General features: G+C 44.4%; 1 protein-coding gene and 1 non-coding gene across 2 annotated transcripts; both read left to right on the top strand.

Moving 5' to 3' along the window:
* The first annotated feature begins 5,907 nt into the window (after nucleotides 1-5,907).
* LOC132514167 (small Cajal body-specific RNA 20) lies at nucleotides 5,908-6,052 on the top strand. The gene has a single exon (XR_009538658.1). It is a non-coding gene; the product is annotated as a small Cajal body-specific RNA 20 (non-coding RNA).
* A 9,545-nt stretch (nucleotides 6,053-15,597) lies between these two features.
* LOC132513064 (homeobox protein ESX1-like) lies at nucleotides 15,598-37,357 on the top strand. Its single transcript, XM_060137278.1, has 4 exons — nucleotides 15,598-15,703; nucleotides 15,860-16,241; nucleotides 33,632-33,677; nucleotides 36,839-37,357. Exons 1-4 carry the CDS (start codon nucleotides 15,598-15,600, stop codon nucleotides 37,355-37,357), a joined length of 1,053 nt encoding a protein of 350 aa, XP_059993261.1.
* Nucleotides 37,358-55,086: the final 17,729 nt, after the last annotated feature.

Genomic DNA, 55,086 nt, shown 5'->3' with positions numbered 1-55,086 from the left:
AATGTTAAAAGAATAATATGGATGTATAATTTTTCATTTTCTGATAACATACCACTTTAAATGAAAGAACTGTACCCTACACCCAGGAGACTAGGGTCAAGCGATAATCATCTGGATCATTATATAAAGTACCTTCAGTGAGTCAGAGAACAATAAAGTCAAGTCCTTTTTATAAAATAGCCAACATGCGATAGAAACTATTTTTCTCGTTCCACAGATGAGGAAGTTGAGTCTCAGGTGTTTAAAGCCATTTGCTGGGAATGCCCTGGCGGTCCAGTGGTTAGGACTCGGCGCTTTCACTGCCAGGGGCCCTGCATCAATCCCTGGTCGGGAAACTAAGATCCCGCAAGCTGCATGGTGTGGCCAGAAAACGAAGCCAAACCAAAACACTCACTTGCTTAAATCGGTAGGGGAGCAGAAAAACCAAGGGTAGGATTGCAGGCTTGCCTCTGCCTGTTCTGGGTGTTGGGGTTTGGAGAAGTGGAACTTTGGGGTTTTTCTGTGTATTATCAAACTTTTGAAATAAGATGTACTGATGAATTAATTATGTAATTATAAAAAGCTAATTCAGCTTCTCGAATACACTTTGTAGATAGTGGGCCACAAACAAATCTAAGCTATCACTTTGTAAGGAGCCAAAACATATTTGGACAGGTGGCTGCTTGTACTCATGATTTAATCATCACACACGTACCTACAACGCATGGTTACTGTTAGGAATTAAAATGATACTATCATTTCTCCTAACTAGCTATAATCTATTTCTAGATAGAGCATAATGTTACATGATTCTTTACGGTGTAATACAAGTGAGCCAAAGATAAACTCTGTATATTGCTTCTATATTGTTTACTTCTTCACAGCAGACCGGGACCCGTTAGCTCAAAGGTACCTATCCAACTGGTGTAAATATAGCCTAAATAAGCAGACACTTATAATATTGTTAAAATGGCCACACAACACAAGGGAACTGGCAAACAAGCCATAGAGTCTGCTCCGCAGTTGGAGAACGCATTAAACAACCTCCTGCAACACCTGAAGGCCTCGGCTTCTAAAAATACAGAAACCAAACTCTCACGCTTCATGAAAACGTTCCTGGATCAACAGACCAGGAACATAAGCTATCTGGAATACCAGCTTAACTATCCCAAGGACTTAGAAAAGGCAGCCCAGAGTGAGGGACAGCTTGAAAAAGCTGCTAAAGCATCTGAAGCATCAGGTAAAGAGACAACATCTGAAGGCAACACAGCAAGTCTTCCCACCCAGCAGGTCCCAAAGTCAGCTACAAGGACACACGTTCTTTCTCAGCATCGAACTTGAAATAACCGAAGGCAAGGACAACAGGCCACTAGATACATTTCAGAAGGGTTATTTTAATAACACAAGCCAATTCTGCTTGTGTTCCGGGTATTTTCTGGGTATGTTTGTGCTTCTATCACAGACATGTCATATAGGGTGCACACCTGTGTAGTACCTGTGTGTGTGCGTGTGTTTTCTACCTGGCAGTTCCATTTGAAGAAGGCCCCGTGAACAAACATAAGGTCTATCTGCTGCTCTTATTTTATTTTTCATTTTTATTTTTTTAACATCTTTATTGGAGTATAATTGCCTTACAATGGTGTGTTAGTTTCTGCTTTATAACAAAGTGAATCCGTTTTTCATATACATATGTTCCCATACCTGCTGCTTTTATTTATTTTTATTTTTAAAATGAATTTATTTTATTATTGGCTGTGTTGGGTCTTTGTGGCTTGCATGGGCTTTCTGTAGTTGCGGCGCTTCTTTTTGCAGTGGCTGCTCTTGTGGTGGAGCACGGGCTCTAGGTGTGCGGCCTTCAGTAGTTGTGGCACACAGGCTCAGTAGTTGTGGCGCACGGGCTTAGTTGCTCCGCGGCATGTGGGATCTTCCCACAGGCACACTCTTAACCACTGCGTCACCAAGGAAGCCCTACCTGGTTCTTTTAAATAAAGTGATTATCCTGGATCAGTGCTCAGGGACCACCACCTCCTGGCTTTAGGCAACACTCACCCAAGAGGCTCCCTTTCAGTGTTGAATTAGCTGGAACCAGAGTTCTCCCAAGGATGTTGAAGGTGACAAAATACACTTGAAGGCCACATCATCCGTCAGCTCTGAGCTGCGGAAGGAGCTATGATATGCTTTCCGCATCTGGGGGTGGGGGAGAGGGTGTGAGAAGAGCCGCATGCGGGCCTGGACAGTCTCCTCTTGTGTTACCTTCGCAGAGGTAGGCCCCTCCCCCTCCGCTAGCGTGGTTTCTGTCCCCAGGTGCCCTCCACAACAGGGAAGGCGGTGAACAGAACTGGGAGAGAAGCCGACGGTGCCCCGCTCCCTCTCCTCCATAGAGCCCTATGAGTAGTCACTGCAGAAGTGTCCCTTGGAGTCCTCCTTGTACCTGAGCTGGTCACCATGAATGGGCCTCAGGCCTGCTTTGAAACACACTGTTCTCCCATTCGAGACTCACACCACCCGTCTTGCACATCTAGGTGGTCCCAATGGGGCAGCGTGCGGGGAGCATGGGTGCTGGAGGAGAGGGTGGAAGAGAACAGGTGGGTCTGTGTAAACCCCTCACGGGCACCCGGCAAACTTCTGAGATGTGCATGGCCTATGATGGTGACTCAGGGCTGTTACTGCATGAAAGGAGGCCTCCTGGGCATTCAGTCTGAATGGAGTTGGCTTAGCCGTTTCTATCAAATTTACTAACCCCATGTGACACAGAGAACAAATATGCAGAGGACTCACAACTTTATTGAAAATACAAAACATGCCCTAAAACAGTGGGTCAAGGTCTCTACTTCTATTTAATATACTTTGCAGGCATCTGGGGAACTGCTCTTGGTGGTGAGGTATGCAGAATTTGAAACTGGCTCAAAGGCCCTTTGGAAAAAACCGTCACAGACACAATTCAATAGAAAGTCGGGGCAGCTGAAGGATCTCCAATGGAAAGGAACGACGCGATGCCACATGAGGGCACCAACAGTGAAGCACGTGTGGAAGATGACAGGGCGGAGGTGGCAACAGCATAGGAGGAAAGGGTGGCAAGGGTGGCACAGGTGGCTCAGGTGGCACGGGTGGCACGGGCAGGTTAGGTGGCACGGGCGGCATGGGTGGCTCAGGCGGCACGGGCAGGTTGGGTGGCATGGGGGGCATGGGTGGGACGGGCGGCATGGGCGGCATGGGTGGCACGGGCAGGTTGGGTGGCATGGGGGGCATGGGTGGGACGGGCGGCATGGGCGGCATGGGCAGCTCCAGCGGCACTTGCTCCAGAAAAACGTGGACCCAATCCAGCTCCTGAAGCAGAATGGCACTGCAGGGTCGACACACGCTGACGACAGCAGGGAGGACCGGGGGCACGTGGGGCACGTTTCTGAGCATTACTGCCCTCTGATGTCTCCGACACTTGGCCCTTCTACTCCTAAACCAAACCTTGAAGCAGAGAGAAGAAGGGATTGATTAGTATATTGAGCATTTCATGTCAGACATGAAAAATTGCAGCAGGGAGCTCTCGGTGCCTTGAAGATTTGAAAGCGCATCAGGAGAAGCTATTTCCTTCTTGCTAAAGTATCTTAGGATATGTAGCTGAAGGCGCTCCCTTCAGCCGCCCTCCCCCCAAGAGCGAGCACCGACTATGTGCCAGGCTCTGGATTGGCATATGGCTTTGTCTCTCCCCTCCCACCTTTTCTATTATTTCCCCCACTCTTACACGCAGGTGGAGCTGACCAACTGCACTCTGTCCCTGCTGTTATTACTGTGCCTGGGAGGTCTGCGTCCTGACAACTGACCGTCAGCTCCAGCTGCCACTAATCCCTACTCATTGGGCAGGTGTCACCTTACTTATGGGGGAAGTTGAGCATAGGAAAAAGTGGGTGCCTTTTAAAATCATACTGAGGGGAACGGTCCCCATTTTGAAAAACCCATCTTTGGTTACAGTAAGTAATCAATAGGAGTGGGTTGGATTTTTAAACAAAAGTTTTCCCCAAAGATGACTAAAAAGGGTCATTCATCCTCTGGAGCCTTGGGATGGTTATAAAGAAGGAGATGGTATTGTGAGGGAGGTTTGGTCATGGGGGGCCCAGGGACTTTGTGGCTTGTCTTGCTGGACACCGGCGAAACTGAAGCCCTGGACACTGCCTTAATATTAGACTATAGGGGTAACGAATGCTTAGACGAACTCAGCCCAAATTTACTAAAACTCTTAAAATCTTTGCCCAGACAAGAGTTTGGGGGGAAAGAGGCATACCATTGTCACCTCTGTCAATTCTGCACTCTCCAACCTGCCCCACCCTCCAAACCTTCCTGGGCTCAGGACCAGGTCAGCTCACTCCGCTCTGGCTACAGTTGCAGGGCCTTGGAGCAGAGCCTCTGGTGCCCAGCAAGGTTGCGCCCTCTAGGAGCTGCTAATCAACCAGGAGATCCCCATCCTGTCCCTTATGCTTAAGTCAAGAGGGTGCAACCTGCATTTTAGGAGGACAGCCGACAACCACGTGAGTGAGGGGTCACAAAACGGCTCCCCCCTAAATATCTGCCAACTAGTAACAACTGAAAGTAAAACCTGTCCTGTGGACTGCACTGCTCCCTCAGCATCTCAGTTAATGGAATTGTGCCATATTTAGTATTTTTGGATGTTTCCACTCGGCAAATTTTACATGAAACCAAGGGCCTCCTCTCTCTGTCGCCCCATCTTCCCTCTCCCATCTTAGTATTTGGGTCCTTCTGCTGCATGAATATGTAGTCGAGAAAAGCCAGTGTAATAGAGCTCATTTTGGGGGGTTCGAGCGTACCAATGGTCAAATCTGCATAAATATAAGCAATGTGCAAAGCTGGCTATGTGAGGTTCAGGCTGACACTACTTCCATATTTCCAATACTGGTTTCATAAAACAGCTCCTACTGTCCTTGCAAACCAAGGGAGGGTGTCCATTAAATGTTTCTTTGGGACGCTCATGCTGTAGAGTTTGGAAACAGATGAAAACATTCTCCCGTCTTCTTCATTTGTTTCTTGTTGCTCCTTTTCCCTTCAGAACTCCATTAAGAGACCACTACGTAAACCCAGGAGAAGCAAGCCACCAAAACTTCAGTTTCTCTTTTCCTCTGAGCTTGCTTTGCCTGCTTGAGAAAGCAGAGGCCTGCGCCTCCCAAGCCCTGGCCAGACCTGACTGTGAGCCCAGCCCGTGGCCTTAGGCCGCCAGCACTGCTTTCCAGACCCCACCACCAGCTCTGCAGCCCGTGTCCATCACTGCCCTCACACACGCTCTCTGCAGCAAAGCTAGTGAACCCGTCCTGATTCTTCTGTTTCTCTCTTTCTTTCTTTTCTTCTTCTTTCCCCCCACAAATACTCCTTGGATTTAACTTAGGCTTTTCTATAGTCTCAAATAATCACTCCTGATCCTTTGACTCACAAACTAGTCATCACTGGAAGAGCATATGTATTTCACCTTACCACAGGTAAGAATCCTGCCTGAACTAAGAGTCATCCTCCACTGCCAACAAATTCCACACACCCCATCTCTTCGTAACAGTACCACGAAAAGGAAGAAAAGCCTCAGGTGTCAGAAATTCCTCAAGAGACTATTCACGAATGCATTCGGTAGTCTCAAAACTTTGAACGTGTGAGGAATCCTCACGGCGTACGTTCCACTCTGTGTAACTCTTGCCTAACTTCCACCTTTCTCAGGTCGGTGGAACTTTGTTTGAAATTGTTGTTTTAGTTTGTTTTGTTCTTTAGACATATGTCAAAGGTTGCAACTCGCCCTCCCACCTGCACTATAATGCAAAACCTACTATGTTAGCAACGCTTTCAGGCTGGCATAGCAAAGAATTCCAGAAAATGAGGATTTAGGGCTGCCACTCTCTCCACTACTTTACCAAACACTTAGAAACTCCAGCAGGAGAGGGCCTCTCTCCCATGGGGCTGTGTGTGTCGCGGGGAGGGGACCTCTTCTCCTCAGCCCTTGGGCTGGAAGCGCAGATCAGCCCTGGGGGATCCCTGTCGGGGCTGCCATGAGCTGGGCACCCTTGTTTTCCTACCTCAGACGTTTGTAGTTGCTGGGAGCCCCTACTTGGTCTACACCAGGCTGGGCCTTACGTGGCAGCACTGGGCACGGGGCCTCTGGCTTTCTTTCCCAGGACACTGCCAGGCTCTCATGGGCTGATCCTGGCCTAGGCTGTCCCCAGGCAAGGACGTATGCACCCCCAACAAGTGACCACCTACTGTACAGACACCCGCCAGTGAGGGGGCCTCTCACCTCCTGCCCTCCTAGACGCACCTGCTTGTTCCCAGCGGATGTCACCTGGAACGGGGTCCAGGCACGGAGGCTGTTGTACAAGGGCTTCTGAGGCCACCTCAGTTGGGGGGAAGCTCACCGTTTTCCCTGCCTGGACTGACCTGGGCGCCAGCCAGGCCGCTCCAGCCCTCAGCCCCCAGCTGTGTCTCCTGCACAGGGTCCCGTGCAGGATTGTGAGGCGGGGGTGGCGAGGAAGAGCCCTGAGTGGGTGCTGGAGAAGAAGGGCACCCCGGGCGTCAGGGCAAGGAAGCCAGACCTGCCCCTCAGCACACTGGCAGCAGCTCAAGCCCTGCCCTAGGCAGCGAGCTGCCTCCAGTGGGACAGCTCGGGGACCCAAAGCCTATGAGCTGTGCCACCCAGCCCGGGCCCTCGCCTCTGGAAAGTGTTCGACATCCAAGTGCCTCCTTCATCCGCTGACAAAATGGTGTTTTACAAAAGTTCTAAAAGATTCTAAAGTCCTAAAAGTATTTTCTTCGCTAACCAAAGTTCTGAGAGCATCTTATTTTGTTCTGAAAGCAAGAAACCACTCTCTGTGGAAAAGATAACAAAAGAACAGCTGCGGGAGGAGCAGACTTGGACTCTACGCTCTCCCCTCCGCATCAGCGTCAGCGTAACGAAACATACATCAGTTGCTCGTCTGTTGTGTTCTGAGTGTGAATTATCCCCTCACTCCGATGCCTAAGTATTCATATATTCACTCCTTATGCAAAGCATTTATGCCTGGTTTTAAATAATTTAATATAGTTGGGCTCCTCGGTGCATTAATTTGAATAATTGCCACTTCAGACTTAACCTCAGTGTGACTCCACACAGAAGTGGTACCTAAAGGACGCCAGTGTTAGAAGGAATTGAACGTGTGTGTGTAGAATTCAGAGACATATAATATATAAGTTTATATAGGTAGAGTCTAAACAAAGAGATATATAGATATATGTATACATATATACACACACACATATATGTATATATATACACACACATATATATATCTGTTTGTATATATATGTATACACCTTTGTGTAAACTATACCTATATACATATATTTGATTATGGATCTCTATCCATCTACTCAAGCACATATGAAGTCAATTCCTCAAGAATAGGTTCTTACGGGACTAAAGACGCAGACCTGCTAGAGAATGGACTTGAGGATACGGGGAGGGGGAAGGGTAAGCTGGGACAAAGTGAGAGAGTGGCATGGACATATACACACTACCAAATGTAAAATAGATAGCTAGTGCGAAGCAGCTGCATAGCACAGGGAGATCAGCTCGGTGCTTTGTGACCGCCTGGAGGGGTGGGGTAGGGAGGGTGGGAGGGAGGGAGATGCGAGAGGGAGGAGATATGGGGATATATGTATATGTATAACTGATTCGCTTCGTCATAAAGCAGAAACTAACACACCATTGTAAAGCAATTATACTCCAATAAAAACGTTAAAAAAAAGTGTACAAGGCAAAAAAAAAAAAAAAAGAATAGGTCCTTAAAAGGTGTACAAACATTTTAAGTTCATTGTCTGTATGCCTTCTTCATATTCATTTGCATCAACATTTATGTAATTGCTGCCCAGGGCCTGGGAAACCAGGCTACAAAGGCTTTTCCCCTGCACGCCATCAGCTATTGAGCTAAGTGGTGGGTATAGTTACTGTCTGTGAAGTTTTGGTGTCCTAGAAATTAAACCTTTGAGTGCCAAGATAATCTAGCATGAATTCAAATTACACAAAGAGCAGGACTCTGCACACTATCTACAGTATGTGGAATATAGTACTTGTAAAAGAAATTATAGGATAAGAAACTGAAAAGGTAGTTTCCATTATCACCCTTGCATGTTAGACAAGGTTATAGTTCAGTTTAATTTGTTTTAGTTTTGCTTTCTTCATCATCTCCATGTAAATTACAATGATAATCTGTTACTTTTGTTCTTGAGTGTTTCTTTGGGGAAGGCAAATAAGAACTCCCACGCACACCTGAGTCATCTTTCAGTCCACTTCTTCAAGTATGCTTCCAGATTTGTATTGAAAGTAACATCTACCTTCTTTGAACTCCCATATTATTGCTTTGTTACTCACCTGTGGCATTTGTCTTGTTCCAGAATATATGTGACTTTAACTCATGTATTTTCTTTCTCTCCATGACTTGCTTATGTCTTTCTTTGGCCCTCATTTATAGTACATGGACAATGAATTAAAAAATTATACACACACACAGACACATACACACACTAATGATAGGGAGGAAAAGGATGATAACTATGAAGAAGGAGAGAGAAACAGGAGAGAAGAGCCTTTGCAATTCAGACTTCCAGGGCAGCTCCACACACAGTGCTTCAGACACAGAGGAGAGCACGTTGCTGATCTGTTTCTCCACCCCCATGGAAGGCCACCAGCTAAGTGCTAGAGCCTTTCTGGGAAGATCTTTGCTGCCTCAGAGTCTGTCGCTCAGGGCTGCCAGATGGGCTGGGAGGAAAATAAGAGAATGGAGCCAACACTGGACAAGCTCAGCTAGTAAAAGTCCCCAGGCTCAGTGGCCTTAGTCAAGGCCATCCACCCTTCTTCTATATTCACTTTCAACCAATCAACAAGTCCTTACTGAATGCCTGCTACGTACACAGCACTGCTCTGGGGTACTGCATGGGGAATGCTAAGAAGTGTGTCAAGTGCCAGATTACACCGGAACTGAGAAGTCACAAAATACACATACGTATACATACATATTACAGTCGCCCATGGACACACACACACACACACCATTCATGCTTCCATACATTTAAGACTGACTCGCAGTGCAAGCAATGTGTGATAGGGATCCAATGAACTGGTCCCATTTCAAGAGCAGTAAGAGCTCAGAAGATGACGGTACTGTGGCTTCCTCCAAGAGATGGGGATTGAGCTAGAACTTGAAAAATCTGAAAGTTGACAGGAATCAGCACATTGCATTTCTTTTACCATCGAGTAGACTAAAAGCAAATAGCTTGGGCTTCCCTGGTGGCACGGTGGTTAAGAATCTGCCTGCCAGTGCAGGGGTCACGGGTTCAAGCCCTGGTCCAGGAAGATCCCACATGCCGCGGAGAAAATAAGCCCCTGCGCCACAACGACTGAGCCTGCGCTCTAGAGCCGGCGAGGCACAAGTACTGAGCCCGCGTGCCACAACTGCTGATGCCTGAGCGCCTAGAGCCCATGCTCCGCAACAAGAGAAGCCACCGCAATGAGAAGCCCGCGCACTGCAACGAAAGGTAGCCCCTGCTCGCCACAACTAGACAAAGCCCGCACGAAGCAACGAAGACCCAATGCAGCCAAAAAAAGAAAGAAAGAAAGAAAGAAAGAAAGAACTAAAAAAGCAAATAGCTTTTCCCAGTCCTAGCAAGGCTCAAGAATGTCACGTAAGGTTTCCCTCTGAAGGATGCCCGCAGAGAATGTGGCTGCAGGGAGCAGCCCTTGAGGCTTGAGCCCAGGCTGCCTAAGGTGAAGACATCCTTAGCGAGACGCCTGGTTCATGCTTCACCACATGGAGCCACGAACAGCGGTGGTTCTACAAGCTTGCTGCTCATAATGGCCTAATATCTCTGGCAGAATTTAAAGGAAAATCGTGCAATTTTACCCTTAATGCCTGGTTACAGCAAAGGGATGCACTGTCCCAGTGTCTGGACTGGGATTTAGTCTGCAAATGATTTGGAACAAACCCAAAGGGTCCATGCTGTCCTGAGATAGGGCAGTGAATGCAAACACTGAATCACTTTTATTGCCACATACAACCACCAGCAGTAGTATATATCCAGGGCTGTCTTTAATTTCCTGCTCCGCTTTCTAAGGCTGGGATTAGATATGCAAATGCCCACCCCCTCAAGTTTTCCTTTTATTTTATCAGCGTAGACACAGAAAAACTTATATCCTAAAGAAACCAACTGTAAGAAGTCATTTTTGAGGCAATCAGGGAATTCAGAATACAAGCGACTGGGTGATGGCGCCAAGGGATTATTATTACCATTCAGGCGCCTGGATGGCACTCTGGTTATGTAGGAAAAAAGACTGTATTTTTTAGAAAGTGCAGAGACACATAAAGATACAGGGATGAAAACACAAGTTGCCTTGAGTTTCTTTTAAATCAGCACAGCAAGAAGAGGAGAGTGAGTGGGGAGGGGAGGAAGAGAGAAGGACAGAAAGAAGGAAGGGAGGGAAGAAGGGAGGGAGGGAAGCAGGGAGGGAGGGAGCAAGGAAAGAAGATAGATGAAACAGTTTGGTAAGATCGTGATAAATGCTGAAGCTGGGTGATGGTTTTTATGGGAGTCCCTTCCAGTACTCTTGCCATTGTTCTGTATATTTGAATATTTTCATGATAAAACGTGTTTTTCAAAAGAAATGAGTAAAACCCCTATCACAAGTAACAATTACAATGCAACTAGAGATTATCATCCTAAGTGAAGTAAGTCAGAGAGACAAATACCATATGATATCACTCATATGTGGAATCTAAAATATGACACAAATGAACTTATCTATCAAACAGAAACAGAATCAGGGACATACACAATAGACTGGTGGGACTTCCCTGGTGGCACAGTGGTTGAGAATCTGCCTGCCAATGCAGGGGACACGGGTTTGACCCCTGGTCCAGGAAGATCCCACATGCCCTGAAGCAACTAAGCCCGTGCACCACAACGACCGAGCCTGCGCTCTAGAGCCCGCGTGCCACAACTACTGAAGCCCGCATGCCTAGAGCCCATGCTCCGCAACAAGAAAATCCACCGCAGTGACAAGCCCGTGCACCACAACCAAGAGTAGCCCCGCTCGCGGCAACTGGAGAAAGCCCGTGCGCAGCAACGAAAACCCAACTCAGCCAAAAATAAATAAAATTAAACATTAAAAAAAAAAGACCGGTGGTTGCCAAGGGGGAAGGTGGGGTGGGACAGGGATGGATTGGGAGTTTGGGATTAGCAGATGCAAGCTAGTATATATAAAATGGATAAACAACAAGGTCCTACTGTATAGCACAGGGAACTATATTCAATATCCTATGATAAACCATAATGGAAAAGAATGTGTATATATATATATATATATATATATATATGTATAACTGAGTCACTCTGCTGTACAGCAGTAATCAACAAAGCATTATAATTCAACTATACTTCAATAAAAATAAACCATTACATAAATCACCCCTTATGTTTATACACAATTAAAGTTAATGGAGTATCTTTCCATACTTCATTCTGACTTCATAAGAATTCCGTGAGATGATTATCTTTATTTTAGAAAATAGTAGTAGTAAGAGTAATAGTTGTTTATAGTTCGGGAAACTAAGGCTCAGGGACACTAAGGCTTGTCAGTGTCGTGTAGTGAGAATTCAGGGCCAAAGCTCTTGCTATGAGCAGGAAAGTAGAAGTGCCCTAAAACCAGATGCATATGCTGCAACTCCAGAGACTGCTTCCGTTACTCAATTCCTTGGTCTTTCCGATTATTATCATTAGTTATTATTTATTCTTCTTATTATTTTGGGTGGGAGGGGGTGGTTAGGGGCATTGTGTCCCACTTTTTCTGATGAAAAGTGCACACACTATTCTAATGCCACCATACACACGAAACTTTACATTCAAATTCAAGGGGACTCCCAATCCCGCTGACAGCCAGCTGTGGCCTCCAAGTAAGCCCTCCGGATCTGTACCTTGTTCCGCAGGCCCAGTAACTGCAATGAACTGAACCAAGAGCCAGCCTAGAGATTCCCTTCCTATAAACACATCCTAAAACACTGCTTTCATTAAGGCACTCCCCCGGCACAAAACTCTTACAGTTTTCCATGATCCCAAATGCAGACATTCTAACTCCTTCCATAAATTGGACCCCAACCTAACTTTTAAACTTTAGTTCCCACCCAGTACAGAGTTGTCTCCAGGCTCCCCCTCCAGCTCCCTCTCAAGGTCAGCACCTCATATGCATTCATTCTCCTGGCCATCCTGTTTGGGTTGGTGTTCCCTAAGCCAAGCTTTACACTTGATCACTCCTGGGGCTGCTCATACTACCTCCCTGAACTGAAGTTCCATGCACGGCCTGCTTAGCATTTACCAAAATTTGACTCACTCTGTGAGGTGTAAGGGAAACCCCACCACCCTGCAAAAAAAGCCAAATCTGCTTCTACCACGGGCTGCTAAGAACAAAGTCTCTTCAACGGTTTGAATCCTGGCCCTCTTCCACTGACCTATGTAACCTTAGGGAAGTCACTGGACCTCTCCGAGCCTCCATTTCTTCCCTTAGGAACTAAAGAGAGTGATGGCCCCCTCCTCAGGGGACGGCTATAAGATCGATTAGCCAGGCCCTGGTGCACAGTGAGTACCCACATGGTGTCACCAGCCTGAGCACGCACAGCTCTGTGCCACTCCACAGACTCTCATATCCACTCAGGGGCAGGGGCGACACTCCGTGTCCAGCATCCTCAGTCACAGTGCAGGCCCCTGTGCAGAATGACCGCAGTCAGTCCCGACCCCTTAACTCTAGCATCAGCTAAAGTTATCTGAGCCCTCACCATGGGCCTTATTTGTATTCCTTCATGTAAATTTCACAACACAGTACAGCAGGTACCATCATGATCCCCATCCTACAGATGTGGCACCTGAAGCACAGAGAGGTCAGCTAATTTAGCTCTGGCCACACAGCAAGTTAGTGGCGGTGGGGCTGGGCACTCTGTCTCCAGAATTTTCAGCTTCTTTCTCTCACATGGGCTGATCTCTCTCCCCAGACTGTGAGAACCCGTGGCACAATAGCTGCGTCTGGAATCATGACACTCTCCACACTGCCTGAGGCAGGGCCTTGTAAACAGAGCAGCCAACAGAGGATTCCTGACTGAAGCACGTATAGGGACACAAAAACATGGTAGCGACATATTCACAAGAAAACTTTCTGTCCTCATTGCCAACTGCCAGAGAATAGCCATCATCTTTCTTCTCTCATGGACCTTTGTGAATAAATAAACCACAAGATTGATGAAAATTGGAAATGTGAGACAGCATGGTATGGCCGTTGGTAACACTGTGTTTTCACCATCTCAGTTAATCCTCACGATAACCTGGTGAGGTAGTTACTATTGCTAGCCTCATTTTACAGATGTGGAAACCACGATTAAGTGAGAATAAGCAACCTAACAGTTTAGCCAGCTAGCAAGCGTTGAGCAAAGCCAGGATTTAGATGCCAGCAATCTGGCTCCAGGGCCCCTGCTCCCATAAATCCGCTACATTGACTACGATTCATGGCTGTTACTGCTTAGGATGAAGCTCCGTTCAGTATTTAAGGTTTTCAAAGTGTGAAGTCAAGTAAAACTTTTAAATAAATACGACCATGACTGATGCCAAGGTAGGGCAACATTTGTCAAGGGTCACATGGGTGACTAAAGTTGAGAAAACACAAATTCACTGTGGAAATCTGAGATGTGGAAGGACACACCTCCTGAGCTGTCACAGACCTCCTAGCTTGTCTCATGCAAATCATGATAAAAACCCTCATAGGTCTCGCATGTGATAACTGATACGGAGCCAAAATTGTGTACAGGGTATCCAGCCAAGAGAGGGACAGGCCTGCCGAACTCACCAAGGGCTTACCTGAGGAGGAAATGTCTTGGTTAAAATCAGGAGGAGGTACTCATATTGCCATGTCTTACCAGTTTTTGAAAGAGAATTGGTCAACAAACCTTTTTTAGTTTCTGGACCACCCTCCACAGACATGAGGCAGGGGCACTTATCCCTTAGGCACTGTAGGTGAGGGGACTAGGTCCCATGATATATTTAGGAGCCCACAAAAATGATTTGGCTTCTGATCCCCAATGGGGTTGATGAAAATGGTTGTCCAAGGAAACACAGGCTAAATCAAGTACATTGTCAAGTATAGGGCCCATTATTATAAGCTATTTTCAATATTTAGGATATTAAGTCTTGGGGCATCTATAAAACACTTCTCCAAGGAAAAACCATAGAGCTGTAAATCTGGCCTGGCCCTCTTTTATTTGACAATAAATAAAATTTATTTACTCCTCAGCAAGGGCTCAGGAGAATATTTCGAGAAAACGTGAGGAGATGAGATGGGGGGATAGGCAGCGGCAAAAAAGTGGGTAAATTTACCCATGTCCACAGGGGCCCACCACAAGGGACATGTATGCTTTTGTAGAGGATCTACAGCCAGAAGCAATAGGAGCTTAGGAGCTGTGCACAAAGATGTAGCATAGTCCAGAGCTGCAACAAGGACAAAAAAAAAGAAAAAGAAAAAAGGCAGGAAATCTGTACCCGGCAAGCATTCTTGAGTGCTTGAAACACTGTGCAGGTTTCTACACCTGCAATCTGATGTTGATTCATTACTAAAAATCTATAGGCTAATCGGGGGGGGGGGGCGCTGGCTTTCGCTTTCTTTTGTTTTGTTTGCATAGTGCATCTGAGCACCAGGCATGCTCAGAAAACCCAGCCCTGAACTCCTGCTCCTGGAGACCCGGGGAGTATGGCGGACTCTGACTTCAACCTCATTGCAAAAATTCAGAGCAAGCAAACTCCTAGCTAATAATACGGTCGACCCTTCAAGTACACGGCTTTTGAACTTGCAAGTCCACTTAAACACAGGTTTTTGGTGTTTTTTAAAAAAATTTCAATAAATATACAGGCGGCCCTCCATAGCCATGGGTTTCGCATCAGCAGATGCAGAGGGCCGACTCTGGGACTTGAGCATCCGCCGATTTTGGTATCCGCGGCGGGTCCTGGAACCAATCCCCCGCGGATACCGAGGGGCGACCGTATTACTTTGATTACTGTTCCCTTCTTGGTACTGGCTGCCGGATATGGAGGGCTCGGTCAAGAGATAGTCCCCAAATGCTTCTCCAAGGTCTATGGAGCTTGGGTGAGGTCTCTCTCTTACCCTCCACAAAACGGGCACAGCCCCTTGATCTGGGAAGGCGCCCGACCAAGTGCGGAGTACTTAGTCAGCTAGGTTGCAACCTGCCACCCGGAATTCTGCTCTCACGCATGCTCCCTACCAGCGCCTGGGCGGCGCGCAACATCCTCTGCGCCCTGCCCGCGCCCCCTTAGACGGTCCCTAGACGGCCGACGCCCTGCCGCATGCGCACATCAGCTAACCCAACCCCCAGCAGGCTGTGGTAAACCCACAGCGGGCGTCATACCAGAATCTCTGAAACCGGACCAGCCGCCAGAGGAGCCTTAACGTGCCAGATCGTGGGCCACCGCTCTAGCCTTGAGTCGTGAGCCGGGGGTCTCAGGAGATCCGGAGCAGCCTCTGCTGAAGCTCACAGCCTCCTCGACAGCAGTCGGGACATGGAGCGTCAGCCGCAGAGCAGCCACGATGCCTATGACGTCACGTTTGCAGCCATTGCCCGCTTCTTCAAGCTGGGGGTCAAAGAGGAGCGGGAAGAAGCGAAAGGTCAGTGGCGGGTGGGGCACTCGCTTTAACGGATTCCAGGAAAGGTACTTTCCCAGGGCGGGGCGAACGGCAGGACCCCCCCTCGGACGCAGGCCCTCCCCAGAGCCGGGCTCACTCGACGGCCTGATCTTTCTCTTTGGGTTTCCTCCCTTGCAGAGGTGAAGCCCGCGGAGATGTCGCCTCCCGGAGAGGGGGGAGAGGAGCAGAAGGCTCAGTCCGAACCGGAGCAGGGAGCAGCCGCGGAAGGGAAAGAGGCGGGAGACGAAGGAGAAGGAAAGGAAGGCTGCGAGGTCAGCGTCGGAGCCGCCGGCCCCGCGGACGGCGAAAGCCGCGAGGCCGAGGCCGAGGCCGAGGCCGAGGCGGGCGGCGGCGAAGGCGGAGAGCAGGGCGGCGAGGAGCAGCCCCCGCGGGCCGCCGTCGAGGGTCCCGAGACCGCAGACGGGCAGCGGCGGGGCCCCCGCGCCAGGTTCACGCAGGTGCAGGTGCAGGACCTGGAGAGCGTTTTCAAGCACACTCAGTACCCCACCGCGCTCATGCGGTAAGCAGGCGTCTCGGGTGGCGCGGGCTGCCGCGCGGGTGGTGGGCGGCGCTCTCGCGAGTCCCTCTCCTCGGCTCCGGATCTGAAAGCCCCGGGGCCTGGCGGCGGCCCGCCCTTCCGGCACACTCGAGGCCTAGGACGGGGGCGGGGACTCTGCCTGGCGGGAATCGAGGTCGATATTTCCGTGCGGTGTTTGAGTAAGTCACGTTGGGGAGCTTTGTGGGCCGCCGGTTCACATAAATAATGAGTCGCCCGACACGTGGTGGAGCAAATGCAGAGTTGGAATCTACTTTTATCTGAAATTTTGATCATCAGTTATTCATGGATTATATTTGCATTAGTTTAAACACTACATGAAAACATCCTTTATCTTTTCTTTTTTTTTTTTTTTGCGGTGCACGGACCTCTCACTGTTGTGGCCTTTCCGGTTGCGGAGCACAGGCTCCGGACGTGCAGGCTCAGCGGCCATGGCTCACGGGCAGGCTCAGCGGCCATGGCTCACGGGCCCAGCCTCTCCGCGGCATGTGGGATGTTCCCGGACCGGGGCACGAACCCGTGTCCCCCGCATCGGCAGGCGGACTGTCAACCACTGCGCCACCAGGGAAGCCCTAAAACATCCTTTATCTTGATTACTGAATTTTTAAAAATAAATCAATTTATTTATTTATGGCTGCATTGGGTCTTTGTTGCTGCCCTCGGGCTCTGGGCACGGGCTTTCTCTAGTTGCGGCGAGCGGGGGCTACCCTAAAATTGCGGTGCGCGCACTGTGGTGGCTTCTCTTGTTGCAGAGCACGGGCTCTAGGCGGGTGGGCTTCCGTAGTAGTTGTGGCACGTGGGCTCAGTAGTTGTGGCTCGCGGGCTCTAGAGCGCAGTCTCGGTAGTGGTGGCACACGGGCTTAGTTGCCCCGCGGCATGTGGGATCTTCCCGGACCAGGGCTCGGACCCGTGTCCCCTGCATCGGCAGGTGGATTCTTAACCCCTGCGCCACCAGGGAAGCCCGATTACTGAATTTTTAGTTACCCCTGAAGTTTGTGCCTGAGGCAGAGGCAGAATTGTTCCCTAAAGCAAGCTTCAGTGTGGAGAATGAATGGGTTGCTGAGTACCTGTGAATGCGGCTAAAATTTAAAAAGCTATCATTTACATTGTGCTTACTGTGTGTTAAGCACTTGTTTTAAAGGGTTTTTCTACATACTGTCATTGAATCTTCACAACCCCTTGTGAATGTGGTAGCCACTGTTATTATCCCCACTTATAACTGTGAAAAAACTGAAGCTCAGAGAAGTGATGAGACTTGCCCAAGATGGCACAGCTGGAATGTGGCAGAGCTGGGATTCAGTCCTAGGAGTCCTAGGAGGACTGAACAGCCTAGGAGGCTGTTCAGTAGGCAAGGCCAGAGGTGATGGTGTGTTGGTCCAGGGTAGTGGCGATGGAGAGAAGTGAACAGATTAAAGAGATATTTAGCAGGTAAAATTGATAGCAATTCATGGTAATTTGAACACGGGGGTAAAAGGAAATGTTTAAGAAAAATGTATAAATTTCTGATTTGCCCAAATGAATGGCTGCTGGTATATTCACTGAGCTAGGGAATATTGAAAGACAATAAAAGAAGCTTGCAAGAGACAGAGGAGGAGTGTTTGGAGAGGCTGTTTGTAGGCAAACCGTATCGTGGAAACCTGGATGGCGGCAGGAGACGATTCAACAAGAAGGGATGGCAACTAGCATCAACTTCGGTTTAGGATTTTCTGTTCAACTCGATTACTCCAAGTTCGGTTGCTTTTTGCTGTGGTGTGATAATTGGATCAGCCCAATTTCTCCCTTTCTCAAAAGTGTCAAACTCAAGATGCCCCTTGATTTGGATGTCTAGAGCTGCCTGATAAATATTTTTTCTTCCAATCTATTATGATATAATTAACATTCAGTACTGTATAAGTTTAAGGTGCACAGCATAATGAGTTGGCTTACGTGCATCATGAAATGATTATCATAATAAGTTTGGTGACCATCCATCATCTCATATAGATACATAATTAAACAGAAAAAAAGTTTTTTGTGTGATGAGAACTTTTAGGAACTCTCTTAACAGATTTCGTATATAACATACAGCAGTGTTAATTTTATTTATCATGTTGTACATTATATCCCTAGTACTTATTTATCTTATAACTGGAAGTTTGTACCTTTTGACTGCCTTCATCCAATTTCCCCACCTCACTCAATTTCATTTCTTTTTATGGCTGAGTAATATTCCATTGTATATATATGCCACATCTTCCCCATCCATTCATCCGATGATGAGCACCTAGGTTGCTTCCATCTCTGGGCCATTGTAAATAGAGCTGCAATGAACATCCTGGTACATGACTCCCTTTGAACCATAGTCCTCCCAGGGTATATGCCCAGTAGTGGGCCCGCTGGGTCACGTGGCAGTTCCACTTGTAGTTTTCCAAGGAACCCCCATACTGTTCTCCATAGTGGCTGTACCAATTCACATTCCCACCAGCAGTGCAGGAGCGTTCCCCTTTCTCCACACCCTCTCCAGCATTTATTGTTTCTAGATTTTTTGATGATGGCCATTCTGACCGGTGTGAGATGATATCTCACCGCAGCCCTGATCCGCATTTCCCTAATGATTAATGATATTGAGCATTCCTCCATGTGCTTGCTGGCAGTCTGTACAACTTCCTTGGAGAAATGTCTACCCAGGTCCCCTGCCCATTCCTGGATTGGGTTGCCCGTTTTTCTGTTATTGAGCTGCACGAGCTGCTTGCATATTTTGGAAATTAATCCTTTGTCAGTTGCTCCATCTGCAAACACCTTCTTCCATTCTGAGGGTCGTCCCCTGGTCTTGCTTATGGTTTCCTCCGCTGTGCAAAGGCCCTGAAGTTTCACTAGGTCCCACCTGTTCACCCTTGTTTCTATTTCCATTTCTCTAGGAGGTGGGTCAAAAAGGATCTTGCTGTGATTTATGTCACAGAGTGTTCTGCCTATGCTTTCCTCTAAGAGCCCGACAGCTTCTGGCCTTACATTCAGGCCCTCCATCCATTTTGAGCTTATTTTTGTGCATGGTGCCAGGGAGTGATCTAATCTCAAACCTTTACATGTACCTGTCCAGTCCTCCCAGCACCACCCATTGAAGAGGCTGTCCCTTCTCCACTGTACACTCCTGCCTCCTTCATCAAAGATAAGGTGACCATATGTGCGTGGGTTCATCTCTGGGCTTTCCATCCTGTTGCACTGATCCATCTCCCTGCCTCTGCGCCAGTACCACAGTGTCCCGACCACTGCAGCTCTGTAGTATAGTCCGAAGCCAGGGAGCCCGACTCCTCCAGCTCCGTTCCTCGTTCTCAAGACTGCCCTGGCCATTCGGGGTCCCCTGTGTTTCCTGTATGGATATTTTAGCAATATTAATTCTTCCAATCCAAGAACACAGTGTATCTTGCCATTTGGGGGGAACATTTTCAAATTCCTTCATCAGTGTTTTGTATATAGTTTTCAGAGTATAGGTCTTTCACTTCCTTGGTTAAGTTTATTCCTAGGTATTTTATTCTTTTTGATGCTATTTTATTTCTTATTATTAATTAATTAATTACTTTTATTTTTGGCTGCGTTGGGTCTTTGTTGCTGCACGTGGGCTTTCTTTAGTTGCGGCAAGTGGGGCCTTCTCATTGCGGTGGCTTCTCTTGTTGCAGAGCACAGGCTCTAGGCACGCGGACTTTAGTAGTTGTGGCACACGGGCTCAGTAGCTGTGGCTCGCAGGCTCCAGAGCGCAGGCTCAGTAGTTGTGTCCCACAGGCTTAGTTGCTCCACGGCATGTGGGATCTTCCCAGACCAGGGCTTGAACCTGTGGCCCCTGCATTGGCAGGTGGATTCTTAACTACTGCGCCACCAGGGAAGCCCTTGAAGCTATTTTAAATGGGATTGTTTTCTTGCTTTCTGTCTGAGAGTATAGTGTATTATAGTGTAGAGAAAAGCAGCAGATTTCTGTATATTAATTTGAATCCTGAAACTTTACTGAATTCACTTATTAGTTGTAGCAGTTTTTTGGTGGAGACTTTAGGGTTATCGGGTTTGTTTTTAATTGAGTTACAGTTGATGTACAATATTATATAAGTTTCAGGTGTACAATATAGTGATTCACAATTTTTAAAGGTTATACTCCATTATAGTTATTATAAAATATTGGCTATATTCCCCATGCTGTACAGTATATCCTTGTAGCTTATTTATTTTATACATAGTAGTTTGTACCTATTAATCCACTGCCCCTATCTCATCCTTCTCCCCTGTATCTTCCCACTGGTAACCACTAGTTTGTTCTCTATATCTATGAGACTGTTTCTTTTTCGTTGTATTCAATAGTTTGCTTTAATTTTTAGATTCCACATATCAGTGAGATCATTTGTCTTTCTCTGTCCTACTCATTTCACTAAGCATAATACCCTCCATGTCCATCCATGTTGTTGCAAATGGCAAAGTTTTATTCTTTTTAACCTCCATTGTATATACATACCACATCTTCTTTATCCGTTCCTCTATTGGTGGACACTCAGGTTGCTCCCATATCTTGGCTATTGTAAATGATGCTGCTATGAACATTGGGGTGCATGTATCTTTTTGAATTAGTGTTTTTGTTTTTTTCAGATATATACCCAGGATTGAAATTGCTGGGTCCTATGGTAGTTCTATTTTTAGTTTTTTGAGAAACCTCCATACTGTTTGCCACAGTGGCTGCACCAATTTACATTCCCACCAACAGTGTACAAGGGTTCCCCTTTCTCCACATCCTCACCAATATTTGTTATTTGTAGTCTTTTTAAGAATTAATTAATTTACTAAGTTTTGGCTGCATTGGGTCTTCGATGCTGTGCGCGAGCTTACTCTAGTTGCAGGTGAGCCAGAGCTGCTCTTTGTTGCGGTGCACGGGCTTCTCATTGCGGTGGCTTCTCTTGTGGTGGATCACAGGCTGCAGGTGCGCAGGCTTCAGTAGTTGTGGCACACGGGCTCAGTAGTTGTGGCTCGAGGGCTCTAGAGCGCAGGCTCAGTAGTTGTGGTGCACGGGCTTAGTTGCTCTGTGGCATGTAGGATCTTCCTGGACCAGGGCTCAAACCCGTGTCCCCTGCACTGGCAGGTGGATTCTTAACCACTGCGCCACCAGGGAAGTCCCTGTAGTCTTTTGGACGGTAGCTATTCTAAGGTGATATCTCATTGTAGTTGTGGTTTGCATTACTCTGATGATTGGTGCTGTCCGTTTTTATTTTTTTATATATTTATTTTTCTGAATTTTTGAATTTTATTTATTTTTTTATACAGCGGGTTCTTATTAGTTATCCATTTTACACATATTACTGTATATATGTCAATCCCAGTCTCCCAGTTCACCCCACCACCACCACCACCCCACTGTCCCCCCTTGGTGTCCATATGTTTGTTCTGTACATGTGCGTCTCTATTTCTGCCCTGCAGACTGGTTCATCTGTACCATTCTTCTAGGTTCCACATATATGCATTAATATAGGATATTTGTTTTTCTCTTTCTGACTTACTTCACTCTGTATGACAGTCTCTAGATCCATCCACATCTCTACAAATGACCCAATTTCGTTCCTTTTTATGACTAATATTCCACTGTACATATGTACCACATCTTCTTTATCCATTCATCTGACGATGGGCATTTAGGTTGCTTCCATGACCTGGCTATTGTAAATAGTGCTGTAATGAACATTGGGGTGCATGTGTCTTTTTGAATTACGGTTTTCTCTGGGTATATGCCCAGGAGTGGGATTACTGGGTCATATGGTAATTCTATTTTTAGTTTTTTAAGGAACCTCCATACTGTTCTCCATAGTGGCTATATCAATTTACATTCCCACCAACAGGGCAACAGGGTTCCCTTTTCTCCACACCCTCTCCAGCATTTGTTGTTTGTAGATTTTCGGATGATGCCCATTCTAACTGGTGTGCGGTGATACCTCACTGTAGTTTTGATTTGCGTTTCTCTAATAATAGTGATGTTGAGCAGCTTGTCATGTGCTTCTTGGCCATCTGTATGTCGTCTTTGGAGAAATGTCTGTTTAGGTCTTCTGCCCATTTTTGGATTGGGTTGTTTGTTTTTTTGCTATTGAGCTGCATGAGCTGCTTGTAAATTTTGGAGATTAATCCCTTGTCACTTGCTTCATTTGCAAATATTTTCTCCCATTCTGAGGGTTGTCTTTTGGCCTTGTTTATGGTCTCCTTTGCTATGCAAAAGCTTTTAAGTTTCATTAGGTCCCATTGGTTTATTTTTGTTTTTATTTTCATTACTCTAGGAGGTGGAACAAAAAAGATCTTGCTTCAATTTATCTCAAAGAGTGTTCTTCCTATGTTTTCCTCTAAGAGTTTTATAGTGCTCGGTCTTACATTTAGGTCTCTAATCCATTTTGAGTTTATATTTGTGTATGGTGTTAGGGAGTGTTCTAATTGCATTCTTTTACATGGAGCTGTCCAGTTTTCCCAGCACCACTTATTGAAGAGACTGTCTTTTTCTCCATTGTACGTCCCTGCCTCCTTTGTCATAGATTAGTTGACCATAGGTGCGTGGGTTTATGTCTGGGCTTTCTATCCTGTTGCATTGATCTGTATTTCTGTTTTTGTGCCAGTACCCTATTGTCTTGATTACTGTAGCTTTGCAGTATAGTCTGAAGTCTGCGAGTCTGATTCCTCCAGCTCCATTTTTTTCCCTCAAGACTGCTTTGGATATTCGGGGTCTTTTGTGTCTCCATACAAATTTTAAGATTTTTTTGTTCTAGTTCTGTAAAACACGCCATTGGTAATTTGATAGGGATTGCATTGAATCTGTAGATTGCTTTGGGTAGTATTGCCATTTTCACAATGTTGATTCTTCCAATCCAAGAACATGGTATATCTCTCCATCTGTTGGTATCATCTTTAATTTCTTTCATCAGTGTCTTATAGTTTTCTGCATACAGGTCTTTTGTCTCTCTAGGTAGGTTTATTCCTAGGTATTTTACTCTTTTTGTTGCCATGGTAAATGGGAGTGTTTCCTTAATTTCTCTTTCAGATTTTTCATCATTAGTGTATAGGAATGCAAGAGATTTCTGTGCATTAATTTTGTATCTTGCAACTTTACCAAATTCATTGGTTAGCTCCAGTAGTATTCTGGTGGCATCTGTAGGATTCTCTATGTATAGTATCATGCCATCTGCAAACAGTGACAGCTTTACTTCTTCTATTCCAATTTGTATTCCTTTTATTTCTCTTTCTTCTCCGATTGCCGTGGCTAGGACTTCCAAAACTATGTTGAATAATTGTGGTGAGAGTGGGCAACCTTGTCTTGTTCCTGATCTTAGGAAATGCTTTCAGTTTTTCACCACTGAGAATGATGTTTGCTGTGGGTTTGTCGTATATGGGCTTTATTATATTGAGGTAGGTTCCCTCTATGCCCACTTTCTGGAGAGTTTTTATCATAAATGGGTGTCGAATTTTCTCAAAAGTTTTTTCTTCATCTATTGAGATGATCATATGGTTTTTCTTCTTCAATGTGTTAATATGGTGTATCACATTGATTGATTTGCATATATTGAAGAATCCTTGCATTCCTGGGATAAATCCCACTTGATCACAGTGTCTGATCCTTTTAATGTGTTGTTGTATTCTGCTTGCTAGTATTTTGTTGAGGATTTTGGCATCTATATTCATCAGTGATATTGGTCTGTAATTTTCTTTTTTGTAGTATCTTTGTCTGGTTTTGGTATCCAGGTGATGGTGGCCTCATAGAATGAGTTTGGGAGTGTTCCTTCCTCTGCAATTTTTTGGAAGAGTTTGAGAAGGATGGGTGTTAGCTCTTCTCTAAATGTTTGATAGCATTCACCTGTGAAGCTATCTGGTCCTGGACTTTTGTTTGTTGGAAGATTTTTTTTTTTTTTTTTTTTTTGCGGTACGCGGGCCTCTCACTGCTGTGGCATCTCCCGTTGCAGAGCACAGGCTCCAGACGCGCAGGCTCAGCGGCCATGGCTCATGGGCCCAGCCACTCCGCGGCATGTGGGATCTTCCCGGACTGGGGCACGAACCCGTGTCCCCTGCATCGGCAGGCGGACTCTCAACCACTGCGCCACCAGGGAAGCCCTGTTGGAAGATTTTTAATCACAGTTTCAATTTAATTACTTGTGATTGGTCTGTTCATATTTTCTGTTTCTTCCTGGTTCAGTCTTGGAAGGTTATACCATTCTAAGAATTTGTCCATTTCTTCCAGGTTGTCCATTTTATTTCCATAGAGTTGCTTGTAGTAGTCTCTTAGGTTGCTTTGTATTTCTGCAGTGTCTGTTGTAACTTTTCCTTTTGCATTCCTAATTTAATTGATTTGAGTTCTCTCCCTCTTTTCCTTGAGGAGTCTGGCTAATGGTGTATCAATTTCGTTTATCTTCTCAAAGAACCAGCTTTTAGTTCTGTTGATCTTTGCTATTGTTTTCTTTGTTTCTATTTCATTTATTTCTGCTCTGATCTTTATGATTTCTTTCCTTCTGCTAACTTTGGGTTTTGTTTGTTCTTCTTTCTCTAGTTCCTTTAGGTGTAAGTTTAGATTGTTTACTTGAGATTTTTATTGTTTCTTGAGGTAGGCTTGTATCGCTATAAACTTCTGTCTTAGAACTGCTTTTGCTGCATCCCATAGGTTTTGGATCGCCGTGTTTTCATTGTCATTCGTCTCTAGGTATTTTTTGATTTCCTCTTTAATTTCTTCAATGATCTCTTGGTTATTTAGTAACATATTGTTTAGCCTGCATGTGTTCGTGTTTTTTACGTTTTTTTCCCTGTAATTGATTTCTAATCTTATAGCGTTGTGGTCAGAAAAGATGCTTGATATCATTTCAATTTTGTTAAATTTACTGAAGCTTGATTTGTGGCCGTAGATGTGATCTGTCCTGGAGAATGTTCCATGCGCAGTTGAGAAAAAAGTGTAATCTGCTGTTTTTGGATGGAATGTCCTATAAATATCAATTAAATCTGTCTGGTCTATTGTGTCATTTAAAGCTTGTGTTTCCTTATTAATTTTCTGTTTGGATGATCTGTCCATTGGTGTAAGTGAGGTGTTAAAGTCCCCCACTATTATTGTGTTGCTGTCGATTACCTCTTTTATAGCTGTTGGCAGTTGCCCTATGTATTGAGGTGCTCCTATGTTGAGTGCATATATATTTATAATTCTTATATCTTCTTCCTGGATTGATCATTATGTAGTGTCCTTCCTTGTCTCTTGTAACATTGTTTATTTTAAGGTCTATTTTATCTGATACAAGTATTGCTACTCCAGCTTTTTTTTTTCTTTCTTTATTTTTTTTTGTGGTACGTGGGCCTCTCACTGTTGTGGCCTCTCCCGTTGCAGAGCACAGGTTCCGGACGCGCAGGCTCAGCGGCCATGTCTCGCGGGCCTAGCCGCTCCGCGGCATATGGAATCCTCCCGGACCAGGGCACGAACCCATGTCCCCTGCATAGGCAGGCAGACTCTCAACCACTGCGCCACCAGGGAAGCCCTCCAGCTTTCTTTTGATTTCCATTTGCATGGAATATCTTTTTCCATCCCCTCACTTTCAGTCTGTATGTGTCCCTTGGTCTGAAGTGGGTCTCTTGTAGACAGCATGTATATGGTTCTTATTTTTCTGTCCATTCAGCGAGGCTGTGTCTTTTAGTTGGAGCATTTAGTCCATTCACGTTTAAGGTAATTATCGATATGTATGTTCCTGTTACCATTGTCTTAATTGTTATGGGTTTGTTTTTGTAGGTCCTTTTTTTCTCTTGTGTCTCCCACTTAGAGAACTTCCTGTAGCATTTGTTGTAAAGCTGGTTTGGTAGTGCTGAATTCTCTTAGCTTTTGCTTGTCTGTAAAGCTTTTGATTTCTCCATCGAACTGAATGACATCCTTGCCGAGTAGAGTAATCTTGGTTGTAGGTTCTTCCCTTTCATCACTTTAAGTATATCATGCCACTCCCTTCTGGCTTTTGTAGAGTTCCTGCTGAGAAATCAGCTGTTAACCTTATGGCAGTTCCCTTGTATATTATTTGTCATTTTTCCCTTGTTGCTTTCAGTAATTTTTCTTTGTCTTTAATTTTTGTCAATTTGATTACTATGTGTCTCGGTGTGTTTCCCCTTGGGTTTATCCTGCCTGGGACTCTCTGTGCTTCCTGGACTTGGGTGGCTATTTCCTTTCCCACGTTAGGGAAGTTTTCCACTATAATCTCTTCAAATATTTTCTCGGGTCCTTTCTCTCTCTCTTCTCCTTCTGGGACCCCTATAATGCGGATGTTGTTGCGTTTAATGTGGTCCCAGAGGTCTCTTAGGCTGTCTTCATTTCTTTTCATTCTTTTTTCTTTATTCTGCTCCGTGGCAGTGAACTCCACCATTCTGTCTTCCAGGTCACTTATCTGTTCTTCTGCCTCAGTTATTCTGCGATTGATTCCTTCTAGTGTATTTTTCATTTCAGTTATTGTATTGTTCATCTCTGTTTGTTTGTGCTTTAATTCTCCTAGATCTTTGTTTAACATTTCTTGCATCTTCTCAATCGTTGCCTCCATTTGTTTTCTGAGGTCCTGGATCATCTTCACTATCATTATTCTGAATTCATTTTCTGGAAGTTTTCCTATCTCCACTTCATTTAGTTGTTTTTCTGGGGTTTCATCTTGTTCCTTCATCTGGTACATAGCCCTCTGCCTTTTCATCTTGTCTATCTTTCTGTGATTGTGGTTTTTGTTCCACAGGCTGTGGGATTGTAGTTCTTCTTGCTTCTGCTCTCTACTTCCTAATGTCTGTTTTTATTGAGGTATATTTGATTTACAATGTTATATTAGTTTCAGATGTGCAGCACAGTGATTCAATATTTTCATAGATTATTCTCCATTTAAAGTTATTATAAAATATTGGCTCTATTCCTGGTGCTGTAAAATATATCCTTTTTTTATTATCCAATTCAGTTTCATTACTGATCATTGATGTATTCAAATTTTCTATTTCTTACTGCTTTAGTCTTGGGAGACGGTACATTTCTGGGAATTTGTTCATTTCTTCTAGTTTGTCCATTTTATTGATGTATGATTGTTCATAGTAATCTCTTATGATCCTTTGTATTTCTGTGGTGTTGGTTCTAACCTCTTTTTCTTTTCTGATTTTATTGATTTGGACCCTCTTTCTCTTTTTCTTGATGAGTCTGGCTAAAGGTTTATCAATTTTATTTACCTTTTCAAAGAATCATCTCTTACTTCCATTGATATTTTATATATTTTAAAATCTATTTCATTTCTTTCTTCTCTGATCTTTGTGACTTTGTCCCTTGTACTAACTTTGGGTTTTGTTCTCTTATTTTGTTTTTTTGTTTTTTTTAACATCTTTATTGGGGTATAATTGCTTTACAATGGTGTGTTAGTTTCTGCTTTATAACAAAGTGAATCAGTTATACATATACATATGTCCCCATATCTCTTCCCGCTTGCGTCTCCCTCCCTCCCACCCTCCCTATCCCACCCCTCTAGGTGGTCACAAAGCACCGAGCTGATCTCCCTGTGCTATGCGGCTGCTTCCCACTAGCTATCTATTTTACGTTTGGTAGTGTATATATGTCCATGCCACTCTCTCAGTTTGTCCCAGCTTACCCTTCCCCCTCCCCGTATCCTCAAGTCCATTCTCTAGTAGGTCTGTGTCTTTATTCCTGTCTTGCGCCTAGTTCTTCATGTCATTTTTTTCCTTAGATTCCATATATATGTGTTAGCATACGGTATTTGTCTTTCTCTTTCTGACTTACTTCACTGTGTAAGACAGACGCTAGGTCCATCCACCTCACTACAAATAACTCGATTTCGTTTCTTTTTATGGCTGAGTAACATTCCATTGTATATATGTGCCACATCTTCTTTATCCATTCACCTGTTGATGGACACTTAGGTTGCTTCCATGTCCTGGCTATTGTAAATAGAGCTGCAGTGAACATTGTGGTACATGACTCTTTTGGAATTATGGTTTTCTCAGGGTATATTCCCAGTAGTGGGTTTGCTGGGTCATATGGTAGTTCTATTTTTAGTTTTCTAAGGAACCTCCATACTGTTCTCCATAGTGGTTGTATCAATTTACATTCCAACCAACAGTGCAAGAGCGTTCCCTTTTCTGCGCACCCTCTCCAGCATTTATCGTTTCTAGATTTTTCTGATGATGGCCATTCTGACCGGTGTGATATGACATCTCATTGTAGTTTTGATTTGCATTTCTCTAATGATTAATGATGTTGAGCAGGGCTTCCCTGGTGGTGCAGTGGTTGAGAATCTGCCTGCCAATGCAGGGGACACGGGTTCGAGCCCCGGTCTGGGAAGATCCCACATGCCACGGAGCAACTGGGCCCGTGAGCCACAACTACTGAGCCTGTGCGTCTGGAGCCTGTGCTCCGCAACAAGAGAGGCCGTGATAGTGAGAGGCCCGCGCACCGCGATGAAGAGTGGCCCCCGCTTTCCGCAACTAGAGAGAGCCCTCGCACAGAAATGAAGACCCAACACGGCCAAAAATAAATAAATTAATTAATTAATTACAAAAAATGATGTTGAGCATTCTTTCATGTGTTTGTTGGCAATCTGTGTATCTTCTTTGGAGAAATGTCTATTTAGGTCTTCTGCCCATTTATGGATTGGGCTGTTGTTTGTTTGATATTGAGCTGCATGAACTGTTTGTAAATTTTGGAGATGAATCCTTTGTCAGTTGCTTCATTTGCAAATACTTTTTTCCATTCTGAGGGTTGTCTTTTGGTCTTGTTTATGGTTTCCTTTGCTGTGAAAAAGCTTTGAAGTTTCAATAGGTCCCATTTGTTTATTTTTGTTTTTATTTCCATTTCTCTAGGAAGTGGGTCAAGAAGGATCTTGCTCTGATTTATGTCATAGAGTGTTCTGCCTATGTTTTCCTCTAAGAGTTTGATAGTGTCCGGCCTTACATTTAGGTCTTTAATCCATTTTTAGTTTATTTTTGTATATGGTGATAGGGAGTGTTCTAATTTCATACTTTTACATGTACCTGTCCAGTTTTCCCAGCACCACTTATTGAAGAGGCTGTCTTTTCTCTACCATATATTGTTGCCTCCTTTATCAAAGGTAAAGTGACCATATGTGCGTGGGTTTATGTCTGGGCTTTCTATCCTGTTCCATTGATCTGTATTTCTGGTTTTGTGCCAGTACCATACTGTCTTGATGACTGTAACTTTGTAGTATAGTCTGAAGTCAGGGAGCCTGATCCCTCCAGCTCCATTTTTCGTTCTCAAGATTGCTTTAGGTATTCGGGGTCTTTTGTGTTTCCATACAATTTGTGAAATTTTTTGTTCTAGTTCTGTGAAAAATGCCAGTGGTAGTTTGATAGGGATTGCATTAAATCTGTAGATTGCTTTGGGTAGTAGAGTCATTTTCACAATGTTGGTTCTTCCATTCCAAGAACATGGTATATCTCTCCATCTATTTGTGTCATCTTTAATTTCTTTCATCAGTGTCTTATAATTTTCTGCACACAGGTCTTTTGTCTCCTTAGGTTGGTTTATTCCTAGATACTTTATTCTTTTTGTTGCAGTGGTTAATGGGAGTGTTTTCTTAGTTTCACTTTTCGATTTTTCATCATTATTGTATAGGAATGCCAGAGATTTCTGTGCATTAATTTTGTATCCTGCTGCTTTACCAAATACATTGATTCACTCTAGTAGTTTTCTGCTAGCATCTTTAGGATTCTCTATGTATAGTATCATGTCATCTGCAAACAGTGACAGCTTTACTTCTTCTTTTCCAATTTGGATTCCTTTTATTTTTTGTTTCTCTGATTGCTGTGGCTAAAACTTCCAAAACTATGTTGAATAAGAGTGGTGAGAAAGTGGGAAACCTTGTCTTGTTCCTAATCTTAGTGGAAATGGTTTCAGTTTTTCACCATTGAGGACGATGTTGGCTGTGGGCTTGTCATATATGGCCTTTATTATGTTGAGGAAAGTTCCCTCTATGCCTGCTTTCTGCAGGGTTTTTATCATAAATGGGTGTTGAATTTTGTCGAAAGCTTTCTCTGCATCGATTGAGATGACCCTATGGTTTTTCTCCTTCAATGTGTTAATATGGTGTATCACATTGATTGATTTGCGTATATGGAAGAATCCTTGCATTCTTGGAATAAACCCCACTTGATCATGGTGCATGATCCTTTTAATGTGCCGTTGGATTCTGTTTGCTAGTATTTTGTTGAGGATTTTTGCATCTATGTTCATCAGTGGTATTGCCTGTAGTTTTCCTGCTTTGTGACATCTTGTCTAGTTTTGGTATCAGGGTGATGGTGGCCTCGTAGAATGAGTTTGGGAGTGTTCCTCCCTCTGCTATATTTTGGAAGAGTTTGAGATTGATAGGTGTTAGCTCTTCTCTAAATGTTTGATAGAATTCGCCTGTGAAGCCATCTGGTCCTGGGCTTTTGTTTGTTGGAAGATTTTTAATCACACTTTCAATTTCAGTGCTTGTGATCGGTCAGTTCATATTTTCTATTTCTTCCTGGTTCAGTCTCGGCAAGTTGTGCCTTTCTAAGAATTTGTCCATTTTTTCCCGTTGTCAAATTTATTGGCATATAGTTGCTTGTAGTAATCGCTCATGATCCTTTGTATTTCTGCAGTGTCAGTTGTTACTTCTCCTTTTTCATTTCTAATTCTATTGATTTGAGTCTTCTCCCTTTTTTTCTTGATAAGTCTGGGTAATGGTTTATCAATTTTGTTTATCTTCTCAAAGAACCAGCTTTTAGTTTTATTGATCTTTGCTATCATTTCCTTCATTTCTTTTTCATTTATTTCTGATCTGATCTTTATGATTTCTTTCCTTCTGCTAACTTTGGGGGTTTTTTTGTTCTTCTTTCTCTAATTGCTTTAGGTGCAAGGTTAGGTTGTTTATTTGAGATGTTTCCTGTTCCTTAAGGTAGGATTGTATTGCTATAAACTTCCCTCTTAGAACTGCTTTTGCTGCATTCCATAGGTTTTGGGTCATCGTGTCTCCATTGTCATTTGTTTCTAGGTATTTTTTGATTTCCTCTTTGATTTCTTCAGTGATCACTTGGTTATTAAGTGGTGTATTGTTTAGCCTCCATGTGTTTGTATTTTTTACAGATCTTTTCCTGTAATTGATATCTAGTTTCATAGCGTGGTGGTCGGAAAAGTTACTTGATATGATTTCAATTTTCTTAAATTTACCAAGGCTTGATTTGTGATCCAAGATATGATCTATCCTGGAGAATGTTCCATGAGTACTTGAGCAGAATGTGTATTCTGTTGTTTTGGGATGGAATGTCCTATAAATATCAATTAAGTCCATCTTGTTTAATGTATCATTTAAAGCTTGTGTTTCCTTATTTATCTTCATTTTAGATGATCTGCCCATTGGTGAAAGTGGGGTGTTAAAGTCCCCTACTATGATTGCGTTACCGTCGATTTCCCCTTTTATGGCTGTTAGCCTTTGCCTTATGTATTGAGGTGCTCCTATGTTGGGTGCTTAAATATTTACAGTTGTTATATCTTCTTCTTGGATCGATCCCTTGATCATTATGTAGTGTCCTTCTTTGTCTCTTGTAATAGTCTTTATTTTAAAGTGTATTTTGTCTCATATGAGAAATGCTACTCCAGCTTTATTTTGATTTCCATTTGCATGGAATACCTTTTTCCATCCCTTCACTTTCTGTCTGAGTCTTTAGATCTGAAGTGCATCTCTTGTAGGCAGCATGTATGTGGGTCTTGTTTTTGTATCCATTCAGCCACTCTTTGTCGTTTGATTGGAGCATTTATTCCATTTATATTTAAAGTAATTATTGGTAGGTATGTAATTACTGCCATTTTGCTAATTGTTTTTGGAGTTCTTTTTTGTTCCTTCTTCTTTTGCTCTCTTCCCTTGTGATTTGATGACTATCTTTAGTGTTATGTTTGGATTCCTTTCTCTTTTTGTGTGTGTGTATCTATTATAGATTTTTGGTTTGTGGTTACCATGAGGTTTATATATAGCAGTGCATGAGATTATACGTATATATGTATATATCTATATTCTTTTTTCTTATTCTTTTCCATTATATTTTATTACAAGATATTGAATAGAGTTCCCTGTGCTATACAATAAATCCTTGTGGTTTATCTGGTATCTATGGTAGTGTGCATCTGTTAATCCTGTGCTCCCAATTTATCCCCCCACTTGGTAACCATAAGTTTGTTTTTTATGTCTGTGAATCTGTTTTTGTTTTGTAAATAAGTTCACTTGTTCTGTTTTTTAGATTCCACATATAAGTGGTATCATGTAATATTTGTCTTTCTCTGTCTGACTTACTTCACTTAGGATAGTACTCTCTAAGTCCGTCCATGTTGTTACAAATGGCAGGATTTCATACCTTTTTATGGCTGAGTAATATTCCATTGTATATATATACCACATCGTCTTCATCCATTCATCTGTTGATGGACACTTAGGTTGCTTCCACATCTTAGTTATTGTAAACAGTGCTGCTCTGAACATTGGGGTGCATGTATCTTTTCGAATTAGAGCTTTCATCTTTTTCAGGTATATGCCCAGATATGGGATTAGTGATGTTGAGCATCTTTTCATGTGCCTGTTGGCCATCTGTATGTCTTCTTTGGAGAAATGTCTATTTAGGTCTTCTGCCCATTTTTTGATTGCGTTGTTTGTTTTTTTGTTATTGAGTTGTACGAGCTATTGGCATATTTTGGAAATTAAGCCCTTGTCAGTTGCATGGTGTGCAAATATTTTCTCCCAGTTCGTAAATCTAATGTGCTTGGACCCCTTGCTTCTTGGGGAGAACCTCTGCAATTGTAATTATCCTCCCATTTATGGGTCGCCAACCTGGGGGTGTGGGTCTTGACTATACCACATCTCGGCCCTTCCTATCCATCTCATTGTGTTTCCTTCTTTAGATCTGTAGTTGTGGAAGCTCTTGTCTGCTAGTCTTCAGGTCATTCTCATCAATAGTTGCTCTGTAGGCTTCCCTGGTGGCGCAGTGGTTGAGTGTCCGCCTGCCGATGCAGGGGACACGGGTTCGTGCCGCGTTCCGGGAAGATCCCACATGCCGCGGAGCGGCTGGGCCCGTGAGCCATGAGCGCTGAGCCTGCGCATCCGGAGCCTGTGCTCCGCAACGGGAGAGGCCACAACAGTGAGAGGCCCGCGTACCGCAAAAAAAAAAAAAAAAAAAAGTTGCTTTGTAAATAGCTGTAATTTTGGTGTACCCATGGAAGGAGGTAAGCTCGGGGTTTTTCCTATGTCATCATCTTGGCTACTCTCTGAATAAACATTTTAACATAGCATAAAATGTGCATTGTATATTTTGTTTCATCCATAATGTCAAGTGCTGAATATTTTCAATATTTTTCCCCTCAGAAAGGAGCTTGCAAGACGCCTGGGAGTGACTGAAGCCAGTGTGTGGGTCAGTAAACCTGAAAAAAGCAACTTGGCACGGCAGCCAATCTAAAACCTGCTTTAGGAATTGGATACCTTGTCCTAGACATTCTCAAGTTGGTGTGTTTTTGTACACTTGTCGATGTTTTGGAAATAAGGTTTGGACTTGTGGGGCTTTGGGGCCAGAATATATGTATCTTCAGTAAAGTTAAACTCCTTCCAAAACTGGTATCCCTTAGGGGACAAGTCTCTGTGGAATCATGTTGGGGCTGATTCTGACTTGGCAGTTATTCAAATTAATGCACCAAATAGCTGGGTTAGAAGAGGGTTCAAGTATACTAAATTATTTAAAAGTTTTAAAGCCAGGCCTAAGCTCTTTGTATAAGGAGTGAATTTACAAGTATTCAGGCAATTGGGTAAGGGAATAAATAACTCACCTCGGAACACAACATGTGAGCAACTAATATATGTTTAGTTTAGATGAGACTGATGGGGAGGCGAATAGCTTAAAATTCCAAGTGCCTGGTCCTCTTGCTGTTGTTTTTATGTGTTTGGTAGAGCAGTGTAGAGAGTTTCAGCCGTAAATTTTAATTTTCTGAAATTTTTTGATGTGCAGCCTGAAAACATTGCTAACATAGTAGGTTGTGCAGTATGATGGAGAGGGGGGAAAGGTTTGCAACCTTTAGGAATTTGTCTAAACATATAAAACAATAAAACAAACAAAAAGAACAAATTTGAATAAATTTCCACTGACCTCAAAAGGTGGACGGGTTTGAGAATAATTGGATACTATCGATATATGTCTTGGAGATACTGCGTAAATTCAACATTATGAAACTACCGAATGTATCAGTGAATATTATTTTGAGCAATTTCTAATGTCTAAGAATTTTTTTCTTCCGTTTTCATACTATTATGAGGGATTGGTTTCGAAGAATTTGTTTGTGATGGTCAGTGGTTGGCTCTCAGCTAGTCGCTTACCTGTGTTAATTTGAAATACTTGCTCATTCATTCAGGTAGTGGTTACTAGTTGGTAGCTCATGGCACAGAAGCTGATTATTTGTCCATAGAACACAGTAAGTTGTATCAAAGGAGTATATATATATATATTACATATATATATATTTAATATATTTATTTATTTATATTTGGCTGCGTTGGGTCTTCGTTGCTGTGCGTGGGCTCTTCTCTAGTTGAGGAGAGCCGGGGTTACTCTTCGTTGTGGTGCGCGGTCTTCTCAGTGCAGTGGCTTCACTTGTTGTGGAAGAGGAATATTTTTTTACAACACAAGATTGATAGAAAGGAAGAAAGAAGGAAGGAAGGAAAGAAGAATCAGGATGGGTTCACTAGCTTTGCTGCAGAGAGCGTGTGTGAGGGCAGTGATGGACACGGGCTGCAGAGCTGGTGGTGGGGTCTGGAAAGCAGTGCTGGCGGCCTAAGGCCACGGGCTGGGCTCACAGTCAGGTCTGGCCAGGGCTTGGGAGGCGCAGGCCTCTGCTTTCTCAAGCAGGCAAAGCAAGCTCAGAGGAAAAGAGAAACTGAAGTTTTGGTGGCTTGCTTCTCCTGGGTTTACGTAGTGGTCTCTTAATGGAGTTCTGAAGGGAAAAGGAGCAACAAGAAACAAATGAAGAAGACGGGAGAATGTTTTCATCTGTTTCCAAACTCTACAGCATGAGCGTCCCAAAGAAACATTTAATGGACACCCTCCCTTGGTTTGCAAGGACAGTAGGAGCTGTTTTATGAAACCAGTATTGGAAATATGGAAGTAGTGTCAGCCTGAACCTCACATAGCCAGCTTTGCACATTGCTTATATTTATGCAGATTTGACCATTGGTACGCTCGAACCCCCCAAAATGAGCTCTATTACACTGGCTTTTCTCGACTACATATTCATGCAGCAGAAGGACCCAAATACTAAGATGGGAGAGGGAAGATGGGGCGACAGAGAGAGGAGGCCCTTGGTCTCATGTAAAATTTGCCGAGTGGAAACATCCAAAAATACTAAATATGGCACAATTCCATTAACTGAGATGCTGAGGGAGCAGTGCAGTCCACAGGACAGGTTTTACTTTCAGTTGTTACTAGTTGGCAGATATTTAGGGGGGAGCCGTTTTGTGACCCCTCAGTCACGTGGTTGTCGGCTGTCTTCCTAAAATGCAGGTTGCACGCTCTTGACTTAAGCATAAGGGACAGGATGGGGATCTCCTGGTTGATTAGCAGCTCCTAGAGGGCGCAACCTTGCTGGGCACCAGAGGCTCTGCTCCAAGGCCCTGCAACTGTAGCCAGAGCGGAGTGAGCTGACCTGGTCCTGAGCCCAGGAAGGTTTGGAGGGTGGGGCAGGTTGGAGAGTGCAGAATTGACAGAGGTGACAATGGTATGCCTCTTTCCCCCCAAACTCTTGTCTGGGCAAAGATTTTAAGAGTTTTAGTAAATTTGGGCTGAGTTCGTCTAAGCATTCGTTACCCCTATAGTCTAATATTAAGGCAGTGTCCAGGGCTTCAGTTCCGCCGGTGTCCAGCAAGACAAGCCACAAAGTCCCTGGGCCCCCCATGACCAAACCTCCCTCACAATACCATCTCCTTCTTTATAACCATCCCAAGGCTCCAGAGGATGAATGACCCTTTTTAGTCATCCTTGGGGAAAGCTTTTGTTTAAAAATCCAACCCACTCCTATTGATTATTTACTGTAACCAAAGATGGGTTTTTCAAAATGGGGACCGTTCCCCTCAGTATGATTTTAAAAGGCACCCACTTTTTCCTATGCTCAACTTCCCCCATAAGTAAGGTGACACCTGCCCAATGAGTAGGGATTAGTGGCAGCTGGAGCTGACGGTCAGTTGTCAGGACGCAGACCTCCCAGGCACAGTAATAACAGCAGGGACAGAGTGCAGTTGGTCAGCTCCACCTGCGTGTAAGAGTGGGGGAAATAATAGAAAAGGTGGGAGGGGAGAGACAAAGCCATATGCCAATCCAGAGCCTGGCACATAGTCGGTGCTCGCTCTTGGGGGGAGGGCGGCTGAAGGGAGCGCCTTCAGCTACATATCCTAAGATACTTTAGCAAGAAGGAAATAGCTTCTCCTGATGCGCTTTCAAATCTTCAAGGCACCGAGAGCTCCCTGCTGCAATTTTTCATGTCTGACATGAAATGCTCAATATACCAATCAATCCCTTCTTCTCTCTGCTTGAAGGCTTGGTTTAAGAGGAAAAGGGCCAAGTGTCGGAGACATCAGAGGGCAGTAATGCTCAGAAACGTGCCCCCCGTGCCCCCTGCTGTCGTCAGCGTGTGTGAGCCCTGCCCTGCCGTCTCGCGTCAGGAGCTGGATTCGTCATGCGATCTTCTGGAGCCACTGCTGATGGACCTGTCCCTGCTGCCCAGACCGCCCGTGCCACCCAGGCCACCTGTGCCACCCATGCCGCCCGTGCCGCCCGTGCCACCCGTGCTGCCCGAGGATCCCATGCCACCCATGCGGCCTGTGGTGCCCAGGCCGCCCGTGCCACCCATGCCGCCCATGCAGCTCATGTGGCCCGTGCACCCCATGCCACCAATGCCGCCCATGCTGCCCGAGCCGCCCCTGTGGCACGTGCAACCCATGCCACACATGATGCCCATGCAGCCCTTTCCTCCAATGCCGTTGCCTTCTCCACCCAGGCTTCTTCCACACTTGCTTCCCTGTAGGTGCCCTCATGCAGCATGGCCTGGTCCCTAACCATCGGCGATCCTACGGTAGCCCTAGTTTCCTCTTAAATGGTGTCCATGACAGTTTTTTTCAAAGGTCCTTTGAGCCAGTTTCAAATTCTGCATACCTCACCACCAAGAGCAGTTCCCCAGATGCCTGCAAAGTATATTAAATAGAAGTAGAGACCTTGACCCACTGTTTTAGGGCATGTTTTGTATTTTCAATAAAGTTGTGAGTCCTCTGCATATTTGTTCTCTGTGTCACATGGGGTTAGTAAATTTGATAGAAACGGCTAAGCCAACTCCATTCAGACCGAATGCCCAGGAGGCCTCCTTTCATGCAGTAACAGCCCTGAGTCACCATCATAGGCCATGCACATCTCAGAAGTTTGCCAGGTGCCCGTGAGGGGTTTACACAGACCCACCTGTTCTCTTCCACCCTCTCCTCCAGCACCCATGCTCCCCGCACGCTGCCCCATTGGGACCACCTAGATGTGCAAGACGGGTGGTGTGAGTCTCGAATGGGAGAACGGTGTGTTTCAAAGCAGGCCTGAGGCCCATTCATGGTGACCAGCTCAGGTACAAGGAGGACTCCAAGGGACACTTCTGCAGTGACTACTCATAGGGCTTTATGGAGGAGAGGGAGCGGGGCACCGTCGGCTTCTCTCCCAGTTCTGTTCACCGCCTTCCCTGTTGTGGAGGGCACCTGGGGACAGAAACCACGCTAGCGGAGGGGGAGGGGCCTACCTCTGCGAAGGTAACACAAGAGGAGACTGTCCAGGCCCGCATGGGGCTCTTCTCATCCCCTCTCCCCCACCCCCAGATGCGGAAAGCATATCATAGCTCCTTCCGCAGCTCAGAGCTGACGGATGATGTGGCCTTCAAGTGTATTTTGTCACCTTCAACATCCTTGGGAGAACTCTGGTTCCAGCTAATTCAACACTGAAAGGGAGCCTCTTGGGTGAGTGTTGCCTGAAGCCAGGAGGTGGTGGTCCCTGAGCACTGATCCAGGATAATCACTTTATTTAAAAGAAGCAGGTAGGGCTTCCCTGGTGACGCAGTGGTTAAGAGTGTGCCTGTGGTAAGATCCCACATGCCGCGGAGCAACTAAGCCCGTGCGCCACAACTACTGAGCCTGTGTGCCACAACTACTGAAGGCCGCACACCTAGAGCCCGTGCTCCACCACAAGAGCAGCCACTGCAAAGAGAAGCGCCGCAACTACAGAAAGCCCGTGCAAGCCACAAAGACCCAACACAGCCAAAAATAAAATAAATTCATTTAAAAAATAAAAATAAATAAAAGCAGCAGGTATGGGAACATATGTATATGAAAAATGGATTCACTTTGTTATAAAGCAGAAACTAACACACCATTGTAAAGCAATTATACTCCAATAAAGATGTTAAAAAAATAAAAATGAAAAATAAAATAAGAGCAGCAGGTAGACCTTACGTTTGTTCACGGGACCTTCTTCAAATGGAACTTCCAGGTAGAAAACACACACGCACACACACAGATACTACACAGGTGTGCACCCTATATCACATGTCTGTGATAGAAGCACAAACATACCCGGAAAATAGTTTCTATCGCATGTTGGCTATTTTATAAAAAGGACTTGACTTTATTGTTCTCTGACTCACTGAAGGTACTTTATATAATGATCCAGATGATTATCGCTTGACCCTAGTCTCCTGGGTGTAGGGTACACCTGTGTAGTATGTGTGTGTGTGTGTGTGTGTGTTTTCTACCTGGCAGTTCCATTTGAAGAAGGCCCCGTGAACAAACGTAAGGTCTACCTGCTGCTCTTATTTTATTTTTCATTTTTATTTTTTTAACATCTTTATTGGAGTATAATTGCTTTACAATGGTGTGTTAGTTTCTGCTTTATAACAAAGTGAATCCATTTTTCATATACATATGTTCCCATACCTGCTGCTTTTATTTATTTTTATTTTTTAAATGAATTTATTTTATTTTTGGCTGTGTTGGGTCTTTGTGGCTGCGCGTGGGCTTTCTGTAGTTGCGGCGCTTCTCTTTGCAGTGGCTTCTCTTGTGGTGGAGCACAGGCTCTAGGTGTGCGGCCTTCAGTAGTTGTGGCACACAGGCTCAGTAGTTGTGGCGCACGGGCTTAGTTGCTCCGTGGCATGTGGGATCTTCCCACAGGCAGACTCTTAACCACTGCGTCACCAGGGAAGCCCTACCTGCTTCTTTTAAATAAAGTGATTATCCCGGATCAGTGCTCAGGGACCACACCACCTCCTGGCTTCAGGCAACACTCACCCAAGAGGCTCCCTTTCAGTGTTGAATTAGCTGGAACCAGCGTTCTCCCAAGGATGTTGAAGGTGACAAAATACACTTGAAGGCCACATCATCCGTCAGCTCTGAGCTGCGGAAGGAGCTACGATATGCTTTCCGCGTCTGGGGGTCGGGGAGAGGGGGTGAGAAGAGCCGCATGCAGGCCTGGACAGTCTCCTCTTGTGGTAGAGGTAGGCCCCTTCGCAGAGGTAGGCCCCTTCGCAGAGGTAGGCAGGGGTAGGCCCCTCCCCCTCAGAGGTAGGCCCCTCCCCCTCCGCTAGCGTGGTTTCTGTCCCCAGGTGCCCTCCACAACAGGGAAGGCGGTGAACAGAACTGGGAGAGAAGCCAACGGTCCCCTGCTCCCTCGTCTTTTAAATGGTCTTAGTTGGTAAAATTCAAAGATAATGACCTATGTCAGAACCCAGTTTTATGTTACTAATATTATTAGTCTATGAAATCTCTCAGGCTGGGATCCCCTGCCCTTAACCAGTGTGCTTTGTATATGGAGTGGTTGGTGTCTCATGTAAGACAATCTGTCTCAATTCCAACAAAGAAATGAAAGTGCTTTGCTAAGTGTCATCTCTGAGCTCACTGCCTGGAAGACACCATACAAACCCAGGACCCACACAGACGTGCTGCTGAGATGGCATGGAGTGGTAGAGGCATGCAGTTTGGGAGGAGGAAGTGTAGAAGGCATTGTGGCTCAATAGGAAGAAGACAAACTTCGGGCTCAGAGGGTTTCAAATCATAGCTCCGCCACGTACTGGCTTTGTGACTTTCGACAGACTGTTTCAGCTTTCTGAGTCTCATCCATACAAAGGGATCTTAATAATAGTTCATAGGGCTGAAAAGAAGAGGAAATGAAGAGATTCATGTGGAGCACTCAGAACAATGCCTGGCAAGCTGTAGGTGTTCAATAAACATTAGCTACCATGATGATGATTAAATAAGACACTAACAACAACAGATGGAAAAAAACAGTAAAGGAATCAGAAGAAGCCCACTGCTTCCCTGAAGCTGGGAGAATTTTCTCAGTACTACAGGGACAGATGTGTCTTGAGCTGTCACTCATTAGGGTCTATGCCCAGCAGCCAAGGAAGAAGGATTTGTATGGACACTCATTGATGAGCACACAAGCTGCAGAGCTATGAATACTGCTGCTGCTGCTGGGGACTGGCCTCAGCTCTGCTCACTTGTCTGAATCCCACAAAGCCCATAAGACTAATTGCTATGATCCTTCTAGTGCCACAGCAGGCCCCAAACCATAGCTCTGCCCTGTTTCTGGGCACAGGAAAAAAAAAAATTTACTGCAAAAATAGCAAAACTTGACCAACGAAAAGAATAATGTAAAAATGGTGTTCAGGCGCCCTCTTCTGGACAATCTGGGCAGGGCTTTCCCAAAGACGTCTCTGGATCTGGTCACTCAATAATGGGGCCTCAAGGGAGATTGATGGGCTCCCCATTTAGGAACTCGGGGCCAGGTACCAGATTACCTGGAGAGGCTGCATGGTGATAGCCCTTTGCCTTTCTTGGTGAGTCTGAAGATGAATGAGAGAGCTCCACTGTCTTAGCTTCGGACACAATTATTGGCCTGTTATTGGGCCTTGGTGGATATTGAGCACATGATTCATGGCTGTGAAGTAATCTTAAGACCATAAGTTCCAATCATGTCATGGATACAAGCAGATGTCTCAAGTCACCTCGTGGAGGTGGCTCAGGAATCTTCTATGTAAATGGTACATATAGGAATGTGCAAAACTCGGCCCAGATGGGGTCTCAGAACTCCCTGAAAGTTCTCAGGAGTGTCCCTTTGGCTGTCTGGCATACTGCCCGAAGAGCCAGTGCCTCCACTGGCCCTATGAGGGTGCAGAGACAAAGACCTCCCTGGACCATAAATGGGCCTGATCAGCACACCTGATGGCTCCTCCCGGTTAACTACTAATGAGCAGGAATAGGGCGCAGCTGCCATCCAACCTGAGAACGACCTTTCCCTTACCGAGCATGGTAAGGGATGCTCAGCACAATGGGCAGAGCTTCATGCAGTGGGGATGTCTGTCCAGGTCGCTTCAGCAAAGAAGGCTTTCTGTATCTTCACTGACTCATGGATGTGGCTAATGGCCTTGCCATTTGGTCAGCCTTCTGGCAAGACTCAGACTGGCATACAGAACAAGCCTCCCTGTGGAAACAATCTGTGTTCCTCTTTAGGTAAGGTGTTTTTATTCTCTGACTTTTTTTTCAAGATTTTCTCTTTGTGTTTGGTTTTCTGCAATTTGAATATGATATGCCTAGGCGGGTTTGGGGTGGTTTTTTTGGCACTTATCCTGCTTGGTGTTCTCTGAACTTCCTAGATGTGTGGTTTGATTTCTATCATTAATCTTACAAAAATCCCAGCCATTATTACTTCAAATATTTCATTTGTTTCTTTTCTTTCTTCTGCTTTTGGTAGTCCCATTATACATGTGTTATACTTTTTGTAATTGTCCCACAATGATTGGAGATATTCTATTCCATTTTTAATGTTTTTCTCTTTACATTTAAGTTTGGGAAGTTTCTACTGATATATATTCAAACTCTCTGATTCTAATCCCAGCCCTTTCCAATCATCTGATGGGTCCATCAAATGTATTCTTTATTTCTTTACAGTGTTTTTTATTCTAGTATTTCCTTTATATTCTTTCTAAGGGTTTCTATCTCTGTTTACATTATCCATCTGTTCTTGCATGTTGTCCACCTTTTCCACTAGAGCCCTTAGCATATTAATCATTTATTTTTAATTCTCAGTCTGATAATTTCATAATCTCTGCTATACCTGAATCTGGTTCTGACACTTGCTTTTTCTCTTCAGACTCTTTCCTTTTATCATGCCATGTAATTTTTTTGTTGAAAGCCAATCATGAATTGTCAGGTATTAGGACATAGACAGAACTTTGTATGACATCTTACTTTTATTTGGCCAGGAGATATGCTGTGTTTACTGTTTTCTGTATCTGTAGTATCAGAGGATTCAATTTCCACAAGCATCTTTGATTTTGTCTGCTGGCATCTTTTGTTTCCCCTACAAACCCCATTGAGTCTGAGCCTTCATTTCTTTCCAGCTGTGACCCACTGTCACAGCTGAAAGAGTAAGGAGCCCTTACTGAAGTTTCATCAGGTCTGTGTTGAGGAGACACGTTCTGTAATCCTATGATTTGGTCTCGGTCGTTTAGTATGCCTGTCCCCCGGGCTGTGACCTTCACAAGTACTTCTCAGGTTTTTTCTTCCCTTATGTGAAGGCGGATGGCCAGAGGGTCTGAAGTTTAGTAATTTCCCTTACCCCAAGTCCAAGAAGGCTCTGGTGAAGTCTTCTCCCTTGCTGGGTAGGCCATTGTATGGAAAATGCTCTTGGCTTATTTCAAAATGGTTACTTCCCCCCTCTCCCTGGCCAAACAGCAGGCAATTTTTCTCTGATATTTACCAAGAAAACCTGTTGAGGATCCAAAGGGTAAACACCATGATTGTCGGGGGTGGGGGGGTGCTTAGATTAGGCCCCCAGGAGTTTTAATTCTCAAGTTAGTCCACACTCAGTCACCAGCAATTCACTGAAGCTACCATTTAAGTCCCAGTTTTACAGATTCCAGCAGTTTCTGCCTCAGGTGTGCTGATCTGTGTTCACTATAATCTGTAATCTCTAGCATCACCTGTTTCTCCAGTTTGGTGGTTGCAATTTGTCCCATGACCTCAATTCTCTGATGTGGCCAAGAATAGTCATTGATTTTTTTTTAATTTTTTAAATTTTTTTTGCGGTACGTGGGCCTCTCACTGCTGTGGCCTCTCCCGTTGCGGAGCACAGGCTCCGGACGCGCAGGCTCAGCGGCCAAGGCTCACAGGCCTAGCCACTCCGCGGCATGTGGGATCTTCCCGGACCGGGGCACGAACCCGTGTCCCCTGCATTGGCAGGCGGACTCTCAACCACTGCGCCACCAGGGAAGCCCTTTTTTCAATTTTTGAATTTCATTTTATTTATTTTTTTATACAGCAGGTTCTTATTAGTTATCCATTTGATACATATTAGTGTATACATATCAATCCCAAGCTCCCAGTTCATCCCACCACCACCCTGCCCCCCCCAGCACTTTCCCCCCTTGGCGTCCATACGTTTGTTCTCTACATCTGTGTCTCAATTTCTGCCCTGCAAGCCGGTTCATCTGTATGATTTTTCTAGGTTCCACATATATGCGTTAATATACAATATTTGTTTTTCTCTTTCTGACTTACTTCACTCTGTATGACAGTCTCTAGATCCATCCACGTCTCTACAAGGAGGAATTCCCAGAACTTCTGCTGCCAGTGTCCTTGTCCTCATGGTGAGACACAGCCCCCCACCCCCGCCTCTGCAGGAGACCCTCCAACACTTGCCAGTAGGTCTGGTTCAGTCTCCTATGGGGTCACTTCTCCTTCCCCTGGGTCCTGATGTGCACACTACTTTGTGTGTGCCCTCCAAGAGTGGAGTCTCTGTTTCCCCCAGTTCAGTCAAAGTCCTGCAATCGATTCCCACTAGCCTTTAAAGTCTGATTCTCTAGGAATTCCTCCTCCCGTTGTCGGACTCCCAGGTTGGGAAGCCTGACGTGGGGCTCAGAACCTTCACTCCAGTGGGTGGACTTCTGTGGTGTAAGTGTTCTCCAGTTTGTGAGTCACCCACCCAGAGGTTATGGGATTGGATTTTATTGTGATTGTGCCCCTCCTACCATCTCATTGTGGCTTCTCCTTTGTCTTTGGATGTGGGGTGTCCTTTTTGGTGAGTTCCAGTGTCCTCCTGTTGATGACTGTTCAGCAGTTAGCCGTGACCCCAGTGCTCTCGCAAGAGGGAGTGAGAGCACATCCTTCTACTCTGCCATCTTGAACCAATCTCTAGTCATTGATCTTTAATCTGTTCATATTTTTTCTTGTGAGGGTGGGAATAAGTTGCAAGTTCTTTACTTATTGGAGTGGAATCTTTCCTTTAGATTTTAGACATTGTTTTCTTTAGCTCTTTGGACATATTAAAATATCTGATAAAAGTCCATGAAAAGGCATGGAAGAACCTTAAATGCATTATTACTAAATGAACAAAGCCAACTCAAAAAGGCTACATACTGGGACTTCCCTGGTGGTGCAGTGGTTAAGACTCCGCACTCCCAATGCAGGGGGCTGGGTTCGATCCTTGGTCGGGGAACTAGATCCCACATGCATGCTGCAACTAAGAGTTCACATGCTGCAACTAAGGAGCCCATGTGCTGCAACTAAGGAGCCTGCCTGCCACAACTAAGACCTGGCACAACCAAATAAATAAATGTTTAAAAAAAATTAAAAAGGCTACATATTGTATGATTCCAATTATATGCCATTGTGGAAAAGGTAAAACTATGGAGACAGAAAAAAAGACCAGTGGCTGTCAGGGGTCGGGGGTCGGGGAAGGGATGAGTAGGCAGAGCACAGAGGATTTTTAGGGCAGTGAAAATATTCTGTTTGATACTATAGTGATGGATACATGTCATAATACATTTGTCCAAATCCACAGAATGCATAACACCAATAGTCCCCTGGTTCATTCTCCAAACTCCTTTGGAGCATCTCTCCTCCTCACTCCTGATATCCAGTCACACGGCCTTTCATAGAACATATGAAACTTTCCCAATTCAGGATTTTTGCCCAACACCTTTCATCTGGCTTATTTATCTTTCAGGTTAAGCTTTCGTGTCCCTTCCTGGAGTGGCCTTCCTTGCCCTCACAACCTAAATCAGAATCCATTGTATTCTCTCTCCTTGTACCATGTTCCTTACGTGGACACACTTACCACCATTCGTGTATTTATTAGTTTATTGTCTGAGTCCCTAGTAGGGAGGCAGATTTCATGACAGTAAGGAAAGCATCTGTCTTGCTCCCTGATGTACTCCCAGCACCTAGCCCAGGGCCCAACTGGAGTAGGTAGGTGCTCAGTTGACACATGTGGAATGAGTGAATAAAGGAGGTTTATTCATCCACTCTGTGAGGTTGATGCCATTACCTCAGAGTAGTTTAGTGACTGCCACACAGCTAGCAAGTGGACATAAATGGGTGCGATCTCAGAATTACAGTTCTTAGGTGAACGCACCATCTAGGAAAGTATTTGCTAAGGGGATGGAAAGTAGGGGTGGGGGAGGAGTGGGGTGTGGAGCAAGGCAATTTGGATGATTCCAGACCAGTCACTCTCAGGGAAATGGTCCCCGGGGGAGGGGGAGGGGAGAACCTGCAACACATATGTTCAGCATTTTACATGTTGAAAATTATCTTCTGTTTTCACCCTGGCTGGGAAGGATAATAGAAAATTATCCTTCTTCTAAGGACAGATTTTCCGATTTATGGGAAGGAGGCAGGTTTAAAAGGCGACAGGGAAACCGCCCCCAGCTTTCTACCATTTCCCTAAGCAAGTAAAGGGCTGAGGGGCGTAGGAGATGTGTGGGCACGGGTGGCGCCAGGACCACACTCGCGCAGGGGAAAGTGGATCTTGGTGGCATGGCGCCCCACAGGCTGCACATCCCTCCCCGCCGCAAAGACTCCCTTCCACGACACCCCCAGCCGGCCTGCACCTTACTTCTCAGACTCCACACGCCCCCCACCGCAGCCCTCCGCGAGCTCCACTTCACCCCACGTCACCTAGCAGTCTCACATCAACCCACGAATGGCGAGAAGCTTGCAGGGAAGGCACGGCTGTGGGGAGTCCGCGCTCAGCGGCGGCGTGGAGCCGGCTCCACAGCAGAGGGCGCCGGAGAGCCTCGCAGCGCCGGCCCGCCGGACGCTCGCGCGCAGGGGCCGCCTCCATGCCGGGTAGCTCGCAGGCAGGTAGTAAGCCAAGGCCGCCAGCCACGCCCTTCTAAGAAACAGACTCTTCGCGACTTCCGAGGCTCCGCAGTGAGTTCGCTACTTTGAATGGCCCTATGGATAGCTGCAAAATAAAGGTTAATTGCTATTATTATTATCATTTATCACATGTATCGGTAACAGGTGATCTTAAGAAAGAAGCCAAGAGTCTATGGAATAAGAACTGAAGTGCAGATTGTGTTTGGGTAGTTTGCTTTTGTTTCTTTTGTGATTTGGGTTGCAGGGTGTGCTATTTCGGCATATAGTGTTTTTTGTTTGTCTGTTTCTTAAGGTATAGGTTTAAAATTGTCTTTGTGGGGAGATTGAGATTGACATATATACGCTACTATATATAAAATACATCACTAATAAGGACCCACTGTATAACACAGGGAACTCTACTCAGTACTCTGTAATGACCTACATGGGAAAAGAATCTAAAAAAGAGTGGATATATGTACATGTATAACTGAATCACTTTGCTGTACACCTGAAACTAACACAACATTGTAAATCAACTATACTGCAATAAAAATGAATTTTAAAAATTGTCTTTCTGGGAAAAGACTGATTCTTCTAGAGTGATTTGACACATTTCTGGAGAAATGCATTAACATTCCCTTCACAAAAAACTGATGGGAAGGGGATAATGGGAACAACAACTTCATATGCCGAGGAAAACAGATAAGGTGTGAGGAGACTGTTTATTGACATTTAAACCCCCACACGCCCTTTTTGTATTTTTTTTTAAATAAAGAACTTCTCTAGGAATGAAATTGACCAAGTCAAAGAACATTAGACCTGGAAGGAATTTTCGAAATTAAACCACCTTCTCATTATTATATATGTGGAACAGAAGGCCCAGAGAGGATAAGTGTCGGTCGAAGTCGCGGAACACCTGTGTGCAGTCAGGGCTGATTTCCAGTCTGGAGCTCAAGTGGGAAGCAGTATCTCTCAGGGAAAGGACAGTAGTGTGATGTTTAAGGATTTTATTCTTTATTAAGTAATTATTGTAGGAAAAGTTGGGAGAAGTTAACGTTTGAATTTACCTAGAGTCCTACCACTTCGAAATGCTCATTGTATTTCTGCTGTATAATATTCCAGACTTCTTCATGTATGCAAATACTGGTAAAAATGCTGTATTTACTAAAATTGGATCATTCTATCCATACTTCTTTGCAATATAATTCCTAACAGATGCATAACTATTCTGTTGGATGGAGGGACTTTTATTAATTTAATCAGTCCCTTATGATAAACATATAAGCTTTTTCTAATGTTAAACTCTTATAAAAGATGCTGCACTAAACATTCCTGTTTGTACATCTTTTGCTGAAGTGATGTCTGCCTATTGTTCAGCTTGAATTTTTGTAGGAATGTAGTGCAACGGTATAGGCTGGGTTTGAACTCCAGCTCTGGAATTTACTGTGTGTCTTTGCACAAATCACAGCCTTTCTAGGCTCCAGTTTCCTCATCTTTAAGTGGAAGCAATCAGACTACTGATTGCCTACAGCTATTGGGAGGATTAAATGAGATAATACACGTAAAATAATTGGTTAGTGCCTAGCACATAGCAAATCCTCAATCAATATTAGCCATTATTATTATTATTATTATTATTATTACCACCATGACCCCTGAAGAAGGCTGTTTCTTCAAAATGACTCCCATAGTTTCTATTACTCTTTAAAAGAGAGTAATCAGAATTTCATGAAGAAGTTTTTAGGTGTAAAACTTTAGTAGTTAAATGAATATTTCCTATTTCTAACTTCATTTATCCAGAGGATAAATAATAAAGTGTGGGCTGTAGAGCTACTTAACCATGTTCTAGTTATAATAGGTTTATTGTCAGTCAAACCAGGAAATGATAGCTTTTCATTGGAGGTTCTTATGTAAAAATCAACTGTTTTGTGACAAATAAAACCACCCCTGATTCTTTCTTCTGTGGAAAATCCTCAAAGCACAGCTTATCCCAAAAAAACAGCAGAATATCTATGCTATCACCTATGCAGCTTCCCAGTGCCTTCAAGCTATTCTCTTCTGATTTTCTCTTGTATCCATGGGCCCACTATTTCTTATTCTTAATAGGTGTGGGAGAGAGCACAGAAGCAGAAGTTGTTGCCTCTGAAACTTTGCTTTTAATATGGGAAGACACCATGAGTCACACTGGGACAGATTTCAGGTTCATATTCCCATTTGAAACTTTGGAAACTAGTCACTATTCCTACCAAAGCCTATACAGTTAACCCAAGCCTGTGTTACCCTTATTTCTCCAAGGGCTGTCAAAAAATAAGGAAACACTCACTCTGTTTTATTGATTGATTTATTTGTATATTTTTAATTCAGGTATAGTTGATGTACAATAAGTTTCAAGTGTACAACATAGTGATTCACAATTTTTAAAGGTTATAGTACATTTATAGTTATTATAAAATATTGACTATATTTCCTGTGCTGTACAATATATCTTTGTAGCTTATTTATGTTACGCATAGTAGTTTGAGTCTCTTAATCCCCTTCTTCTATCTTGTCCCTCCCTACTGCGTCTCTTCCACTGGTAACCACTAGTTTGTTTTCTATATCTGTTGCCAAAATTCGGCCTTTGTTCACAGGTGCTGAATAGAAATGTGCAGAGAGTTTTGGGTGAAGTAGGAAAAACAGCTTTATCGCTTTGCCAGACAAAGGGGGCCACAGCAGGCTAATGCCCTCAAGACTGTGTGACCTACCCTGGAGGGGGTAGTGAGGAGTCTTATAGTGTTCAAGGAGCAGGGCGTGATCAGATTCTTCTGATTGGTTGGTGGTGAGGTCATCAGGACTCAGCATCATCAACCTTCTGGTTCCAACCGGTCTGGGGTCTCCGTGCTTGTGGGCAGCATACAGTTAACTTCTTCCACCTGGTGGGAGTTTCAGTCTCTGCAAAACAGCTCAAAGGAGATGGCTCAATATTATCTATAGTCCTTGAGGAGGAACTAAAGGTCTTTGACTTTGTTTAATGGCTAAAGTATTACTATTTTGTCTTGCTTGACTGTTTTCCTTTCTGCATTTTCTCACTTCTCTGATTTAATTTATTCTTTTTAAAAATATTTATTTATTTATTTTTGGCTTCATTGGGTCTTCGTTGTTGGGTCTTCGTTGCTGCCCGTGGGCTTTCTCTAGTTGTGGCGAACAGGGGCTACTCTTCGTTGCAGTGCACGGGCTTCTTATTGCGGTGGCTTCTCTTGTTGCAGAGCATGGGCTCTAGGCGCATGGGCGTCAGTAGTTGTGGCATGCAGACTCAGCAGTTGTGGCTCGTGGGCTCTAGAGTGCAGGCTCAGTAGTTGTGGCACATGGGCTTAGTTGCTCCGCGGCATGTGGGATCTTCCCAGATCAGAGCTTGAACCCGTGTCCCCTGCATTGGCAGGCGGCTTCTTAACCACTGCACCACCAGGGAAGTCCCTTAATTTATTCTCTGACTAAAGTTTTTCTACAGACAAAAGGCAGGCGGAGGACATGGGTAGGGGTCTATTCTGGGAAGGCCTCATAGGGTCTTTCTCGGTTACATATCTGTGAGTCTGTTTCTTTTCTGGCATATTCACTAGTTTGTTTTATTTTTTAGATTCCACATATAAGTGATATCATATAGTATTTGTCTCTCTGACTTATTTCACTAAGCATAATACTCTCTAAGTCCATCCATGTTGCTGCAAATGCCAAATTTTCCTTTTTATGGCTGAATAATATTCCATTGTATATATAGATACCACATCTTCTTTATCTATTCCTCTGTTGATAGACACTTGGGTTGCTCCCATATCTTGGCTATTGTAAATAATGCTGCAATGAACACTGTGGTGTATGTATCTTTTCGAATTAGTGTTTTCAGTTTGTTTTCAGATATATACCCAGGACCACTCACCCTCTTTGAGAAGCTGGATGGAATGTTCAGAGTTTGATGGCCTATCTCAGAAGTCAGCAGTCAGTGACCAAAATTCATGGCGGCCAGAAGATTTCCAAAATGCTGCCAGTAACTCTGTGCTTACTTACGGTTCCTTCCTCTTCTGCTCCACTGACACTGTGAGCAGAGACACTCAACAGGATCGGTGGAGTAAATGTGGTGGTTAAATGAGTCCTTCCTGGACACAGCTCTTGTGGAATCTGAGCACCAAATGCTGGGAAATCCTTGCCTATAACTGAGGCCCGGAATGACCTCCCGTGTGTCTTTTGCCATGGTGTGCCATCCTTCTTTCCAGTAATGACCAGTTACACTCTATTATACTGTCTCACGCTTGTTGTAGTGGCTTTGACAATTTAGCTAGGCTAGAACTTTCCCGGGATTGCCTTCCCTGTCCTGAATTAGGGTTGGCTGGAAGAAAAATTGGGGCAAGATTTGGGAGGTAGAAGTGAAGCCACAGCCATTATGTTCTGAAATTTGGTATAAGACCAGGTGCTATTGCCACTTGTGCACGTTGGCACTGACCCTCTGGCATATCTTTTTGGCGTGGGACAGCAGTGGGGCCCGCAGCGACTCCACCCACAAGATCTCCTCCAACGTCTCCAGATCCTGGGCCGGGTGCGTGTGCAGCTCCGTGGCAAAGGATGGCAGTTCCTTCTCTAGATTGGAGACAGTAAGAGGCAGTTATAGGGTCCACAAAGTTTTGTGTCTTCATGGGTTTTAGTTTGTCCTCATGGGTTCAAGGGAATCCTTGCAGATTCCAGTTGGTCTTTACTCTCCCCCATTTCACACGCACTTATCTGCCCAACTATTGGCCTTGAATATGTGCATTGACTTCAGGCCACCGTCAAATGCAGAGGCAATAGCCTTTCATAGACTTCTTCCTCAGGTCCCACAACTGCATGAGATCTAATCCCTATAATAAATTCCCTCATTGCCTTTCACTCCGCTTCTCTGATCAAACCCTACAACTGTGTTTAGGTGAGTCTTATTTTATACCCAAATTTGAAAGTCAGATACAGGATTACAGACATGACAAAAGAATGGTTTCTTTGTTTTTTGGCCGCGCTGTGTGGCGTGTGGGATCTTAGTTCCCCGACCAGGGATTGAACCCACGCCCCCTGCATTGGAAGTGTGGAGTCTTAACCACTGGACCGCCAGGGAAGCCCGAGAATTTTTAAAACTGAAGTATGGTTGATTTACAATATTGTGTTAGATTTAGGTGTGCAGCATAGTGATTCAGTTTTTTGTTTGCAGATTATATTCTATTATAGGTTATTATATTACAAGGTATTGGATATAATTCCCTGTGCTATACAGTAAACCCTTGTTGCTTATCTATTTTATGTATAGTAGAGTGTATCTGTTAATCCCATATTCCTAATTTGTCCTTCACCCTCTCCCTCTCCGCTTTGGTAACCGTACGTTTGTTTTCTATGTCTGTTGAGTCTGTTTCTGTTTTGTATATAGATTCATTTGTATTATTTTTTAGATTCCACACAAGTGATATCATGCAGTATTTGTCTTTTTCTGTCTGACTTATTTCACTAAGCATAATATTCTCTAGGTCCATCCATGTTGCTGCAAATGACAATATTTCATTCTATTTTATGGCTGAGTAATATTCATATACACACACACACACACACACACACACACACACACACATATATATATATCACATCCTTTTAAGCCAATCATCTGTTGATGGGCGCTTGGGTTGTTTCCATGTCTTGGCTGTTTGTATATTTTGGATATTAACCCCTTGTTGGTTGCATTGTTTGAAAATATTTTCTCCCATTCAGTAGGTTGTCTTTTTGTTTTGTTGATGGTTTCCATTGCTGTGCATAAGCTTTTAAGTTTGATTAGGTCCCATTTGTTTATTTTTGCTTTTATTTCTTTTGCCTTGGGAGACTGATCTAAGAATATATTACTACAATTTATGTCAAAGAATGTTTCGCCTATGTTTTTTTCTAGGAGTTTTATGGTGTCATGTTTTACATTTAGGTTTTTAAACGACTTTGAGTTTATTTTTGTATACGGTGTGAGGGAGTTTTCTAATTTCATTGATTTACATGTGGCTGTCCAGCTTTCCCAACATCACTTGTTGAAGAGACTGTCTTTTCTCCATTGTATATCCTTGCCTCCTTTGTCATATATTAATTGGCCATAGGTGTGTGGGCTTACCTCTGGGCTCTCCATTCTGCTCCATTGATCTATGTGTCTGTTTTTGTGCCAGTGCCATGGTGTTTTGATTACTGTGCCTGACAAAAGAACCTTTGATGTTTCAAAAGAAAAAAAAAAAGATTTGTACGTGACAGTTAACTAACCATCTATTACCCTTGCTTTCGTTTTGATGTCAAACTCCTTTAAATTGTACTCTACGTTTATTGCCAACTTATTTTCTTTTTCTTCCTCCCATTTTCTCTACGATCCCTTGAATATGACTCCTCCCTTACAAAACACTTTTTTACTTCAGTAGGGGCTTACCAAACAGCACATCCAGGTCTCAGTCTTCTTTATTTCTTCTTCGTACTTCTTTACACAGTTGGCTGCTTTCTCTTTCTTGAATTTCTCTCCTCTCTTGGTTTCCGTAATCTGCAGTCTTTGGAATTTTCTCCTCTCTCTCCAACTGCTCCTTCTCTGTCTTGTTTGCTGACTTTTCTTCTCCCCACTCCTCAAGGTGTAGTTGTTGCCCAAAGCCTGGTTCTTAGCACTCTTGAATTCTCACTTTACCCTTTATACCTTTATGATCTCCTCTACTCTCATGGATTCAACCATCATCCCTTCACACTCATGATTTACAAATCTATGTCTTTATCTCTGCTGTCTCTCCTGAATGCCAGGATCATGTTTCTAAGCGTTCATTGAGTTGCACATGAATCTCAGATTCAACGTGTGTAACCCCCACTATTTGTTTACCACCACAAGTCAGTGTTCCCTAAATTGCATAATGGCATCACTGTCCTTCAGTCGTCCTGCTTAAAACTTCAGAGCTGTTCAACACTCTTCCCTCTAATCATCTTCAAATCCATGAGTGCTCTGACTCTCCCCTTCGTCCAGTTCCCCTTGCCAGGCCCTCATTTGGGCTTACTTTTACAACTTACTATTACAACAAACTCCTACTTGATTCCTAACTTTAGCTTCCACCTATCTCCTTTCCTACCCCCTGCAGCCTGTGTTACTTTCCCAAAATATGCATGGGTTTATGTAACTTCTTTGCTGGAAATATCTCCTGGTTCCCCCTTACATATCTAATAAATACCTGCCAGTTTTGCACAGCACGGCCACATCTTGATTCCTTCCCTTTCAACCTCATGTCCTACGATACTCCAATCTCCCAGCATGCACAGTCTATGGATCCCTGGACATACCTGTCTGCTCCCAGCCTAGGGCCTTGGCTCAAGTCTTTTCTGCTTGGGCTCTGTACTATATTGAATTCCTAACCATCCTCTCTATCCAGGCTCAATTCTCACTCCTAGCTAGTGAATTGGGTAAGAATCTCTGAATCAGAGGTAGTTTTCATCAATAACATGAAAATAACAATACATATAATAGCAATAGCTCTCATGGCTCAAGTACTTACCTACTGTGCCAGGCACTGTTCTACATGTTTTACATGTATACATTCTTGTGTTCTTCCCAATAACTCCTCACCTGACATCTTCATGTCAGTGCGGACGTGGATACAGACTGACCTCACTCTTGATCCCTTTACTTGAGCGTCAGCTGATGTTGGTTGAGTGCTCACCATGGGCCTTATCTTTTTTTTTTTTTTTTTTTTTTTTTTTTGCAGTACGCGGGCCTCTCACTGTTGTGGCCTCTCCCGTTGCGGAGCACAGGCTCCGGATGCGCAGGCTCAGCGGCCATGGCTTACGGTCCCAGCTGCTCCGCGGCATGTGGGACCTTCCCGGACCAGGGCACGAACCCGTGTCCCCTGAATCGGCAGGCGGACTCTCAACCACTGCGCCACCAGGGAAGCCCATGGGCCTTATCTTTATTACGTTATTTAAACCTCACAACACCGTAAGGCAGGTACCATCATGATATCCATTCTACAGATGTGGCAATTGAGGCACAGAGGGAGGTCAGCCAACTTGCCCAGGGTCACAGAGTGAGTAAATGGTAGGGCTGGGCGATCTGCCTCCATAATTTGTGGCTTCCTTCTCTGGTGTGGGCCGATCTGCCTCTCGAGACTGAGAACCCACAGCACGATGGCTGGGTCAGGCATTGTGACATTCCCCACATCGCCTGGCACAGGGCCCTGTATACCAGCAGCTGACATAGGCTTACTGACTGATGCTCACAGGTACAAAAAGCGGCAGGAGGGACATTATTTTCACAGGAAAACATCCTGTCCTCGTTGAGAACCACCAGAGGATAATCTCCCCTCTTACAGACCCTCATGAATACATAAATAAATAGAAAGTGACTGAAGTGGTGAATATAAAGCAGTGTGGTGTGGTCATCTGTAAAGTTTTATTAGAAATATTCAATCCCAAAGTGTTACTGCCCATGATGTAAGTAACCGCTACTCCCAAAGACAAGCTTCCAAAGAGCACATCAGTGATGCGTGCACAAATCTCACGTCACCTCTTCTCCTCCACACCTGCACTAAATTGTCATTAAGAATGAGACATTTAAAGAATTTATAAATGGAATTAATTAATGACAA

This window comes from Lagenorhynchus albirostris, chromosome X (assembly GCF_949774975.1).
Source record: "Lagenorhynchus albirostris chromosome X, mLagAlb1.1, whole genome shotgun sequence".
NCBI lineage: Eukaryota > Metazoa > Chordata > Mammalia > Artiodactyla > Delphinidae > Lagenorhynchus > Lagenorhynchus albirostris.
The sequence above is the reverse complement of the archived record's forward strand: the minus strand, read 5'-3'. Positions and strand labels throughout refer to the sequence as shown.

Coding starts and splice junctions, on each gene's coding strand:
- LOC132513064 (XM_060137278.1), top strand. CDS start 15,598: ATGGAGCGTCAGCCGCAGAGCAGCCACGATGCCTATGACGTCACGTTT. Junction 15,704..15,859: donor GGAGCGGGAAGAAGCGAAAG/GTCAGTGGCGGG, acceptor CCTCCCTTGCAG/AGGTGAAGCCCGCGGAGATG. Junction 16,242..33,631: donor TACCCCACCGCGCTCATGCG/GTAAGCAGGCGT, acceptor TTTTCCCCTCAG/AAAGGAGCTTGCAAGACGCC.